The sequence below is a fragment of the Felis catus genome, chromosome C1, assembly GCF_018350175.1.
Source record: "Felis catus isolate Fca126 chromosome C1, F.catus_Fca126_mat1.0, whole genome shotgun sequence".
In the NCBI taxonomy this organism is placed as follows: Eukaryota; Metazoa; Chordata; class Mammalia; order Carnivora; family Felidae; genus Felis; species Felis catus.
The window spans coordinates 17315538-17376020 of NC_058375.1; the positions used below are offsets into that span (position 1 = coordinate 17315538).

The 60483-nt window shown below is 49.2% G+C and overlaps 2 protein-coding genes and 1 non-coding gene across 6 annotated transcripts; 1 reads left to right on the forward strand and 2 right to left on the reverse strand.

Annotated features, from left to right (window-relative positions):
* Nucleotides 1-4633: 4633 nt before the first annotated feature.
* ZNF436 (zinc finger protein 436) lies at nt 4634-14049 on the reverse strand. 3 transcript variants are annotated; one of them, XM_045035280.1, is made up of 4 exons: nt 13224-14049; nt 11832-11924; nt 10906-11032; nt 4634-8421 (listed from the first exon to the last, which is right to left on the reverse strand). In XM_045035280.1, exons 2-4 carry the CDS (start codon nt 11862-11864, stop codon nt 7169-7171), a joined length of 1413 nt encoding a protein of 470 aa, XP_044891215.1. In that variant the 5' UTR covers nt 11865-11924; nt 13224-14049; the 3' UTR covers nt 4634-7168. The 3 variants fall into 3 exon arrangements, with proteins under 3 accessions (XP_044891215.1, XP_044891216.1, XP_003989696.1); XM_045035281.1 differs by lacking the exon at nt 11832-11924 and having other exon boundaries at nt 13224-14047; XM_003989647.6 differs by lacking the exon at nt 13224-14049 and having other exon boundaries at nt 11832-12305.
* Nucleotides 14050-16815: 2766 nt separating this feature from the next.
* On the forward strand, nt 16816-16918 carry LOC111562095. The gene has a single exon (XR_002745148.1). It is a non-coding gene; the product is annotated as a U6 spliceosomal RNA (small nuclear RNA).
* A 5347-nt stretch (nt 16919-22265) lies between these two features.
* On the reverse strand, nt 22266-60203 carry TCEA3 (transcription elongation factor A3). 2 transcript variants are annotated; one of them, XM_011284545.4, is made up of 11 exons: nt 60009-60203; nt 54120-54182; nt 53271-53376; nt 52655-52793; nt 43962-44024; nt 34722-34885; nt 34492-34548; nt 30992-31146; nt 26428-26574; nt 24642-24713; nt 22266-22379 (listed from the first exon to the last, which is right to left on the reverse strand). In XM_011284545.4, exons 1-11 carry the CDS (start codon nt 60075-60077, stop codon nt 22371-22373), a joined length of 1044 nt encoding a protein of 347 aa, XP_011282847.3. In that variant the 5' UTR covers nt 60078-60203; the 3' UTR covers nt 22266-22370. The 2 variants fall into 2 exon arrangements, with proteins under 2 accessions (XP_011282847.3, XP_011282848.2); XM_011284546.4 differs by lacking the exon at nt 54120-54182.
* Nucleotides 60204-60483: the final 280 nt, after the last annotated feature.

The window sequence follows — 60483 nt, forward strand, 5'->3', positions numbered from 1 at the left end:
ATCATTGTTGCACTATATGCTAACTCATGTGGATGTAAATTTTTAAAAATAAAACATAAAATTAAAAAAAATATAAAGTAAGCTCGACACCCACTGCGGGGCTTAAACTCACAACCCCAAGATCAAGAGTTGCATGCTGTACTGACTGAGGCAGCCAGGCACTCAAGTTTTTTAAGTTTATTTATTTTTTTAAGTAATCTCTACACCCAATGTGGGGCTCGAACTCATGACCCCGAAATCAAGAGTCCAATGCTCTTCCTACTCAGTCAGCCAGGTGGCCCGGATTTTTTTTTTTTTTTTTTTTTTTTTTTGGAAATTTTTGATAGGACAGCTGGAACCAGGACTGAAGAAGAGTACAAATAGAGGCCAGTCCCCTTCTTTCCCTACTCTGTATCTGTCCCGGTCTAGGTGGGCCCTAACATCCACATGCGTGAGGCTACGCACCTGCAGGTGTAATCTCAGTCTATCCTCCCAAACCTAAGGCCTGGGGGTACACACGTGCAGATTGGTTTACCTTCAAGAACACAAACCTGGGGAAGACACTTGAAAGGGAGCTATTTGGGCAAAGAATTCCAAGGTCCTGGATACTTAGAGTTTGTGATCTAGAAAGGGAAGGAGGAGGTATGAGCTCTAGATGGGCACATCCTTAGCCCCATGAGCGAAGGTGCAACTAGAGCAAAGCCAGATCAGGGACCTTTAAAGAGCAGGGCTCAGGGTGGTGGCCCTGGTGCCCTGATCTAATGGCAGTACTACCTAGGCTAAAACTCAAACTCCAGTAGAGTGGATGTAACTAAACAAGAATGAAGTCCAGAAAGCGTGCTTTCTTCCTTCCTTTGCTAAAAAAACAAAGATTTAAGTGCTATGATTCAAGATACCAATGTGAAGATCTAGAAAAGGAAACCTGGGGTAAAAATCCTATCAGAAAACTGCAGGTGATCAAAATTTAAAACTTTGGTTCTTTGAAAGACACTATTAAGAGCACGAAAGGCAAGGCCAAAGACTGGGAGAAATACTTGTAAGTCATATGTATGATAAAGGACTTGTGTCCAAAACATATAAAGAATTCTGAAAACTCAATAAAAGCAAATGATCCGAAACTTTTCATTAGATTCTCATAGGAATCTGGATTCTTCCTGCAAAAGATTACCCACCATTTATTTGTTTATATGCTCTGCTTGAAGAATTCAGAGGCTGATCAAATACCAAACTTAGAACAGGGAGCTTAAAATCCTGCCCAAGTTTCCTGTGTTGACAGCCTACCTTGCAACACAGCTCCAAAGTTGCCATAAAGAATCTATTCCTAGAGAGAAGATGACAATGACCCATCAAATACAAGAACCACCAGGGGTGGCTGCCTTTATTATCCCAGATTTATCTGGGGGACAGGCTGGGAGGTGTCTTTGATAGGTCATATTGGCTCTGGGAGCCTTCTTCATCTTGCATAAGGCCCCACCAGATATCCAATGACAGAACTTCTAACGTTCTTTGGTGAGTAGCTTGTGTGGTGACAAATTGGAACTGAAGTCACCAGCTCTGCTGAGGGGAATGAAGTTTACACATAATGTCCTCTCACTTATCCACAAATATCTATTGCCTGCCTACTCTATATCTTAAGTCAAACATTTGCTAATAGCTGAAGATACAATACTGAGCAAGACACAATGACTTCTTCAAGGGTACCAAAGTCTAATGGAGGAGATGAAAAAGTAAGCAGGCAATTATGAAGCAGGGATAAAGTGCTTTGATTGGCACAAACTCATGGAACACAGAAACGGGACACCTGTTCATCTTGTGGGATCAGGAAAGGGTTCTTAGAACAAGTTAGGAATGAGACTTGAAGGACAAGGAGTTGGCCAGGAGTGGAGAGAAAGAGATTCGGCTTGTAGCGTTGATAGCACAGAGAACTGAAGCTGAGGGCAGTGGAGGGCGGCAGAGGCCAGAGCACGGATGACCTCCTAAAAATTACACCAAAAGAGTTTCACCATATGCAATGGGCGATGGGAAGCATGGGAAGATTTTACACAGAACAGTGGCAAAGAAAGGATTTGCCCTTTAGAAAGATCTAGCTCCAGCTAGGCAGAATAGACCAGAGGGGATTGCAAATGGAAAAGAGATGCATGGGATGCCTGGGTGGCTCAGTCGGTTGAGCAGCTGGCTCTCGATTTCAGCTCGGGTCATGATCTCATGGTTCATGGGTTTGAGCCCTGCATCAGGCTCCGTACTGACAGTGCAGAGCCTACTTGGGATTCTCTTTCTCTCCGTCTCCACCCCTCACTCACGCATGCTCTCTCTCTCAAAAACAAATGGATGAACTGTAAAGAGAGAGAGGAGAGAGAGAGAGAGAGAGAGAGAGAGAGAGAGAGAGAGACTCATTAGGAGGTGGTTTCAGTAAACAAGATGTGGGTGGGGACACCTGGCTGGTCAGTCAGAGGAGCGTGTGGCTCTTAATCTCAGGGTTGTGAGTTTGAACCCACATTGGGTGTAGGATTACTTAAAAATAAAATTAAAAAACTTTTTAAAAAGTCAGCAGGATGTGGCCTGGTGATGGTCTGAATAACTGCAGCTGATATTTCAAGCCCATTATCTCACTTAAATCTTTGCAACTCTAGGAGGTAGATATAATTACCCCCATTTTATGGATGGGAAATCCAAGGAACAGAAAATTAATGAACTTGCCTAAGGTTGCATGGTAAGTGGAGAGAAAGCAAGTAGAAAGAGCAAGGTTGGTCATGGCTGGATGACTATTCAACTAATATTTATTGTTTTGGGGAAGGGGCCGAAAGGAACAGGAGCTGTTGAGTGTGATAGCCAAGTTTCCAGCTTGTGCAACTAGGCAATGGCTGAGTTAAATATAGGAGAAAGCAGCTGGGGGGTGGAAGAAAGCGGTAAGGTCAGTTTGGGGTTGATTTTAAGGTGCCTGGTAATTTCCAAACGGGGATGTCCATAAATCAGTTAGGCGCATGGGCTGTTGTGAAATTCAGAGTGGGATTTTGAGGTCATCAGCCTCGGTCTCTCCCTGAAGGAAAAACAAAACCACCTTTGGAGAAGCTGAAAATGATAAAAACTTTGAACACAAAGCATTTAGGAAAACATTAAAAAAGGAGATTAGCTTGAGGCGCCTGAGTGGCTCAGTCAGAAGAGCATGCGACTCTTGATCTTGGGATTGAAGTTTGAGCCCCATGTTAGGTGTAGAGATTACCTAAAAATAAAATCTTGGGGTGCCTGGGGGGGTTCAGTTGGTTGAGCATCCGACTTCAGCTCAAGTCATGATCTCACAGTCCATGAGTTCAAGCCCTGCATCAGGCTCTGCTGACACCTCAGGGCCTGGAGCCTGCTTCAGATTCTGTGTCTCCCTCTCACTCTGCCCCTCCCCTGCTCGTCTCTGTCTCTCTGTCTCTCCCCGCCTCTCAAAAGTAAATAAACATTAAAAATTAAAAAAAAAAAAACATGGAAAACTCATTAAAAAATAAAATATTTAAAAAATGGGATTAACTATGAAACAATTTTAGGCCACGACAAGGTAATTTTCTTCTATTAGTTTTCCTCCTCAGTTGTGTTTCACTAATGCCCTTTTATCTTGAAGTCTCCTACAGATACACAGGGCCCAGGCTACGCCACTAGAGACGGGTATCTAACGAATGCTTCAAAAAGTCCATTCCTCCCAGGGCATAGGAACTCCTTTTCAAACAATACTAACTTTTGAAAACAGTAGGGAACCACTTAACAAATTATCATTTCAGTGCATTCATTGGTGTCCTAACGGCCTGGAAGCAAAGCCCTAACCTGGCCTTTTAGAGAACAGCTCACACAGAAGGAAATCTGCTTCCATTATAATAATGGCAAAATATTAACATATCAAATACCCTTAGAGGGGGGCTCCAGGTGAGCCAGCATTTTCCTTTAACGTTTCCTCCCAGAAATAAAAATTGTTGAACATGTGGCAAGGAAAAAGAGAGCTTTAAACGATGTTTTAATAAAATCTCTTTTCTTTCCAAGTCTTGGGTATAGGTTTCATTGAAGTTTTTCTTTCATCTTTGTAGTTTTCCCCAATTTAAAGCACTTCGACTCCCTACCTCTGCCTAGACTGGCCCGCCATTTAAAGAAAGGTTTCATAAGAGAAAATTACTTGTAAGTCATTTGAAAATTGTGGCCACACCTTAGTAATACATAATCACTGCCTTAGGCAAACTGTGTCATGAATAGAGAGCCTTTGACTATTTCTAAGAGGGATCTGTTCTGGGATTCCAATACTAGTTCAGAAGAAATTGTTTTAGTGTTCTTAACAGATATCCAAAAATATCTCCTTAAAGCAACAAGGCCTCCTTTCATTTTTGCTTTTGGATGTGTTTGTGTTTCACCTTCTCCAAAGTTAACGAGACACTCATACCAAATACTTCCACGCTGCTTTGCCTCCAACCCAATCTTCACAGGAAACTCTCCAGATTTTTGCATCTTCCTACAATAATGGCAATATCCAGAGGGCCCACCAGTGTGTGAAAATAATGTGCGCCCAAATTTCTACCAGAACATCCGTACAAATGCATCAATGTAAGGACAATTGTGTCCACTCTTAGTGAATCTGACGAGAAACCAGTTTATGAATCGGTGCTGGGTTACTAAAATAATTCTCAGATTTTTGATTTTTAAAAAGTATACTTTTAATTATAGAATATTGTTAGAATACAGATGTAGATAGACACTAGCATAACTGCGACCAATACCCTACGAAAAACTGCTCTACATACTTACTTGTTCACTCACTCTCCACAACCATAGAAAACAGGCACAAAGTGTTCAGGGTATGTGCAGAAGCGGCCAGAGACTTGGGAGCAAGAAACATGCAGAAAGCATTAGCAAAGAGAGTCTGATGCAGAAGCTCTACACAAAAGTTCAACACGGCAAATGGGCAGCGGTTGGCAGAAAGACAGGAGACAGCTGGTCTGGCCCTTGCCCTTTGAACTTCCCAGCTGGAGTGTACATGTATGGAGAGACGGCTGGGCCACCAAGAAGCCTCTTCTTGAGCCACTCACCTCTAAGAAGCCAAAAGCAGCAGCAGGAACAGGTTGGGATGGGGCAGGAGAGTAGGGAAGAAAGAGGGAGTGAAATACCCTTGGGTCATGAGGATGCTGTCTTCTGTGGCCACTCCAAAGCTGATGCCCAGAGTGCCTCACAGAAACAACAGGAGAACTCTGATATTTGTTAAAACCATTAGCAACACTGATACAGGAAAGGACATATTCGAGTTCAGTCATCAAGAACATGTGAGTCATTCAACAATTAAAATATGGGTACCCACGATCGGCTAGATTTTGTACAGGACACAAAACATGCTCCCTGCCCGAGTTGAGTTTGTATTTAAACAGGAGTGGCAACATGAAGAAACCTCCTTGATGGAGTGGTGTTTCATTTTGTTCCTTTCAAGGTTGTGTCCCTGCAAAGGATGCAGTCCCACACAGTTGTGGCTCCTAATGACTCGACGTAGTATACTACCCGAGAGAGACCACTGGCTCCTTTAACACACCAAGTCCCAAAGAGCTATGGCGAAATATTTTTCAAATGTTACAGCATTCACAATAAAGCACAGTAGAAATAGCTTGGGGCACTCTCGAAAAAGATCTATTCCTTAGTCCACTCCCCCTCACACTTCCACCCCCAAATGCCTGGATAAGCACCAATGCCTGGGGTATTTCTTAACTCCTATGTGGGCTGAGATTAGGAGAACTGACGCTAACAGGTTTAATTTGGGTCAACTTTCATCTTAACCACATGTATCTGTAGACTGACAGGATAGAAACACATTCCTATCTGGGTTTATTCATTCCTTGTGAGTAGGCCAAAGAGAAGAGTATTCAGTCTGAGAACAGGACACTCAACCTATCTGTCCAGTTATTATCTCCCACAATTGACTGATACACATAAACAAGTGCTTAGTTCTGTACAAAGACAGATCTTAAAGGAGCGTGCACACTAGAGCACTAGTGTTTAACATTTTTCCTTTATAAAAAAAAAAAAAGAAAATGAAAGGACATTTCTCACACTGGAGTTGTCTGTAGTTCTGTCACATGATCAACACCACCCAGGAACATGCTAATTCTGTGTGAATTCAGTTTCCGCTACTGGAAAAATTACAGGAATACACGTTTTACTGTACATACACATGCCCTTATGCAAGCCAAGAGAAACACTGGGATGTGGCCCTTATCAAATCCTAGAGTTAGCAGTAGAATTGATCTCTCAAGGCAGAAGGGGAAGAACACAGAAAGGAATGGTGGTGGTCCTCGGGGAGGAACTCTGTGTTTCCTTCCCGGGAGTGGCCAATTCCACTTGCTCCTTATACTCCACCACCAGTATGGTCCTATCTTTCCTTGAAGATACCCTCCCTACATTGTCCCCTACAGTGATCCCCCAAAGAAAAGGAATACATTTTGATTAGTGGCAATAACAACAGTAACCAGCTCTTGCTAAAGTCACCACCATTGATGAGTCCTTGGTCCCCAAACCTGTGTCTCATGTTTCCTTTTAATCTGCATCTGTAGTTAGCTTTTGCAAAGATGCAAGCTTGAATAAAGGTAATTAGGAACAATGAGGGAAACAGGTATGATCATTGCCTTCATCGTGCAGAATCCTGCTCTCAGGAAGATGGAAAGATACAAATGCATACGCAACTCAAGGAAAACGCCTTTCAAAGGGGAAGATGTGCGTGCCCAACAATTATGGAGAGTGAACAGGTGTGGCAATTCAGGCAGTCTCTGGTTGTCTTTTTCCGAAGCAGCTGTGACCACCCTATTACAGTCCAACATTTCCCCTAGCATAGTTCTTTGGGCCACGGATGAGAGAGATAACTTTTAAAGATTTACTCCATTTCCAATCCTGAGGATTTACCAGCATGCATCCCCTGGTCTTCAGATTCCCAGTTACTTGTGGAGCGGATTCTGATGAAGTACTTCATTAATATTCAGTGAATAAAAAAAAAAATCACTCCTTGGGAGAAGGGGGGAACGTTCCCAAAGTTGTGGGTCAGAATTTCAAATGGCTTATCTTCTTTGATGTTTCAAACGATGGCCGGCAAGGAACTTCACTACGGTAAAAGCAGCTCCGTCTTGAGAGAGCTCTTTGCTATCAAATCAAATTGTACCTTCAAGTGAATCATTTCTTATAATTACAGGACTTAGTCCGTATGTACCCTCTTATGTTTAATAAGTGCCGAGCTCCGGCTGAAACTCTTCTCGCACTCAGTACATTCGTAAGGCTTCTCTCCCGTGTGAACTCTTTGATGGGTGATGAGGTTGGAGCTCTGGGTGAAACCTTTTCCACACTGTACACACTCATAGGGCTTCTCTCCGGTGTGGGTTCTCTGGTGTTTAATGAGATCTGACCTTTCTCCGAAGCTTCGCCAACACTCATTGCACTCGTAGGGCTTCTCTCCGGTGTGAATTTTCTGGTGTGTGATGAGATGAGAGCTCCGGCTGAAGCTTTTCCCACAAGCGTTACATTCGTACGGCTTTTCCCCTGTGTGCGTTCTCTGGTGCTGAACCAAGTGCGAGATGCGGCTGAAATTCTCCCCGCATTCGTTACAGTGGTACGGCTTTTCTCCCGTGTGGGCTCTGCGATGGCGCACCAGGTCGGAGTTCTGACTGAAATTCTTCCCACACTCATCACACTTGTAGGGCCTCTCCCCCGTGTGCACCCGATAGTGTTTGATGAGATCAGATCTCTCACTGAAGCCTCGCCCACATTCATTACACTCGTAAGGCTTCTCACCTGTGTGGGTCCTCTGGTGCTGAGCTAGGTGAGAGCTCCGGCTGAAGCTTTTCCCACACTCCTCACACTCATAGGGCTTTTCCCCACTATGGGTCCTTTGGTGCTGGATGAGGTGAGACAGCCGGCAGAAACTTTTCCCACACTCGTTACATTTGTGGGGTTTTTCTCCAGTGTGGATTGTCTGGTGCTGAATGAGGTGAGAGCTTCTTCCAAAACTTTTCCCACACTCATTACAGTCATAAGGCCTTTCCCCGGTGTGTGTTCTTTGATGCTGAATAAGGTGTGAGCTCCGACTGAAGCCCTTTCCACATTCGTAGCACTTATAGGGTCTGTCTCCAGTGTGGGTTTTCTGATGTCGATTAAGGTCTGAGATCTGACTGAAGGCCTTTCCACAATGAGAACATATATGATACCGGATGCCCGTGTGGACTTCTTTGTGAACGAGCAGGTCAGTGACTTGTTGAAGAGGATAGCTTACCCACTCTTCTGCTGTTAAATCTCCCCACTGTCTTTCGGGTCTCTCCCTGCTTTCAAAGGCTTCTTCATTTTCAGGATTTTCCTCAGCGTTCCCCACAGGTCTTTCAGATGCAGTGCCAAATTCCACATCTTCACTAATCTCTTGCTTTGGATTCACTTCATTCTCACTCCTGATCTCAAAATCTGTAATAAAGGGTAAATAATAATAATAATAATCCCGGCAAATACACAAAATTTGTCTCCTGTGTACCAGGCATTGTGCCAAGTTCTTTCCCCAAATTACTTCCATCACCCTGAGAGTCAGGCATTATGATTTCTACCCTATGGATAGTAAATTCTAGACCCCGAGAAGTGACTTGCAAAAAGTTCACAGAGTAGTAAGTGGTGGGACTAAGATTCAAATCCAGGTTTGTCTGATAACAGTTCATGCTCTGAACCATTACCGTTAATGGTTCTTTATGAAAATTGTATATGCTCCTGGTGTTTTCAAAGAACCAGAACAGAAAACATAAAAGACTGTATACTAGAATGCCTAGAAGCCAAGAACCTAGATGTTTTACATGTGATCGCATTGTGTGTACGTTCTTAAACTTTCCAAGCCTTCATCATTATCATTAGATGATATTTACTCTGAATCTACTGGGTTAGGATGGAAAAAACATTTTTGTCTAGCTATATCAAGTCTTAGTTGACAGGAAAAGTGACTGCCAAATGTTACTTGCTTCCTTCCAGTGGCCTTTAAAAATTTTTTTTTAATTTTTATTTATTTTTGACAGAGAGAGAGAGAGAGACAGACAGACAGACAGACAGAGCATGAGAGGGGGAGGGGCACAGAGAGAGAGAGAGACAGAATCCGAAGCCGGCTCCAGGCTCTGAGCTGTCAGCACAGAGCCCAACACGGAGTTTGAACTCACAGACCAAGAGATCATGACCTGAGCCAAAGTTTGACGCTCAACCGACTGAGCCACCCAGGCACCCCAAGCGGCCTTTAAATGTGAATAGAGGAGGGAAGGTTGGAGAATGCACAAATGATGCCTGGTTCAGAACATCCCTGACATTAACTAAACACAGCCTTCAAATGAAAATGAAAAATATACAACCACTATCTATAAGCAACTTTCTACCAGACACTGTTTTTCCAAGTTGTGTTACTTAGCACACTCATCAACCTAGAGGTTACTATGTATGCTGGGAGAAAAGGGTCTATGGATAAACTACTTTGGTAAATGGTGCATTCAACATCTCTTCTTAGAAATAGGCACGCCATTTAACACATTAAAGGTTCTGAAGAGTACTGAGGTTAAGAAGCCTTGTAAATTTTAATTATTTACTAATTTTTTTTTATTTTTCAGAGAGAGAGAAAAAAAGGGCACATGCATGAGTGGGCAAGGAGCAGAGAGAGGGAGACAGGGGATCTGAAGCAGACTCTGTGCTGTCAGCAGACAGCCTGATGTGGGGCTCAAACTAGCGAAGCATGAGATCATGACCTGAGCCGAAGTTGGACGCTCAACTGACTGAGCCACCCAGGTGCCCTGTAGATATTATTTACCAATAATACTGGTATTTACCAGTATCAAACTTATTTGAGAAAAGAACTTATTTTTCTGTGTGTGTGTGTGTGTGTGTGTGTATGTGTGTGTGTGTCCTTCCATGCTTCCGTCCTTCTAACAAGTACTCCTTGGGCTGGCAGAGCCATACAGATTCACATTTCTTTAAGACTCTCACTGCTTGCTTTTGTTGGATTGGGGTGAACATTTGGATGAGAGACTGCACTACATCTAGGTAAATAAATTTTAGTTGCTTTTCTAAAGGAAAGATCCAAGAATCTTAGAACATCAGGGAGAGCCCAAGGTAAAAAGGAAACCCCTCCTATTTGCCTTTTGTCCTGGAAAAGGCTATAGAAATAAAGATTTCAAAATAAGAATTAGTCCTAATGAAGGGCAGATGACCTAGTGAACCATATATGATTGCTAAGTTCTATCAAGTCTTACTAGGAGGCAAAGTGAGTCAAAAGACTGTTCAGCTCAAGAATATACTGTTTATTCTAGTTACGCCCAGACCAAAGGATAGCTAAGAGAAGACAGGTTTACAAACCATCAAAACAATTACTTCTCTTCCTAATAGAATTTGTGATCTCGTTGAGTTCAGGATTTTTCTGGAACAACATTTGACACACTCAAAATTTACAATCAACTCTGAAACATCTCTAGACAGGTACCTGCTCCAGATAAATAAAGGAGCTCTGGCAAAGCTAAGGCTCTGAAGACAAAACAAACACAAAAATGTGGCTTTTGCCCTCCCATGAACCTGAGTCAGAACCCTCCTCATCTTCTAGTAAAACGACCATTTACATGGGCATTTATATCCTGGCAAGCACCATTATGTCAGACCTGTTTGGTCAGTGATCTGTACAAACAGGCTGGAGAATGGTAGATGACTCAGGGCACAAGAAATCTGAATGTTTCTAAAATGGGCAGAAACGGTCTTTCCTTTTAGACAATATGACCTTGATGTTCCCACACTCCAAGATCTGCCTGAGGACTCAACTCAAACCAATATCTGATTCAATGCTTTAAAAATCACACAACTTGGTTGTGTTGAAAGGGCTAAGCCATTTTTGAGTCTCAAAAACGTGGGAGCGAAGAAAGGCAGAGAATCCTTACTTACCTAGTGAGACAACGTTTCCGTAATTCTCCTGCATGACATCCCTGTAAAGGTCCCTCTGTGTAGGATCCAGAGGTCTCCATTCTTCCCGAGTGAGGTACATGGCCATATCTTCAAATGTCACAGGTGCCTGAAATCACACAATGCTTCCTCATTACTGGGTATCCAGAAGGTTAATACTAATTCCTCCTTTTGAAATTAGAGACATGGCTAGAACTGTTGCGAAGGCAAAAGGTATCAAGTCTGATCTGAAGAGTCCAAAGAAGAAATAAACAGACCAAAAAAAGAGATGTGGGAGAGAAGGGATCCATTTACCAGCTGACTGCTCTGGTCCCATGGCCAGATAGTCCTGTCCACTCCAGAACTTTATCTTCTAGCGGTACTTTTCTCAGAACACACGTAGCACCTACATCCCTACATCCCTTTTACTCGCTGTTCCTCTATCCCTGTAGTATGTCTCAGACTAGTGAAAATTTACAATTCTTTAAGGCCCTGTTCCAGTACAGACAGTTCTTCAGTGTCCCCTGGCCCCCTGCTCCGCTCCACTCCTCCCTTAGGCTCCTTAGAATTAATCACCCCAACTTCTTGGTTCCCACACCACAGCACTTTGTTTCTACGACAAATAAAGCTGTTATCACGTTGTATCACAGTTCAACGAATGCGTCTGTCTCCCTACAGATTGTGAGCAGGCGGGGAGGGACCGTTCCATCCATCTTTTGTCTTCCTAGGATTTAAAGGCATACAGCAGGTGTTCAATAAATGCTTGTTCGTGGCTATACTGGCCTGGTACTGAGGTTTCTCGAGGCAGAATACCGAAGCGAGCGAATCACTAATCCCAGGGAATTTCCAACAGGGATTTGCACAGCGAAGAAACGCCGGGACAAGGTGGGTAAGCAGAGGCAGGGTCCGAGAAGCCACCCCCGGCTTACCTGGGACCCAGCCATGAGCAGGGTGGCTGCCATCTCGGGCTCAAGGATTCGCCTCCCAGAAGAGAGAGCAGGAAAAGCAGCTAGCAGACAGCGCTAAAGGAGGCGAAAAGCAGGGCGTGAGGCACAGAAGATAGGCCCTGCCCACTCCCCAGGGCTGGAGTTCTGGCCGCCAGGCGGGTGGGGAGGGCCCGGGACCCGGGCCGGGTCACTCTCCTTCCTGACCCTCGAGTGCGACCCGCCCTCTGTGTCTCCGCCACCGGAGGGTGGAGGCACTGCCGGAATTTACTAAGACAGCCCCCTAGCTCGGGCCCTCCGGGGCCGGGGGTCAAGTCGATGCTGTCTCGGGGAGGAGGCTCTCAGCCCAGCCCACAGAACGCCTCCGCTCTCCCATCTCGAGGCTGGCCCTTTCCGGCAGCTATCTCAGCCAATCAGCGAGCGAAGGTTGCAAAACGCTTTGCCAATTAGATGCTGAACACTAGGCCCGCCTCTTGTAGCGTGGCTGAGCACCTCGATCACGCCTGCGCCTGCTCCCGCGGCCTGCCGGGAGTTGGAGTTCCATTCCCGCGTACAAAGGCCAGTCAGAGGCCAAAAACCAAGGAGGGAAAAGAACAAAAGGGTGAAGAAGGAAGGGCGTCCTCCTAGCCAGGGAGGAGTATCTTCCGCTTTCGTCTCTTGGAGACCACGGCCCGATTAAGCCAGAGGGATTGCCCTGCATCTCCTCACGACCTTATGCTTGTCTTGAGTCAGGCCTTAACTTCGACGTCGGGCCTAATATAGGCGCTGGCTTGTGTTGAGTTCTGCTGGGATTAGCCCTAATTTGACAGCCGGGGCCTGAGAGAAAAGCGGCAGCCGCCCACTCCCCAGGGGAGACTCGGCGGCCGCGCTGGAACTTTGAGCTCCGCCCACGCACTACGTCTCCCAGCAGTGCCTGCGGCTGGGAGGCACTCTCACCCGGCTACTCAGACTACAACTCCCAGGAGGCCCCGCGCCTCCAGTGCGCTGGCTAGTTGAGTCCGCGGCTCGGCCAGGCGGTGTCCCGGCCCTGTTGCTATTAACCCTGTACGGGCATCCAACCTTGTCCTTCTTAAGAGGGCGCCGCTTGATGGGCGGGCTGAGCTGCGTCCAGCAGAGAAGAGAAAACCCGAGGGAAATCAAAAGCGAGGGTGGAGGATAGGGCGCATAAGAAGGAGCAAGTCAAGCCCCAGGGCTGAAAAAACCCGTCCTGATCATCCCTGGGGGCTTGTCTACTAAGAGGATTTCTGACGGTTTCCTGCACGGATGGGCTCTTGGGCCTCTGAGGGCCTGAGCTGGGCGGGCCCTCAGGATGCTAGTAGTCCCTGACCCGCTGAAGGTGGGAAACCGAAAAACCAAGCTGGGAAAGAACAGACTTACCGCCTGCCCCGCAGAAGATCCACTAGATCGCCGACTCCAAGATGTGAGAGGCCTCAAACAGATTCCAAATCCGCAGAGTTCTCTGAGACTTCGAGTGTTTGGAAGGATTCTAGAAATCACTGGCAGATCCCGGATATCTCAGACCCGCAGGTAGATCTCAAACCCGTAGACTTGCAGGCAAAGCCCAGAGATCGTAGGCGGATCCCAAAGACTCACAGACTCTCAAGCAGCTTAGGGAAACCACACACTCATAGGCAGATCCCCGAGAGCACAGCAGCTAGCCAAGAAACACCAGCAGCGGCTAAGCTACATTCAACTGGAGTTCTTCCGAACGGAAGGACTTGCAGCCTTTCCTTTCCCCAGCCAGGATGAGAAAATTAGACAATGGAAGCCGAACATTGGGGAAAGCAGGCATTCTGCGTGGGGAAGAGCTCTGAGCTCGCTGTAGCCTTGGAGAGGGAAGTGATGGAAAAAGAATATAGCAGCTTATTAGGGACTCCCACCCTCTTCAAGTTATAAATATCCCCAGAACCTTGGCTACGTGCCCAGAAGCCTGTTGTCTCTAACTTTACAGGAGATTTCTCTGCCTGGGCTGGGAAAGGGGCTTTTCTTTTGTTTTGCAGATACATCCACCCACTGAGTGACTTGAATTGTACCCCCCCCCAACATGACTCCAGGCTATGCTTTTATTAGTGAGTGTCCTGTTCCCAGTGCCCAGTTATTCATGGTTAAATTACTCAAGTGTCTAAAAAGAACTAGGACCCTACCCAGCCATGATGCAGACTCCCACTCCCACTGCTCTTCCCATCCCCAGCTGTGAGGTTAGGAATTCTTTAGATAGCTCAGAATTGTACCATCCTACCCCATCTGAAATTTATTTGGGTACCACAAAAAAAAAAAAAAAAAAGAAGAAAGAAGAATTGTAGAGGATTCCCAAGAGACAATATCCATAGAGCGAAGAGGGTGGGCATCGAGGTCAAACAGACCTGAGTTGGAATCCAGGAATCTAGATAGTCATTCAATCTCTCCAGGCCCATTTCCCTTTATGTAAAACAGGACAATCATACCTAAGGCGGTGGTGGGCACTAAGTGAGATGGGGTAAAGCCCTCCACACAGAATGAACACTCAGATGGTAGCTGTTATTATTATTAATCCTGCCTTTGGTGGCAGGGGAGACTTCCAGAAAGGCCTTGTGGATATTTTCATCGGCTCAGAAAATCTGGGAAGTCAGAGTGCTGGTGACCTTCACCCACATAGTGTTTCTGTCGGAAATCCAGAGGGAATTGGAAGTTGGGCCAGTTTGGTGGGTTCAAGCAAACTGGTGTATTGAGCCCATTAGAGCAGAGGTGTTTGAGGTTGCCAGAACCCGGCCAGTGGAGCCCTCGCTCGTGTTCTGGGAAGCGCCTGGGACGACTTTGGCCGAGTAAACGCACATCTCTAACTGGGCCTAAGGTGAGTAGGGCGCCTGCGCCACTCAGCCCAGCAGGGCTCCCTTTTCAGCCCTTCTCTGACAGATCGCTTTGTAAACTTCCTTAGGCCTCTCTCCCCCTTGCTCCGGTGCTTTAAGTCCTTCTTTGTCCTCCCTCTGTTTCTTTTATTCCTCAGGCCTGCCTGGGGGCAGGACAACTTTCCTCTCCCAGCCCAGCTTGGCTGCTTGCCTCCTTCTGAGTGCTTTTCTCTCTCTTCACCTGGGACCCTCAAGAGGGTGGAGGAGAAGAGAGGCGAGAACAGAAGCTGCGTTTGGTGCCCTTGAGGAGGAAGGGTAGGAAAGACAGTGGGTGAGGGGTTTCCTGCTGCAGCCTTCAGCTGGACTCAGGTTGGGGTTACTGGAGAAGGAGGTGGCTTCCTGCCCCATTGTTCAGGACTTCATTGTTTCTCAGGAATACTTATTGTACGTGAATTTGCAATAATTAACTTGCAAAGCTGTACGTGTGCCAGTCATTCAGCAAACAGTGAGCACCTACTGCGTGCAGAGGTGGCAGCACAGCCTATCAGCACAGAAAGGGGCCAGAAGAACCTTCTGGCCAGGGTCTCCAAGTTAGGCTTTTGACACAATCTCCAAACGGGGTTTCACATTATGGCAGATCCACTGACCGGTTTGATCAAAGACCCTCCGTCTGTGTCCCTAAACTTGTTTCTCATTAACAGACCGCTAGGCCTGTGGTGCATTATAAATTATTATATTTCAATAAATCCTATCATTATCTTGTGAGCAGCACAATTATGTTGTATTTTTTTTTGTATTCTTAGAAGCATTAATTTATTAAACATGGAAAAGCTTGCCTCAGTATTTGCGAACTTGTTTTGCCATCTCCTCCTTTTCAAAAATACCAGGCACATCAAAAAATCAAAGTGCCCCGGGCTCCTCTTGACCCGCCCTCCACCCCCACCAGGAGCAGAGAGGGAGCCTCATCACAGCACAAGGAGCTGGGGACACGGGGACACTTGCAGTGACTAGGAGTCCCTGCAGTCCAACTGCTGTAGTACATGATGAGCAAGCCTGTGCCGAGGAGGGGGCGGACTGAGAGCAGAGGGCAGGGGAGGAGGCTTCAGAGAGGAGGTGACATCTGAGCTGGCTTGCGAAGACTGTAGGAGTCTCGGAGGTGGAGAAGAGAGGGGAGGGAAAGCATTCCAGTCTTGGAGAACAGCATGTGCGAAGTCACGGAGGCGTGAAAGGACAAAGCTTGTTCCAGGACAGCCAGGACTGTGCATGGCTAGAAGGAAGGGTGTGGAGGTGGAGTGGCAGGAGGAGGAAGCCGAGCAGGGACAGTCTCTTGTGTCCCCTTGCCTGCCTGTCTCCGCCTTTGGCTGTGGATCAGCAGAGCCAGTGATGAGGTACAGATGGGGAGGGGGGGGGGCGGGTGCGGCCTGGGGGCTGGCCTGGGGTGAGAAGAGCAGATTGACTCTGCCGAAGGAGCGGGGAGTGGAAAGGATAGGGAAGTTCTTTAGGAACCCATGCATTTCAGCTAGTTTTCTCCCGAGAGGATCAACATTTTCCAAAAATGTAAACAATTGCATTAAAAAATGTACAACAAGCTTACTTAGCATTATTGAGCCTACTTAAAGGCATTGCGAGGCCCACAGTCACTGAACACGTCTCTATTCTGGACCAGACACTGCGGGGAGATAGGACACCGCCCTCACGGTGACTGCAGGGCTGTCGTGAGGATTACATTTGAGAATGGCTACAAAACATGGGCACAGAGAGGGACTGGCCACACGGCGGCCATGACTGTTATGAGGGAAGTAAAACACATCACAGATACTCTGTGAGATAAAGCCGTATTTCAAAGCAGCATAGCGCGTGAACAAGGACCCAGGTTCAAGTCCAGATTCTGTCTCCTAGAAGCAAATTGCTCTCTGGACTTTGGTATCCTCAGTTTTGTAAAAAGAGTGTAGTAATAACAATTCAGAGAGACAGAAAGTAGAACAGTGCTTGCCAGGGCCTCAAGGAGGAGGGAATGGGGAACCGTTCAACAGGTATAGAGGTTCAGCTTTGCAAGATGAAAAACGGTCTGGAGATTGGCTGCACAACGATGTGGATGTACTTAACACTACTAAACTGTACGTACTTAAAAATGGTTCAGACGGGGGCTCACTTTGGCAGCACATATACGAAAATTGGAACAATACAGAGATTAGCATGGCCCTGTGCAAGGATGACACACAACTCCGTGAAGCAGTCCATTAGAAAAAAAAAAAAAAAACCACCTCACACTTGTCAGAATGGCTAAAATCGGCAACACAGGAAACAACAGATGTTGGCAAGGATGTGGAGAAAGGGGAAGCCTTTTACACTGTGGATGGGAAGGCACACTGGTGCAGCCATTCTGGAAAACAGTATGGAGGCTCCGCAAAGCGTTAAAAATGGAACTACCCTACGACCAGCGACCAGTGACTGCATCGCTAGGTAGTTACCCAAAGGATACAAAAATACTGATTCAAAGGGGCACATGCACCCCAATATTTACAGCAGCATTATCCACAGTAGCCAAATTATGGAAAGAGCCCAGATGTCCATCGACTGAAGAATGGACAAAGAAGATGTGGTATATATACATGGAATATTACTCAGCCGTCAAAAAGAATGAAATCTTGCCATTTGCAATGACGTGGATAGAACTATAGTGTATTATGCTAAGCGAAATAAGTCAGGGAAAGACAAACACCATATGATTTCACCCATATGTGGAATTTAAGAAACAAAATAGATGACCATAGGGGAAAGGGGGAAAAAAGAGAGAGGGAAACAAACCACAAGAGACTCTTAACTATAGAGAACAAACAGAGGGTTGACGGAGGGAGGTGGGCGAGGGATGGGCTAAATGGGTGATGGGCATTAACTTGTGATGAGCACTGGGTGTTATGTGTAAGTGATAAATCACTAAATTCGACACCTGAAACCAGTTTCACCATGTATGTTAACTAGAATTTAAATAAAAACTTGAAAAAATGCAAAAAAAAAATACCCCCAAAAGGTTAAAATTGTAAATTTGATGTTACATATATGTTATCCCAATTTTAAAAAAGAGAGTATAATAACAGTAAGCAGTTCATGGGTCCGAGGGTGAGTTGAGACAATGTAAATTACACCCCTATTACACTAGCTAATGTTTCCTAACCAAGTACTTTGTGTCAGGTATGATCCTAATGAGTCCTCAAAACCCTCTGAACCAGGTGCCGTGATCATCACCATTTTACAGATGAAAAATGGAGGCATACATAATGTGTCCAAGATACCCAGTTAGCAAATGCTCAATAATTATTAGATATTATTGATACTGTGATACAAAGAAATCATCACCATCATCTTCATGGTAGAATTCAGTGTAATTATGACAGTCTCACAGCACTGTGCAAGTTCTGAGGAATATCCCTTGTGGCCAGGGGTTAGAGAAGACTTCACAGAAGATGTGCATCTGGGGAGGGGTGAAGTGGGTGAATAGGATTAAGAGGTACAAACTTCCAGTTATAAAATGTCACAGTGATGAAAAGTACAGCGTCGGGATTATAGTCAATAACATAATGCTGTACGGTGACAGATGGTGAGTATACACTTCACTGTGATGAGCACTGAGTAATGTATGGAATTGTCAAATCACTATGCTATACACCTGAAACTAACATAACGCTGCGTGTCAACTGTACTTAAAAAAAAAAAAAAAAGATGGGGGCACCTGGTGTCTCAGTCGGTCAAGCATCCGGCTATCAATCTCAGCTCAGGTCTTGATCTCAGGGTTGTGAGTTCAAGCCTCGTGTCAGGCTCCACACCCAGTGTGGAGAGACGGGTGCCTTGGGTGGCTCAGTCGGCTAAGTGTCCGACTCAGTTTCAACTCAGGTCATGATCTCACAGCTTCATGGGTTCGAGCCCCTCATCGGGGTCTGCTCTGGCAGTGTGGATGGAGCCTGCTTGGGATTCTCTCTCTCCGTCTCTCTGCCCCTCCCCCACTTATCCTGTCTCTGTCTCTGTCAAAATACATAAATAAACTTAAAAAAAAAAAACACTCATCTCAAGTGAGCCGCTGAACATTGGTAAGATTAGGGTGAAGGTTGGGGGGGGAGCAGTAATCAGACCAGGCATAGTTTGGAAGGTCCATCAGGTTTTCAAGGGCAAATACGTCCCTTAGGCGGGAGCAAAGGGGCAGCGGAGCTGGAAGATAAGCCACCCAAGACAGGAGAGGAGCTCTGAAAGTGAAACCAAGGAGTTTGAGTTTGACGGCTGGTGGCAATCCAGTGGAGGTGACTGGGAAAACAATGCTCAGAGCCATGCGAGGCACATGCAGGTAAGGGAAGGATGCTTTGAGTCGGGACATCAGTAAAAGGTCTTTGCATCGGTGCAAGAAAGAGAAAACCTGAAACAGTGTTGCAAGCGATGGCAATGGAGACAAGGGTTGGACAAGGGAGGGACTATAGGATCCGTAACTGACGAGTAATGAGAGCAAGGGGAAAGCGTCAGAGATGCTTCTAGGTAGTGAACCAGCTGACAAATACACAAGACAGAAGAAGGCGTTTAAGAACGTGAATATGGGAGTTCAGTTTCAGATTAATTGTATTGAGAGGGCCAGTGTATTGAGAGGAGAAATCTAGATAAATACTTAGTGACATTAAGTTTTAAGCTCCAGGAATCCAGGGCTAAAGACGGAGATTTGGTAGTCTGGATATAGTCTACGAAAGACTTCTCACCGGATATAGTCTTTGAGGATCCTGTAACCTTCTGAAAATATCTTCTAACTTGGTCATAAGATCTTGAAAGTACTTTGTTTTCAAGGTCTCTGGGCCATAACATCGCTGGTGAGACGCTCTCTCTCCCCCATCCCAAGCGTGTCGCCTCAGTGTTCCACCTTACCTGACCTGGTCTTCTTCCTCCTGTAAGGTAGCAATCTCCAACCCCCCCCCCCCGACACACACCCCCAGGAAGACTTCCTGGTAGCAGAAGTTCATGCTAACTCCCTTGCCGCTCGCCCCCTCTTTGTCTCTGACATGAAGGAGGAGATGGGGTTAAATCACGAGTCCCGGCCAACAGTCTGCGCGAAGACAGCATGACAAGGAGGAACACAGCACGGCCAGTGTGGCTGGAGCACAAAGTGTGGGGGCAGGGCAGAGGCCAGCCCCGCAGGGCCTTGTGGACCCTGCCAAACGCAGTGGGGGAAAATGGAAGGCCTGGAATGGGGGTGGGGGAGTGGGGGGACTCTAACATGACCAGAGTTGCGATTCTGAAAAGCCCATTCTGGTCAGCGCAGTGGAGAGCCTGAATTGGAGCGGGTCCAGAGCAGACACAGGAAGACCAGTTGGGAGGGTATTGATGTCTGGTGATGAACACAGTCTGAGGCCTATTCATGCTTTTCTGGGTCCTTTTGTGAATGTAGATGTGTACTGTATAGATGTGCAGACTGGAGCTGACTTGTTTTTTTGCTGTTTAATCTGATTCATCTCCTTTGTAAACAGTAAGGTCATTGAGGGTGGAGATTCGTTTTTTTGTATTTTTTCCTGTGCTGTAACTCCCTGGGACGCTGGGAGCACAATGGATACGGACACCGTGACTACTGAAACCCGCCCCCCCCCCCCCCCCCGCCCAGTGCCACTTTAAACAGCCCAAAGTAACATTTATTGACCTGAATGTATTGATAATTGTTGCTTCTGGTTTCTAGGCATTTGGATGGAGGATTAGATCATGCAAAGAAAAATCTGGATATCTAAACCTTTACTACTCAAAGTGTTCTATAGACCAGCAGCAACAACATCACCCGGGACGTTGTTAGAAATGAAAAATCTGGGGGCGCCGGGGGGGCTCAGTCGGTTGAGCATCCGACTTCGGCTCAGGCCATGATCTTGTGGTTCGTGAGTTCGTGCCCCGCGTCAGGCTCTGTGCTGACGGCTCGGAGCCTGGAGCCCTTTTCGGTTTCTGCGTCTCCCTCTCTCTCCGCCCCTCCCCCGCTCACGCTCTGTCTCTCTCTCTCTCTCTCTCCCTCAACAATAAACGTTTTTAAAAATTTTTAACTAAAAAAAGAAATAAAAAAATAAACAAATGAAAAATCTCACCCTCCCCCCAGACCTACTGCATCAGAATCTGCATTTTTAACATGATCCCCAGGGGGTTCCCATCCACACGGAGCTTTCAGAAGCACCTGGCTCTGGAGGCAGCACCGGCCCATACTTCCACGGGTAATATGCCTCCCTCAGGTACAGCTCTTACCACATCCTGTCGGGCATGGAAGACTGCTTACGGTTTCTTTCCCTGCCAGGCCTGGAATTCCTGGCAGGTAGGGGCTGAGCACTGAGTAGGACTCTGGGGCTTTCACAGCACTGAGCACAGTGACAGGAAGCAGAAGACCAGGGCTCCGGTCCTGGTTCTGCCACTTACAAGCTCTGTCTTTCATCTTCCGTGGGAAGGCCTGCAGCCCCTCCAAAGGACCTGCCCCAAATCTGGCCGTTGCGAAGCCGAAGGTGGTGGCAGATTTCCACGCACGGTTTATTTGCAGGGCTCATCTATACAAGGAGGCGCTTGATGGATGGAAGGAGGAAGGCAACGACCAATCCCCGGATGATGCCAGGGCATATAAGGAGCTTGGGCTGAAGTTACTCCCAACAGCTGCTGTAACAGTGAACCCAGGCGGATGGAAACCAGTGGCCTCTGCACAATGACCAGAGGCACTCATGCCGCTCCTACTTTTACAGGTAAGAAAGAGGCCCAGAGAGCCTAAGTGACCTTCCCAAGCTCTCATGAATTCACAGACCCCTGTACTTTGGCTATTTGAGGAAACACAGGGTCTAGGAGGCTCAGCCTGGGGCTGTCAGAAGGCCAGAGATAGCCAGAGACTGAGACCCTGGACGTGCTCACCAGGCCTGCTCACAAGACTCTTCCAGAAGGTTCCAGCTTTGCCTGAAGTTCCTATCAACATAAAATGCAAGCCAATATCATTGCAGGGGGAGCACTCCAAGGTGCCTTGTGCCCTGTAAGCCGTGAAGAGTGCATTGCCAGGGCCCAGGCAGGCTCCAAGCCTCCGGATCTCCCAGGGACTGCAGAACTCAAAGGCATTGCTGTACCTTTCTCTCAGAAAGCCTCAGCTCAAGATGATCTGCTCCCTGCCTAGAGGGACTGGGTCTGGAGTCCTTAGAGGTGCCCAAAGCCAGCATAAACAGGGCATCGCAGAGAGTCTGGGAAGAGATGAGAAGTAAAAATCTTTCTACACGGCACGGGAGTCCCATCTGCCTGCGCCAAACTGTGTGCGTGCTGTTCCACGTGTGACTCTGGGGGGTTGGGGGAGTGGTAAGATTTGTGTCCGGTTGGTATTTTTCAATTTGGAAAAAGCTGAGAGGTTGGGATGTGAGGGAGGCGCCTCAAAGCAAAGGACTGCCAGCCCACATTCGAAGACAGGACACCTCGGGCATGAAGCCTCTAAGCTCCTGCAAGAGGTTTGTCAACACAGACTCTTAGCGTCGCACCCCAATTATGCTACCCCCTTAGCGCATATTAATAACTGATTATTAACATGCAAAAGACTTCTCCCTCTGATCCCTAAGACCCCATTCAGAGTTTGGCATTTTTCTTCATCTTAATTTTTATTTTTTTCTCCAGCTAGATTGGCTTAGTGCTTTCTCTTTGTTCTTCCTCACCTTGTCCACCGAAATCCTGGCTGGCGGTTCCATCAGCAGAACTACAAAATCAAAAAGGCAGTAACATTTTAGAGCTTTCCCTGTGTCACCCAAGGAGGCCAGGGGGCAGACGGAGGGGACGTGAAAAGGAAGGTAGTATCTGGAGCCGCACAGACCAGAATCCAAATCCCAGCTCTGCCATTATTAGCTGTGTGGCCTTGAACAAATCACTCATCTGTAAAATGGGATCAGAGCAAGAAGATAGCAGGTAATAAATGAGTGGAAATCTGGTGCCAGGTATGTGGTGGGCTTTTAATTCATGGTCAAAAACATCGCTGTGATTACTATTAAGCCTCCCACATGGCAATGGACACTACCTGAAAATCAGAAGTCATGTAGCTACTACCTCTAGTGAGCCCTGCCTCTCCAGCTAAGAGATGAGGGCGGGGAGCTGGATTCACAGCATGCAGAATGTCCTTTTCCCAACTGTAAAAATTACAAGAGCTACCATTTGTTGAGCACTTCCTCTGGGATAGGCAATGTTACATCCTCACCATCACTGTATGAGGTAGACACTATATTATCACTCCCATTTTTGTAGGTAAGGGAGCAATTCAGACAGGTTAAGTGACTTACTCAAACTCCCCATAATACCAGTAGGTAACAAACGGACCATAATAAGAGTGGCGGTTTCTATGTGTCAGCACATATGTGCTCAGGGCTTGTTTTTTTTTTTTTTTTTGGTATAGTTGTACAGGTTGTTCACTGCACAAGAGAGCCTGGCCACAGGGCAAATTGGGGCTGAAACTTAGCTCCTGCCCCGTCTGCCTAGTTCTGTATCCTGGTGCAAGGCTGGGTTCACTTGGAGGCAGGGAGACCCTTTTACTATTTGACAAACATACCATATGTGCTATCAGAAGCCCTGTTAATGTTGTATTTGTATTACCTTCTCTAATCCTCAAAACAGCTCTGTGGACTAGATATTAATACCCGCATTTTATAAATGACGAAATTCAGGCCTGGCAAGTTCAGGTCACTTAGCAAAGTCGCTTTGTAAGTGATAAACCTAGAATCCGAAACTGATATCAAAGCCCATGCTCTAAACCCCAAGGCCACTACACTGGCCCCATCCCTAAGTGTTCAATAAGTGAATAAAGGAAAAATACATAATCATCTGACTTTCACCTTAAAAAATAATAGCGGTTCTAATGAGGCCCCAGGGCTATCAAGGCCTTTAGAAAGGTTGCAGAAAACTCAATCGATCAGGAATTTGTCTTTCAGCGCTCCAAACTGTGCCGGCTTCATGCTCGCTAAGTATTTTTCAGTGGCTCAATTTCCTCGCCTGAGAGCGAGAGGAATATTTCTCATAGTTGTTTGCAAAGCGTGCATGCATACGTGATGATCTTCGCATCAACCATGGGAGAAACGCATCACCATCACCCTTTTGCTCAGGGAGGTGCATGGCATGCTCAGGGCCACACAGTGGGTAGGGCAGAGGGGGACCTAAAACCAGGGCTCCCAACTCCCAGTCAGTCTTGGGCTCCTTGCCAAGTACCTGAGAACTTTCGGGGCACCTGCAGCCTGCCTGGTGGCCCAGGCTGCACACAGTGCACGTGCAAGTCAGACGGTACTGGAAACTGACATGAATCACATGACCACACTGAGTCTTTTCAGAAGACGTGGCAGGAAGGAGCACTCTGGTAGGAGTCTTTGCTTGGTTCCCATGCCCTAAAACAAAACCTCTGCCTTTGCAGGGGCTGGAGCAGCCCAGATTACAGTCTTGGGTAATTTAGGGCTTTTCCAGAGCTGCCTTATGAAGGGAAGATGACCTGGGAGCACTTGGTGGCAACGCCCCCTGACAGGGCTCAGCCTTGCGCTCACCCCTGGCTGTGCTGGGCAGGGTTCAAAGGAAATTGCATCTGCGAAAGAACTCTGCAAAGAGGTGTGGCCCAAATGCAGAGTGCTATTGTTTTTCCTCCCCTCTGTGGATCTCAGAACTCTGCAAAGAGGTGTGGCCCAAATGCAGAGTGCTATTGTTTTTCCTCCCCTCTGTGGATCTCAGGAGGCTGATTGCATCTGTGCTCAAATGACAGACTTGCCCATCCTGTGATAAAATGTGGGAGGCTGCTCCCACCCCAGCCGGGTGGCTTCCCCAACAAAAACATGCACATGCACTCTCTCCCCGCCTCCCCAGCAACCACCCGCCACTATCTCCAGCTCTGCAGGCTGGGAAGCCCCCCCTCCTTGGCTGTGGGTATACTACTCCTTATGTGGGGCAGCAGCTGTGGATGACAGGGGAGGGAGAAAGTTACAGACATACAGACCTTCCAGCGATTGCCACATTCATTGCATAAGACAAAGGTAGTCATGGGCTCATCAGCACTGCGTGTCTGCACCTGAGAGAGAACAGAGCCGCTCAGGAATTCACTCCTGTGCTCTAGGACCTGCCGTAGCTCCCACTGTCTATAGCAGAAGGTCCAAATCCCAGAGCTTGGCACTGTTATTCCCGCCCCACTTTGGCAATTCCCTCATCACTGAGAGCAGCATATCCTTGTCTCCCCTCTCTCAGGTCCATCAGTTCACCTCTAGTGCCTCTCTGGCTCACCCAGCCCTCTGCACTTTTACTTTTGGCCTCGATCCTTCTGAACTGACCTCTCTTCTCTTGCCTCAAGGCTCAGCTCCTACAGGAATGATTCCCTGACTCACCTCTGGACACACCCTCGTGGCTGTGCTCCACTGATCAGAACTTGAGTGAGCTGGGAGCACCCTTAAAGACCATCGAGTTCGTGCCTCATTTTAGAGTTGCAAGAATTGAGGCCCAGAGAGGAACAGGAATTTGAAGATCATTGGATCACGGGGACTAGTTAATACCATGTTTTCTGGTTTCTCATCCCCTCACCCAAACCATGCAGACGCAGGCACCGGGCTTCTCGGCAAATCTGTGGAATTTCCAGATTTAACAATTGCTGTTCTGATTTTCTACAGCTGACCCTGGGTGACCACGACACGTCCCTCTGCCAACACTCGCCTGTGAATGTGATGTCAGCTGGGAGTCTGTGCGGTGGGAAGTGGTTGCCCGGCTCACGAGGGAGCCCAGCAGCGGGCCAGGAGGACCCGGCTTAGCCCAGCCTCGTTACTAGAGAGCGGTAACACCCGAAGGAGGGTAACACTGGGGTTTCTCTGTGCAGGGAGGAGCTCTCCTGATGGGCCGTTTACTTCTTTCTGTTAGGGAGGTAATCACTCCACAGGAAGCACATCACTCCGCGTGGAAATGTGCTTGGAAGGAAGCAGGAGGCTTACAAAAACACCTCTGAATTCCTGAACGGGAATTCTTTGAGAGACTTCTCCCGAATGGCAAGGCCGGCTGTGTTTCTGCTGCAGCCAAAGATTCCCGCGGGCAAGGCGTTCTTGCTAAATCTTGGCGTGTCCAGCAGACGGAGGGATGAGTGGAGTTCTAACATGACTAGGTACAAGTTAGAATCCAGGAATATTGGTGTCCCAAGAACAGAACACGTACAACCCAGAAACGGAAGGCAGTTTTCGGGCATTAAGTCTTTCAGAGAAGGGGGTTCCCCAGCCTTCTAAATTCCCTGTGCCAGGATAGGGGTCTTCACTCTTAGGGCTTGGGGCCGAATCCCTTAAGCTTTACTGGCCAAGTTGGCCGTACCGAAGGCAGAAAAGTCTGGATCTGGGTTTAACACCATCTCTGCCACTGAGGACCACGTTGGCCATCTTGGACAGAGCTGCGGAGCTTGACCCCTGTCGGGCCTCCGTTTCCCCATGTATAAAGAGGGAGCTAAGTTTTCAATTGCTCAGTTTCTCTCCAACCATCCCATCTGTGACTCTACACGAGTCTACGCCTGGTGAGTCTGCTTCCTCCTCTTCTGGCTTCAGGGCAGGCCAGAGCCTCATAAACACGAATCTAGGTGAGTCTCCGTGCAGCAGAACATTTTCTAGAAGCCACTGCGCATCATGTTGATGTACTGAGAGGTGCCCTTCTCTCTGCAGCCTGGGGTGTTAGCCCTTTCTTCCCCGGGCTCTCCCCGAGGCTCCCTCTGGCTCCGCCTCCCAACCCCCCTCCCTGTGCCCCCACAGCCTCCTCTCCCGCACCTGGTTGTAGGTACAGTTCTTCTTCTTGCACTTGCTGCACTGGAAGAGGTCAGTGGTGGTGCCGCCAGTCTTGGCCATCTGGTGCTCACGGATAGCCTCCTGGGTCATGGCATTCCTCAATTCCCTCAGCTCATCACTGGCCATTTCCTGGAAAGAAATGAGTCTGCCCTTCAGGGATAAAGAGTCCCAGGAGCCCTGCCCCCCATCCAGTTTCTAGGGAGCCTGAACAGAGGAGAGGGGAACATGCTGGCTTGAGGACAAGGAGCTGGAGGGAGGCCTGGAGTCCTGGCCTTGGCCCAGCTGAGGAAAGGCCATTCCCAAAGAGCCCCCATTCTGCTTCGGGTGGACGGGCAAACCTGAGCGGGCTCTGAGCGGGCCACGAGCGGTAGGGCGCGTGCCGGAGAGCAGAAGGCAGATAGCTTCCAGCCCGGGGTCAACATCTGGTATACATTTCCTCAGATCTGACGCTCACCCTGCCGGCCAGGACCTCGGGTACCTGCCTAAACCTTCCTGCTTGAACTGGCTGGACCGTGACCACCTGATCTGTCATGTTCCCCTTATCCTTCCAGTTTGGACTTGACCCAGGGCCCTTGATCCAAACCGTGATCACTGCCTAGTCCATTCTGCCTGCTGGGGACCTTGACCTCAATTATCCATGACTTGCGGCTGCTCCCCTGACCCAAGTGGGACCTGAAGCTCCTGGGTGCACGAGCTTAACTGCTCACCTGCATCACAGAACATCTTTGTCTTTAAGCTCCCATAGAACAGAGTCTCCTGTCTCCCATCAGCTTACTGCAGACACTCAGTGTTTGCATTATCCTGCCTTGATCCACCTGCCTGGCCATTCTGACTCCTCCACTCAAACTGGAGAGAGCTCTAGGTAAGTTTGGTTTGCGGGGAGGGAGGGCAGCCGGAGCTAACGTTAAAATGAGGCCTTGGTACTGGCTAAACATTGTCATTGTTGCTGTCTATCCTGACTCCTTAAACCACGGAAAACAGAGCTGGCACAAAGGTCAAGTGATTTTGGTGTGCCGACCACGGAGTTATCACCACTTGGGCCTCCTGATGAAATGCACATTCCTATAAATCCAAAATTCTAAGGGCGGGCCTGGGAATCTTACTAGTGCCCTCAAGTTATTCCGGTGGGTGCAGATGTTTAAGTCCTACCGTATTAAGTTCAAGGACCAGGTCCTAACCATTGGCAGGGGTATACAGGAAAACAAGTCCACCCGGGGCGATACAAGCAAAAAGCAACTGACTTTAATTTGGAGGGACATCCAGAGCCCAATGCATGCGTTCGTTCAAAATGTATTGGATGTCAATTTATTGAATGCCTTTAGCTGCATTTTGTGTGCTCATGAACGGGCCTTAGCCAGAGGGGTGACCAATTTCCATAGTGTAAATACTCCTACCATGGCCGATTTGCAGCTGCTAATGCGATGTGACTGAGGGCAGAGCTGGGAATAGCTACGCATAATCACCTCTCTTGAGCTGATAAACGCTGGCCCCAGCAGACCACTGCCCCTGAGCCCTAAGGATTCAGATACCAAGGTCTGGTTCCTGTCCCCAGGCAATGCTAATCTGGTAGTGTAGCCAAGTGTTTAGACAGGATTGTAGGACAGCATATGAAGTACTTAAAGCCAAGGTATACAAAGTACATGGAAGCCCAGAGTACTGTGGCTGACTGCTTGGGGGCAGGGGAGGCTCACTAAAGAAGACACCTTAACCGGTCTCGAAAGATAAGCAGGAGTACCCAAGGGAGATGGCAGCTATAGAGAAAGAGAACAGCAGACGCAAAAGGTCAGACCGGAATAACACATCTGGGGAAGGGTGTCTGGGGTGTGTTCAAGGTGAGGAGTGTGGCAGATGTGGCTGGGGGGGCGGACTGTGGAAAGAGGGTCTTGTGTGAGAGAGAACAGAGAAACACCCACTCACCAGTCCATTGGCCTATCTCTGCCCTGCCTTGCCTAGGAGGAGGCAACGTCAAGGCCACAGGGAGGAAGTACAGCGCTACGGAAAATAAGGTAGGAAATGAGGAAAGTACGGTGGGAGAGGACACTGATCCTCGCGTGTATACATCGTTAGAGGAGGACCCCGAATATGAACCCAACGTGTGGCGCAGCTATGACGGGTCAGGCATGGGTCTCAGTGCCGGCTGAGCAGAGAACGGACAAAACCCGTCTCCTCACGGTGCTGACAGTAGACCCACTCGCCAGCTCTAAAGAACATCTCAGAATTGACCCCATTCTGTGATGTGTCTGGGTAGAGGGGAGAAGAGAAAAGGAAGAATGAGGAAGAATCAGGGAGACACAGGATGCCGTGAGGGACACCCGGGCAGCAGGCATCCGCTGTCCCAGGCTCTTCCTGATGGCAACTCCCTGTCCCCTGAGCCACAGCACAACGGATAGCCCAACCCGGAACCGTTATTTTTCTTATTGGAGCAAAAATGGTCTTCTATTTCTTATAGAAACTTCCTGCCTGGGGCAAAAGATGACCCCAAGATGAAGGTCTCCTCCGATTCAGCACTTGGGTTACTGGCAGGGGACAGGGTCCTTGGTGGCTGGCCCTGTGGAGGGCCTGCTAAGTTCTTGGCTTGCTCCTCTTGGTCTGGTCAGCCTCTTCTTGGGCCTGAGTTGACCACCTGATTCTCTCGCTCTGTTCTAGTGAACAGTCCTTGGGTGGGACTAGACCATCCACATGTCTGGCTTGGTCAGTTGCTGTGCTGGGACTTCTGGAGCCTGCCTTGGCCTTAACCCAGACACAGCTGCATTCTGACCTCTAGCTTCTGCGATCTTGCTGGGTTTGGCTCAAACCTGTGTCTACACCTTGCTCTTGGTTCTCCTGGGCCTGATTTCCCAATGCCTTGGATTGCCCGGAAGAGTCTCTTGATAGCATTCCTACAATGCGTACACAAAGAAGTAGAGGGACCCCAGAGGCATAGAGTGAGGGCCAGGGAGGAGGAAACACAAGGCCCGGCTTTCGTGAAAAGTCCCAGCTCCTCCTCGCAAGGAAAGAGAATACACCGTAAAGCCAAGTTGCGATTTGTAACTCTGGGCATGTGTCGCTGTTTGCCTAAAAAGATCAGATATTTTCAATTAAGCAGAAAGATAATCCTGGTCTACCTGTGCCAAGCTCCCCATTTTATCGTAAAACCAGGGCCCTCTCTTATTTGAGATATTTGAGGAAACCAAGGAACAGAAAAATGTACACGCGCCCACTACATTTCACACACACACAGAGGCACACCCTTGCCACCAGTTTCAGAGGGTTCCCAGACATCCTGAGGCGCACCCGGAACGCCAGGATCCCAGTGCATTTCCCCTCCCCTTGTCTAGGCCACTTGGATTGAGAGGTGCTTCAGCAGTGCAATCCGAGTGCTTGCGGGAAACCCCCTCTATCAACGCTGGCAACAGGGAGCTGCTCATACCTAAGGGTGTACAAAAGGTGTTCCCAAGGCGCGGGCTCTGAAATAAACAGATCTGGGCTCAAACTCTCATCTGTCACTAGTAAAGTTGTGTGTGGCCTCAGTTTTCTCAGCCATACAATGGGCATAATATTTCCTCTTCCACAGCATGGTGCTGGGGGGTTACACGAAATGGTCGGTGAATGAGCTTATCGTATACAAATTCTGGGGAGCACTCTACACATATTAACTTGAACACTTCACATGTATTAACTCCTCAATCCTTCCTGAGATAGCGGTTCTTCTTATTACTCCTGTTTCGCAGATGAGAAAACTGAGGCACAGAGGGGTTAAGTAGCTTGTCCAGGAGCACCCAGCTAAGTGAGAGAAGCAGAACTCAAACTCATGCACTTTGGCACAGTTCTGAAGCTGCTAAACACTGCACAGACTTCCTCCAACAGGCTTGTTTCCTTTTCCTTCCCTTAATGACCCCTTTAAGCTGGGTCAATCCTTCCCTCCTGTAAGTCCCCCTGGTGGCTCTATCGTGGCTCTTACCACCTCTGTGTGTATAAATTCGAAAACACGTCTGTCTCCCCACCTTGGGCTGTGCTCCATGGAGATAGGGACCGCTATTCTGGCTTGCGCCCAGAGCTGCATAATGGGATATAGAACTGAACGAGGCAGAAGAAGGAGGTAGATAACAAAGCAGTAAAGAGTGGGTGCTCTGGGGCCAGGTAGCTTGGACATCTTCTTTTCCTTAAAGATTTAAATTTTTTTTCAAAGAAAACCCTACGCCCAACGCGGGGCTCGAACTCACAACCCTGAGATCAAGAGTCGCTTGCTCTACCGACAGAGACAGTCAGGTGCCCCTGGCTTTGACATGTTCTAGCCGTGAGGACGATAAACAACTTCTACGTAGTGTGAAGATACAATCAGCCGATGAGCCCAAAGCACTGAGCGCAGTGCTTAATTCATATGCGCTGTGTTCGCTACCCTGATGGCCCAGAAGCCTGGAGGGAAGGGGAGTCTGCAGTGGTCTGGCTGAAAAAGCCCCCCGGCTCATCTCCACTGAGTCACAAGCCGCTGCCTCTCAGGCGTGGGCCAAGCCGGCGGGGCCTGGCCTCCTGCCCCACCATGCAGAGGCCCCAGCCCCACTCTCACCTCTGCTGTCATCTTGGCAATGAGCCCAGCAGAGATGGCCCCGCTGAGCACATTCCTCCTCAGGCTGGGGTTCCTGGGGTCCTTGAGGTTGCTGATCCGGCTGCGCACCCGGTTCCGGTACTTCATGTCCGTGCTCTTGAGCTCCTGGTAGATATGTGACACAGTCAAGGGCCAGCGAGCCACTCGTGGACGGGCACAGAAGGTTGGGGAGCCACTCCCCAAAGCCCGAGGAGCCCCAGGACCGTCGGTTCCTCTCCTTGGACTAGTACAGGGGTTGGGCACCCGTGGGGCCTCTGACTCCCACAGTGGCGATCTCGCTCAGGGCATTTGGGGTCAGCTACGCATCCCGAACGAGAGACGGTCTCTCTGGTGAGATCAGGCCACAGCAAGCACTGTGGTGTCAGGACCCCAGGGATGGGCATCCTGCGTTTGTCGAGCCTTTTGTGTGACTCAGGTGAGTCACGTGACTTCTTTGTGTCTCTGTTTCCTAAAATACAGGGCTGTGCCGAGCATTTAGCAAGCCGTACCGCGTGATGCACCAGCCTGGTGTCTGGGACATCAAGTGCTCAACACGTAGGGGCTGTGAAGATGAGGACACTGATAAAGATATCCCCCCGTTTCAAAGGGCCTCTGGACGTTATGAGTCCGGCTACCGGAGGAAAACGTAAGATTGGGAGGCACAGGTTGAAGGCTCTAAGAGGTACTGCAATAAACACATCATTGTGTTTAGCTTGGTGTTTCCAACATATTACAGGATAGAGACACCTCCCCGCTTCCCCCTTTCTTTCTAGGAATACCGACCACCATGCCATGGGACCCACTTTGGGAATTGCTGGTCAGAGTTACTTCTCTCATGAACAGATAAGGAAGCTAAAGGCTTAGAAAGGATGTGGGCCCTTGCTCAAGGTCACGTGGCAAATTCCCGGCAGAGACAGGGCTGGAAGCCAGACCCCCTCCTGACGGTAATGCTCTCTCCACTCACTCAGCAGGAAGTCGCCCCTGACCACCGACCACGGTGAGTTCTCTGTCCAGACGCTGCCTCCCAGACAGGCCGCCCGCCCCCTCCTCCCTTCTCCATCCTCTGGAGGAGCGCAGGGAGCACAGCCGCGTGTTCTCCGTCTCCCACGCCAAGCAGAGTCAGGAAGGCAAGCCCTCTGCTGGGAAGAGCCACATACGAGAAAGAGACTGAGGGGACTACGGACACATGCAAACAGCTGACTTGCTACAAGCAGTGGGAGGAAAGGTGCTGTTATCTATTTTTTCCTGTTCCTGCTGTGTTCATGCTGTTTGTACAGTAACAGCCTGAAAAGAAAGAACGTGCCATAATGCATTTGAAAGTCGAAAGATTTGTTTAAAAATGTGCGTTTGGGATTCCTGGAGGCGTGCATCTGCTTGATATGGGGGGACAGGAGGGCCGGCAGCACTGTCATCAGCCTCTCCCTGACTCTGTCTCCGTTTCCTGAGATCACAGGGCAGCAGGATGAGGTGGAGCACGGGCCTGGGGGTCACTGACCCCTTCAGAGGAGCACGGCCCTACACTGCCGTGTCAGTGCAAGGTCACTCCAAAGAGAGCAGACCTTTTTAGGACACAGAGCATTCAAGCCCCCGAACTTATCCTCCTCCTTACCTCCCATCTTCTTTTTTTTTTTAATTTTTTAACGTTTATTTATTATTGAGAAAGAGAGAGACAGAGCATGAGTGGGGGAGGGGCAGAGAGAGAGGGAGACACAGAATCCGAAGCGGGCTCCAGGCTTTGAGCCGTCAGCACAGAGCCCGACGTGGGGCTTGAACTCACGGACCGCGAGATCGTGACCCGAGGCGATGTCGGTCGCTTAACCAACTGAGCCACCCAGGCGGCCCCTTACCTCCCATCTTCTAAGAACAAAGGGCTCAATGCAGCTCTGATTTCCTATCCTTCAGGAGAGGGACATTCAGTGAAGGAAGAGGAGGAGGAAAGGCCAGGTGTGGAACTATGAACCGGATCGCCCACCTTTGTTTCAATTTTTTTTAACGTTTATTATTTTTGAGAGAGAGAGAGAAAGACAGACAGACAGAGAGCAAGCAGTAGAGGGGCAGAGAGAGGGCGTCTACAGAATTGAAAGCAGGCTCCAGGCTCTGAGCTGTCAGCACAGAGCCCGAAGTGGGGCTCGAACTCACAGACCACGAAATCACAACCTGAGCTGAAGTCGGCCGCTTAACCGGCTGAGTCACCCAGGTGCCCCAACCCACCTTTGTTGCAAACTGAGCCTGAAGGTAGAAGGGACCTGTCTGAAGGGACAACCGTTTGGAGGAAACAAAGACAAAGCTCAGCGTTCTGATACCTGGTGCTCTATGCTCCTGGATCAACTGGGATTTATGACAATGTATCTGGTGAGGTGCTGGACAGCTCGGGACATGCCCGTTCATAATTAAATGATGGTGGAGGGGAACTCCCAGAAAATATGTCAGAGGATATAAAGGTAGGACTCAGGCAGGAAGTGGCAACAGGCAAGCTTGTTGACCATGGTCAGCCCAGACTGACCAGGGACCCTCCCCAACAGACTGAGCTCCCTAGGTAGCCCAGTCACAGTCAGAACCCCTCTCCCCTAGGGATTCTGTCCCCTTCCCTCTTTGATAGGCAAAGCTTTGTCTCTCCAGTAAAAGATAGCCCATGCATTCATCGGGGCACATTGTAGGATTTTCTTTCCCAAGACAACAATCTTTCGGTGCAATGAGCCCACATCCCTCCAGTGGTCACCTCCTCTGTCTATACAGCACCCCCCCCTCAAAAAGGGGGAGAACGGGCCATATGTAAAGAACTCAGGACATGGAATCCAAAGGCCAAGGTTTTTAGTCAAGCTGTGACACCCAGTAGTTCTCGAGCCTCGGTTTCCTCATCCGTAAAATGGGAACAACAGCCCCTGCCTCACAGAGATTGTGACAATTGGCAGAAGTAGGAAGTATCAACTGCCCGTCACAGTGCCTGGTATATAGTAGGGAATCAAAAATGGGTGCTGTTATCTTCAGAGGACGGAAGAGGGGAGAAGGCTGAGCATGAGAAACGCTGTCCTCCCCACCTGCTCTGACACTTGACATTGCAACCCAGCCATATGATGACCCGACCTGTTTAGCACAGCAGTTGAACCCTCCGCTTCTAGAGTCACACTCTCTGGGTTCAAATCCCAAGTCTACCACTACTATTAGCCGTAGGAGCTTTGGCAAGTGACTTAACCTCTCTGAGCCTGTTACCTCACACTTGTAAAATGGGATTAATCGGTGAACCTACCTTGCGGGATTGTTCTCAACCTTGAACGAGGTACTGCTCATACACAGCTTAGCAAGAGGCTGGCAGGTGCAAGACTTAATAAATGGTAGCTAGAATGAAGAACTCCAGTTCAGAGGCAGAGCAGGGGGCTGGCCCCGAGCCCTTCCCCTCCCCCTCACTGTCCTGGGTCCCTTGCACTTGGGAGACCTGCTCCTGGCGTCCGGGCACCCACAGCCCTGGCACAGCTCAAGGATATGATCTTCGATTTCTGATGCCATCTTGTCACAATTGACTCCATAATCCTTGTAATCATCTAAAAGAGATTCAGGAAGCACAGGCATTAGCCAGACATGACCTTGGCAGTGGAGCCTGCCCATACAGGGGACTGTAGCATCCTGTTCCACTCCCATGGCGCTGAGAAAGACCGCATCTCATTTGCCCTTGGGAGGCCCTTCCCTCCCCTGCCCCTGGCCCAGGCCCTCTCACCTTCGGCCTTCAAGGCTGCTGAGAGCATCTCCACACACTTGTCCCGCACCGAGTCCCCTGTGAGATAGCAGGGTGCCAGGAGGCAGATGGAGGGGGCAAAGGTGGGGGTCGAGGGGCTGGTGGGTGTTTTGGGGGTCTCTGCTTTCGATTTGCTGCTGTTTGATCTGAGGATGACAAACAGTAATAGACATTTTGACATTAAGCGAATAAAGCATCCACTGAGCACTCTGGATGTTTCTGTGGGCGATCTCCCTTACTCCTCATGACAGCCCTCTGAGGTAGGTGCTATTTTTAGGCGCTTGACACGGATCATCTCATTTAATCCTCACGACACCCCCCATGAGGCTGGTGCTATTCTTATCTCCATTTTCGAGTTGCACTTTAAAGTGAATTGCAGAGGTGGCTGCATTTGAAATAATTTGACTCTGGTCACACACGTGGGGGAACCAGAACTAAAACCCACCGGAGTTGAAATCCGGTGCCTCGGCTCCTAACCAACCACTCTGCTCTGCTGGTTACAGGGAAGCATAACAGGGTTGGAAATCATACTACAGTCCATTAGATACCATGCGAGGTGCTCTATCTTCTTACTGAACCATTTACTCACTCATCCAGTAAATACTTACTAGACACTTATTCCACAGGTCTGGATAAAGCAGACAAGTTAGGAGAGCTCCCTTCCCCAAGGAGCCGGCAGCCTCTTGAATGGTGAATTTACCACCATTGAAGAGGGCTGGCCTTACCATGTGCCAGGCAACTTTCGGAATATTTTCTAATTTAATCTGCACAGCAGCTCTAGGAATCAGATACTCTTCTCTTCCTCGTTTGCAGATGAGGAACCGGTTACATCATTGCGACCTGAACCCAGGTCTGTCTGATTGCAAAGTCTCCACTCGTAACTCCTAAGATTCACTCACTGCCTAAGAATGATCTCATTTTGGTTTGGGCTTAAAAACCCACAAATATATATACAGGGGGCGCCTGGGTGGCTCCGTCGGTTTAGCGCCCAACTGCAGCTCAGGTCATGATCTCATGGGTCGTGAGTTCGAGCCCCGTGTTGGGCTCTGTGCTGACAGTGCAGATTCTCTCTCTGCCCCTCTCCTGTTTGCTCTTTTTCTCTCAAATAAATAAGCATGAAAAGGAAAACATTTGAGAATCATGAGTGGTCACTCCAACCGGATGGCTCAGACGGGCTTCCTGTCTTCCTGTTCTCAAGGAGCTGCCAACGAAGGAGGAAGCAAGCCATGTGCCCAGTGGCGGATGGATGGATAAGCAGAATGTAGTATATAACACAACGGAATATTACTCAGCCACAGAAAGGAGTGGAATCCATATAAAGGAATGAAATTCCAACACCTGGTACAACGTGGATGAATGTCCATGAATGGAAGACATTATAAGTGAAATAAGCCAGATACAAAAGGACAAAAATATTGGGGGCGACTGGGTGGCTCAGTCGGTTGAGCATGTGACTTCGGCTCAGTCATGATCTCAGGGCTTGTGAGTTCAAGCCCCGCACTCTCGCTGTCAGCACGGAGCCTGCTTTGGATCTTCTGTCCCCCACCCCCCCCCACCCTCTGCCCCTCCCTTGCTTGCATGCTCTCTCTCTCTTTCTCTCTCTCTCTCTCTCTCTCTCTCTCTCTCTCAAATAAAAAAAAATCTTTAAAAAAAAAGGACAAATTTTGTATGATTCCACTTACGTGAAGTACCTGGAATAGTTAAATGCATAGAGACAGAAAGGGGAATGGTGGATGCGGGGGCTGGAGGAGGGGCAAATGGGGCGATAATGTTTAATGGGAACAGCTTCAGTTTGGGAAGATGAGAATGTTCTGGTGATGGCTGCACAACAATGTGAATGTACTTAATACCACTATACACTTAAAAAATGGTTAAAACGAGGGGTGCCTGGGTGGCTCCGTTGGTTAAATGTCCAACTTCGGATCAGGTGATGAGCTCACAGTTCGTGGGTTTGAGCCCCTCAATTGGGCTCTGTGCTGACAGCTCAGAGCCTGGGGTCTGCTTCAGATTCTGTGTCTCCCTCTCTCTCTGCCCCTCTCCTGCTCGCTCTCTCTCTCAAAAATAAATAAAACATTAAAAAAAATGTTTAATGGTTAAAATGGCTACATTTTATGGTATGTTTATTTTGACACAATAAAAAATCTGGGGCGCCTGGGTGACTCAGTTAAGTCTCTGACTTTGGCTCAGGTCATGATCTCACGATTTGTGGGTTCAAGCCCCACATCGGGCTCTGTGCTGACAGCTCAGAGCCTGGAGCCTGATTCGGATTCTGTGTCTCCCTCTCTCTCTCTGCCCCTCCCCTGCTCCCATTCTGTCTCTTTCTGTCTTTCGAAAATGAATAAACGTTAAGAATTTTTTTTTAATAATAAAATAAATCCATACAGGAACTTCACTGAATAAGAATAACCATCAAATGTGAAATACACAACGATCACTCATCTGTCTTAGGTATTTGGTAAACCTTACTCCACTCAGCCTGATGAAATATCTTTTTTCTTATGCTGAAAAAAAGGCTAAAATGGCACGTGTTGTTACACACTATCTTCTCACAATAAAAGAAAGTTAGACAAAAAAAAAACAAAGTGCTGACACAGGTACAGGTGAGAGGCTGGAGCCATAGTTGCACGAATTCCTCCCTTTCAGAGCTGCTTCCGCACTACCCTTGGGGTGGGGCCAGGCAGTCGAGACGCCTCCGACCTCACGTCTTGGCTCTTTTCTGGCCAGCCCTCAGGCCTCCGAGGAAAACCGGACTCATGAGAGTTGAAGAAATCTGAGTCCCTTCCTCCGCTCCAGGGTCTTACCACACTGAACTCTTGTGGAAGGTCCTAAAGAGCTGCTGCATTTCTTAATTCTAGGGAGTTCCATTCACACTGTCAGCTGGGGACCTCCCGGAGTTGTACAGAGCACAACCTGGGCAGCTGCACCAGGCAGCTCTGGAGGTATGGATGCACTTCTTACCTTCAGGAAGATGATGCTGGGCTTCTGAAAAGCCAGGCCCAAGGAACTGTGCGTGAGAGTGAGGCTGACCAAGTAGCCTAGGCTTTGCAGTGTTAAAAATATGGGGTTACGAGATCCTACATCCGACATCCTGCTGAGCCCTCTTCCACGTAGATTCGCCGGAGACCTCTTCGTTCCTCAACCCTTGCTGTTTGCCTTGACCTTGGATGCCCTCTGTCACCGCAGACACCGTTGGACCACTGGGATTCTTGTGTTCTCTGGAGCCTTAAGGTTCCTCAAAGGTGCCTCAGTGCTGCCTCAGGAGTGAGGTGGGCTGGGAAGGGAAGCCTCTGCTCTTCTAAGGTTTATATTTGGAATTCCCAAAAATTTGGTCCAAAGGGATTTCCTGGCCTTTATTTTTTAAGTGCAGTTTGAACCTTTCTGTTCCAGGTCAACTTACCCTGGATTCGACCCAACCCTGCCTGACAACTGAGTGGCCTGGCAGTGGGCACAGGGGATGGGGAACGTGAGCCCCAACCTGCTGTCTGTTGGGGTCAGATTTCAGTGGGAGGGAAAGGTGTGGGGGAGGGAAGGCTGGGAAGGATGTAAACTCTAGAGCTTAAGGGGCTGCCTGCAACCGGAACGAATCTCCCCACGCCCAACCCTAGTCCTGGCCGCGGGGCTCTCACCTGCGCAGCCACAGTAGCCCTGAAGCTGGTCTCTCGACATCCTCTTGCCCCCCTTACAACCCATTTGCCACCCAGAAGCCCAGGGGAACCCTTTCAAAAACTCACAGCTGATATCATAGCTCCCCGCTTCTGACCCTCTAATGGCTTCCAATTACTTTCAGTATAAAGCCAGACTCCTCACTCTGGCCTCCCAGCCCCCCACCCTGCCACATCGGCCCCTGCCTTCCTTCTGACCTAATATCATGCCACACTCCACTTCACTGAAGCCCCCCACTGCACAGCTTCTTTCTCTTCCTTAAATACACCTGTCACTCCCACCACAGTGCCTTTGCACTGGCCGCTCCCTCCTCCTGGAAGGCTCTTCCTCCTCCAGATTGTCTTACAACTGGTCCTTTTCCCCACCAGTCAGGCCCGGCTCACATATCACATCCTCAGGAAGGCCTCCCCTGACCAGCCCAGCCCAGCAGCTTGTCCCTGCCCTGTAACTCTCTGGCGCGTGACCTGATTTCTTTCATTCATAGCACTTATCCAAGTCTATAATTAACTTGTTTGTGTGTTTATAAACACTGTCTGCCTCCATCTCCAGACGATAGATTCCGGAGTATAGGGACCCCTTTGGCCGGTTCACCACTGTTTTCCAGCACCTGGAACAGTGCTCTGGGCCAACACTTGACGAACCTTTGTTGAATGAATGAATGTGAGTTGAGGGAGTCGCCCACAAAGAGACGAAAGGCACACCCACAGGGCCTAGATAGAGCTGAATTGGGTGGGCGACAGGTCCTCTTTGGAAGGCTGGTGACCCTGCCCCCTGAGATCGAGAGAGGGAGCTGAGTCAGTGCCTGTCAACTCCCACAACCCAGGCCAACTCACCTCCAGTCATGATGGAGCCCCAGATTCTTCCTGGTGCCCCTCAGTAACCTGCAAACCCCACCGCCACATCCTCGGTGTCTATAGGACTCATTAGTAGGGAACCGACACAGGGGAGCCTGGCGCATATGCTGCGTGGAAGGAGTCATGATAACAACAGTTTTCACTTGGGGATGCCCACACTGAGTGGTATACTTATTAAGAACAAGCTGCTCCAGAGCCACACTCCGGGGTCAAGGCCTGACACCACCACTCTGTAGCTATGTGACCTTGGCCTAGTAATGGGGATGGCGACAGTGCCCATCTCAGAAAGTTTCTGAGAGGATTAAAGCACCTAAGAGAATTCTAGTAATGCAGTGTTAGGTAATTTACATAGCTTGCACAGTAAGCGTCAGAATTATCACCAAGCATTATGCATTTATTGTGCATTTATATGGGTTAGGAACAGCGTTAAGCATTTTGTTACCACATTTGTGTGTTTGAAAGTTTCTTTGGAGAGAGAACAGGGGAGGGGCAGAGACAGAGGGAGAGAGAGAATCTCAAGCAGGCTCCGTGCTGTCAGTACTGAGCCTGCAGCCTGGCTCGAACTCACGAACCATGGGATCACGACCTGAGCCGAAATCAAGAGTTGGACACTTAACTGACTCAGCCATCCAGGCGCCCCTTATTACCCCCATTTAATTCTTATAAGGACCTTGAAAGGGGGTCATAATTATCCCCATCTTACAGATCAACAGATTGAGGTTCAGAGAGCTGAACTGACTTGCGCAAGGTCACCCAACTAGCAAGTGGTAGAATTACACCACAAACCTAGATCTGCCTGCCTTCCAAATTCTTTTCAACACATCTCACTGTGTCCCTAAAAGGCAGAGAGTTTTCCAGAGTCCCCTTACTCAGGTTAGATTAGGCTGCTTGTTGCATACCCACTGCCCCTTCCTGGCAGGGCGCTCCCAGCCCGCGTCCCTCCCCTCGGCTAGGAGCCGGCTGGCTGCCTGGAATTCACGCGTCGGTGGCATTTCAGGCAGCCAGGCTCATTTTGCTTTCAGCGCACACGAGTGGGAACTGCGACAAATTGCAGAGAAGGCATCACTGGCGGAGGTGGGGGTGGGGCGTCGGATTTATCAACAGCTTCCTTCTGCTCCCCGGATGTGCCAGCGCCAGACCCAGTCTGTGATCTGACATCACCAAGCCCTCAGAAAAATTCTCCCGCCCCAGGTAGGAGCAGAGGCACCGGGAGGCCTGCTCATTGCTCCTGCGCGCCACCTCGAGGGCACTGCCGTTACTACACCGCCAGGCAAGCCCGACTGTTCCGCGAAAAGTCAATCCAGACACCCGGGTTCTAAGGGCAGCTGATAAAGTGCAACCTTCCTCACTGTCACAGTGGTGCCCTTTGTGCTCTGCCCCCTGATGCCCCAGCTACAGTTCCCAGAGCACCATGCTCACTTACGTTACCACACCTTCGCATGTTCCATTCCCACTGCCGGGGATACTTGGCTTGTCTACCAGGCAAACTCCTTTTTATTTTTCAGTTCTGAGCACAAATACACTTTCTTCCATGAGGTCTTCTTTGACTTCTCAAGTCATATTGAGACACTCTTCCTATGTCCCCATCGAATGTTATAGCTTTGAAAAACATTTTTTGGAAAAAAAAAAGCACTTGGAAAATAAAAACAAAGTATTTTAGTGTCTGCCTCCATGCTAGTGATTAGCTCTATAAAGGCAGAGGTCATGAGTTTAAATCTTTGCCTGGGCTTAGAGGCCATAACTGGTGGGCTCCAGATGTGTTTTCTTTGCCCTGCTGTGTCTTAGAAAAACAGGAATATGTTGTCAATATTTAAAATTGGGAGTTTCATATGAAAATTGAGATGTCCTGCTTTCCTTAAAATATCAGAAGACATGGCACACAGAGCCTGCGTTTCCATAAAGCAACAAATAGCTGGGCTGGGCAGTGAGCGCCCCCTTCAGACAGGCAGGTGCTTTCCAGTCTGCCATGGTCTCCACTAGTCACCCACTGGGTGAACACGACCTTGACTCCCGGAGGATGCTAACTTTGCAAGGAAGTGCTCAACAAACGTGCTGGATGGATGGATCGATGGATGGATTAAAGGGAAAGACGAGATAGGGAGGAAGAGAGTGCAGAAAACAGTCCGGGTAGTGGACAAGGTGGATTTACAAGACTCGCTTCTGTCCCTCTGGATTCCCCACCCCCAATACGGAACCAGCAGGAAATAGTGCAACTGCTCTAAAGACAAACATGGTCTGCTTGACTGACCTTCAGAAAAAGAGTGCATTATGGGAGGGAGTCAGGAGACTTCAAGGTCACCAGACAAAGTCAGGGGAGGAGTATGGAGGTATAAATCCTTACACAAACATGAACTGTTTTTATTATAACATCACACCCAGAGCTAGACTAATGATCAGTGTTTCCTTTGGGGACAGAACAATCAATCCTTCATTATGCAAGGCTGTCCTTCGTGTCCTAGGACATTTAACATCTTTGGCTCCTGCCTACAAAATGCCGAGGCACTCCTCCTTCTCTCCCATTGCAGACTGAATGCTTGTGTCCTCCATAAATTCGCATGTTGATGCCCTAACCCCCAATGTGATAGAATTTGAAGGGGAGGCCTTTGAGAGGTAATTAGGTTTAGATGAGGGTGGGGGCCCCATGATAGGATCACTGTCCTTACAAGAAGGAGGGAAATCAGAGCTCCGTGTGTGTGTGTGTGTGTGTGTGTGTGTGTGTGTGGTGCAGAGGCAGTGAGAAGGTGGCCGTCTGCAAGCCAGGAATAGGGCCCTCATCAGTAACTGAGTTGGCCCACACCTTGATCTTGGTCTTCCCTTCCTCCAGAATTGTGAGGGATACACGTCCGTTGCTTAAGCCACCTAGTCCATGACGTCCTGTTACAGCACCCTGAACTGAGACCCCCTCCAAGTCAGAGTGACAAAAGTGTTCCACAAGTTTCTAAATGACTCTCCATCGAGAACCACTGGTGTAGAACCAGGATGGCACCAGAGCCTCCATTCTTAGACCTCACTCATGGAAGACAATGCCAGGGGACCACACGACTCTTCTCTTCAGAGGCAGGGTGGGGCCTCAGACACACTCCCAAGCAGCACTCACCAGAGCCTCCACTCATCAGCTGGCCCCCGGCAGCCATTTTGGAACAGAGCAAACAGCAGCCCCATCAACATCTCGGGTCTGTTGAATCTTCAGAAAGCCTTAAATGACCTAATTTTTGTGCCTCTTTTCTTTCCAGTGTCAGTCTCACTGGTCCATTAGGTCTAAAATAATGGAGTGGCTCCCCATAGCCTCCTAGGAGCCAACACCCTTACCATCCTAACCCGGTTGCCCCAGCATCCAGTATGGCCCCTGGACACTAATCATTTGCTTTGATCCACCTCTAAGCCACCTCTCCCTGCTCCGACCTCAGACCTCCCCCCGGAACACAGCTCACACTCCCTCTTTTAGCCAGTCTCTCCTTAGCAATCTCCTTCAGGTTTGTGGCTTCAGATACAAGATACATGCTAATTACTCTGAAACTTAGATTTCTAGCCCAAGACATTCTTCCTGAACTCTAGCTTAGTATAACCTAACTGCCCATTCAACTTCTCCACCTGAATGACTAGGACACCCCTCAAACCCAGCGCATCCAAACCTGAGCTCTGCATCTCCCGCCATAGCCTGATTTACACACCGTCTTCCCCGTCCCAACTAAGGGCAACTCCGTCCTCGCAGGTGCTCAAGCGAAAAGTCTTGGAGTCATCTTGACTCTTCATATTCTCTTGTACCCCTCCCCAGTCTGTCAGAGAATCCTGCCAGCTCTCTCTTCAAAATATATCCGGAGTCCTTTACTTCTCTCCTCACTGCTGCCGTGCTGGTCCAAGCCACCATCATATCTTGCCTGATTTACTGAATGGCCCCCTGGCTGGTCTCTGCTCCTGCCCTTGGCCCTGACAATCCACACTCAGTACAGCAGCCAAAGGCATGCCGGTAAGTTTCCTCCTGTGGCTCCTGTGCCACTCTGTCCCCCAATTCTCCTACCTCGCTTACTTGCTCCAGCCCTGGCCCCCTCACTGCTTCTTGCCCCTGCCATGCAGGGTCCTCAGCTTGGAATGACCCTGATATCTGCATGGCTAATTCCTTCATCTCTTTGAAGGGTTTGCTCGTGAGGACTCTCCTGACCACCTTGATGACCATCCTTCTCAACCTCCCTCACTCTGCTGTTTTCCATAGCGCCGGTCACATATTTATTTATGTATTACCTGTCACTCCTTATTAGAACATAGACCTCATGACCACAGTGACTTTCCTTTTGCTCACAGCTATATCCATGGACAGGAACCTAGAACAGTTCCTGGCACATAGCCACCCCTCAATAAATATTTGATGAATAAATAACTGGATGATTTATGCTATTTTGGGTAACCAAACCCAGAGATCACACTCCAGTTATAGACTTTCAAGACCCCTGTCCTCACTGGGTTCAATCTGACCTTGAGAATGTTCCCCAGGCAGTGATGGGGCAACAGTGACCGGTCAGCCACCTCAGTGAAGGAGCCCTATCTCTGATTCAGGGGCCCACTTTCTGCGTGCGTCCTAGAATTTGGAAGCAACATAATGTATGAAGTTTCCTCCTTTCTCCTGCCCTGGGCTTCCTCCATGGAAGCAGAGAGAGGGACACATGCTGAACAGAACCTCTGGGATGGAGAAACCCATGGCTTCCTTTACCTTTCCATCGATGGCCTTTTTGGAGAGGAGGTGGCTGATGACTTGGAGTCCACAGAGTCTCTCCTGGAAGAACAGAAATTGGAGATGAGATTCTCTTGAAGGCTAGCCCCACTACTGAGCTAGAGAGCTCAGAGGCTGGGGAGAAAGCTTCCGGAAGCCAGGCCTGCCGGGATGAGGATGATGGAACACACCTGGACCCCAGCTGCCCGGAGAGGAAGCTCCAGGTGGTGTGGGTTGGTCACCTGCACCTACCCTCCATCAAACGAAGCAATCAAGGGAAGGAAGCCTAGTATGTACCAGATACGTTACTGTGTTATGCCATGTATTACTAATAATTAAAAAGATTTTAGGGGTGTCTGGGTGGCTCAGTTGGTTGAGCGTCTGACTCTTGGTTTTGGCTCAAGTTGTGATCCCAGGGCCACGGGATCAAGCCCCGCTTGAGATTCTCTCTCCCTCTTCCCCTGTCCCCCATTCGCGCGTGCTCTCTCTAAAAAAATAAATAAGTAAACACTTTTTAGTTTTTTTTTTTTTTAGTAAACACTTTGTAGTTTTAAGCAATCTCTATATCCAAAGTGGAGTCTGAACTCACAACCCCGAGGTCAACAGTCCCATGTTCTACAGACTGAGCCGCCCAGGTGCCCCACCCCCTTTTTTTGGTATTACTAATTATTAATAAGTAATTCTCAGCGGGCTCCCTTCCTTCTTGCTATCAGGCAGGCAGGCCTTGGCTGGCTGCAGTCCATGGACACTGGAATTCCTGGGATTGCCTATTCTCACAAGGAGCTGGATCAGCTTCAGACTCCCCTGTGGGCACCTTACTTAGGAGAAGGAGAGGAAGGGCACATGGGCCTTGGAGACAGAAGAGCTGTGTTAAAATGGCAAGTGAAAAAGGGTACAAAATTAGGCGTATACTGTTTCTAAAGTCACACAGGAAAACCAATGCCTAGGAGAAAAAAAAAATTGAAAGAAAATACAACTTTGGCTGGCTCAGTGGGTACAGCATGCGACTCGACCTCGGGGCTGTGAGTTCAAGCCCCTCGTTGGGTGTAGAGATTACTTAAAAAATAAATGAATATCAGGGTGCCTGGGTGGCTCAGTCGGTTAAGGGGTTAACTTCCGCTCAGGTCACGATCTCACGGTTCGGTTCGTGTGTTTGAGCCCTGCATCAGGCTCTGTGCTGACAGCTCGGAGCCTGGAGCCTGCTTCGGATTCTGTGTCTCTTCTCTCTGTTCCTCCCCCCACCTCCCGCTCGCATCCTCTTTCTCTCTTTCTCTCAAAAATAAATAAAGATAAAAACACGTCTTTAAAAAAAGAAAGAAAATACAACCAGGGTTATGTTAGGCGGATGGGACCAGAGGTGAAAATTTGTTTCTATTTTCCAAAATGCATGTAGCTACATTCTTTTTGTGATGTCTAATATATTTCCCCCTTTTATTGGTTTTATATAAAAAATTTTAACATTTATTTATTTTTGAGAGAGAGACAGAGAGCGAGTGGGGGAGGGGCAGAGAGAGAGGGAGACACAGAACCCAAAGCAGGTTCCAGGCCTCCGAGCTGTCAGCACAGGGCCCGATGTGGGGCTTGAACTCACGAACTGCGAGATCATGACCTGAGACAAAGTTGGCTGCTTAACCGACTGAGCCACCCAGGTGCCCTGCTTTTATTGGTTTTATAAAATTAATCTGTCTGAAATTGGAACTCCCACTGCCCATTTCACTTACCCACACTTCCTTTTTTTTTTTTTTAAGTAATATCTACACCCAACGTGGGGCTGCAACTCTCCACCCACAGATCAAGAGTCACATGCTCTTCTGACTGAGCCAGCCAGGTGACCCCTCTCCAGCCTTTTCCTTCTAGGTCCAATGCACACATCCCCTTCTAACATACTATATAATTGGCTTGCTTATCACGTAGAGTATCTCACCAGCTCCCATGTAAGTTCTGCAAGCACAGAGCTTGGCAGGGGAGTTTGTTCACTGTGGGGGACACTGTTGGTGCCCAGCCCACGTCCCCTCAGGCACTCACTCTCCCAGTGCACTGGGACCCCAGAGCTTCCTGCTGGGTGTCTGCCCGAGGGAGTTCTCTGTGCCAGCCAGTGCCAGGAGCAACCTTCAACCAGACCCGTAGGAACTGGTGGATAAAAGCCCTAGCATCCTCAGCCCTCCAGTGGGTGTGTTGCCCACCGTCACCCAGAGCTCCCAGCAGGATTTAAGCCCTGGCTGCCCGCAGCAGTAGCCTGCCCACTAACAGACCCTGGGCCGGTGTCCTTCCCTTCCTTGTCTCACTCCTTCACTCCTTGGTCTGCATTTCCTGAAATCACTTCCCAAGTAAGCCCCTTGCACTTGAATATGTCTCAGGCTCTGCTCCTGGGGAATCCAATCTAATCTATTCACTGGCTTATCCCAAGCGAATAAGAGAGTGCCTAGCACAGAGTGGGTGCTCTATCAATATTTGTTGCCAGATAACGTGAAGTCAAACAATACAGAAATATAAAAACTAAAAGTGGGAAAAGAAAGCTCCCCCGAGGTAACAAGTATTAAGTCTAGCGTCATTCCTTGCAGTTCATTTTCCATGTGCATAAAGCCTATACAACAGTTATCGTTCTGAAAAGGGAGGCAATGACATGAGTTGCAATCCCAATCTTCTCTGAGTATAGGTTCCCTCCCCTGTCAAACGGGGAGGAAAGCATCTGCGTCCAGGGGCTGGCTGGGAAGAGGACATTTATGTCCTGACAGCAGCTTCCAGAACAAAGAAGTCCTGGGGCGCCTGAGTGGCTCAGTTGGTTAAGTGCCCGACTCTTAGTTTCGGTTCAGGTCATGATCTCATGGTTTATGAGTTCGAGCCCTGCACTGGGCTCCGTGCTGACAGCATGGAGCCTGCTTGGGGTTCTCTCTCTCCCTCCCTCTCTCTCTGCCCCTCCCCTTGCTTGCACCGTCTCTCTCTCTCTCAAAAGAAATAAACATAAAGAAGAAGAAGAACAAAGAAGCCCTCCATGCTCCATAGTCCTAGGCTGTCTGATTTCTCATTTTCCAGAGGGTGCAATGTTCCTGCATGGATTTCCAGCTTCCTCCTCGTCTTCCAGGTGGTGTGGGAGACAGTGGATGAGGCAGCCTCAGGGGCTGGGTCTGATTATTCCGTGGACGAGACCCATCCAGCTCAAGACCTTCACCCCTGCTTAAACACGGGGGTAAGAGGTAGAGAGGGAGAGGAGAGACCCTTCTTCACACGCCCCTCTGGTCCCTCACTGAACCCTGGAAGTTCCTCTCTGGCGTTCCTCCCCGAATGCCCATGGGGATGGACAGGTGCAGGCCAGACCGGGAAGCTGGAATTCGAAAGAAGGGAAGCCATGAGCCTCAACCTCCAAGACTCCTCCCATTCTGGCCCTTCTTCATCACTTCATTTTGAGAGCAAATGCTCGAAATTGCTTCTTTTTTAGAGAAACATTCTGCAGTTATGGCAAATGAGCGTTATGAAAAGTATTCAGGAACAAGAAAAATGCTTAGGATACAATAGGAAGGGAAATAAACAGGGAGGTCATAGCTTGTACACTTTCTCTACAGGAACGGAAAAACAATGCGTGCAAATAGCTCGGGACCGGGAGAGAAGATGTTTTGGTTGATGGAAGAGGCACACTGTGGACAAATATTTTCCATTTTTCTTTTAAACGTCACCAATGTGGTTAGTGGTTACATAATAAATAATCAGAATGAATCCTCATTAAGGAAACTAAAACAAAAAAGTTCACCAATAGAGTTGAAATTGGACCCCTGCCGACTTCATTTTCCCCACAAGGTGGGGAGACCACCTCCCCATTTCCCGCTCAGCCTCAGCGGCGGCTTCATTCACAGCAAAAGTAAACCAGCATTAACAGCTTAACGTCCCAGGAAATTGGTCAAGATGTTGTCAAATGGAAAATGCTGGTTACAAAACCGTCTATGTAGTGCCCTTCCAATGTACATTTATAGGTTCAAAAGATGAGAAAGATACACATCAAAATGTTAATGGTGGTTATTTCTGTTCTTTTGTGTTTGACTTTCTAAACTTTTTTTTTTTTACTGTTTATTTTTGAGAGAGAAAGAGAGAGCAAGTGGGGAAGGGGCAGAGAAAGAGGGAGACACAGAATCCAAAGCAGGTTCAGGCTCTGAGCTGTCAGCCCAGAGCCTGACGCGGAGCTTGAACTCACAAGCCATGAGATCGTGACCTGAGCCAAAGTCAGATGTTTGTTTAACCAACTGAGCCACCCTAGTTTCTAAACTTTTTACAGTACACATGCCTTCCTGTTGAAATAAATATATGTAGGCAGAAAGGTTACAAAATAATATACAGAGCATACTTCCATGTTATTGATATAATAAGTCTTTTATGGGTAGTGATGACCCATACAAAAAAGTCTGGTGGCTCAGTCGGTTGAGCGTCCGACTTCGGCTCAGGTCATGATCTCACGGTCCGTGAGTTTGGGCCCCACGTCAGGCTCTTGTGCTGACAGCTCAGAGCCTGGAGCCTGGTTCGGATTCTGTGTCTCCCTCTCTCTCTGCCCCTGCCCCGCTCATGCTCTCTCTCTCTCTCTCTCTCTCTGTGTCAAAAAAAAAATAAACATTAAAAAAAATTTTTTTAAGTCTGGAAGGATACAAATGATTACATAAATGATATTTGTATTTAAACACACGATGAGTATACATAATTATATGTGCTTGTCTCTAGACGATGGATTTTTTACTTTCTTACTTGTGTTTTTAAAACTTTCTACAGTGAGCAAGTAAAAACCTGTATAATAAAATAAATATAATACAAAATAGTTAAATTAAAACATTAAATATAATTAGAATATATTACAAGTACAACATTTTATTGTTAAGAAGAAAAAAACCTGAGAAGATAATGCCTATTTTTCAGGTCACACTACTCCGTCTCAGAGACTGGGTGGGGGGGAGGGGTGTAAGTGACCAAGTCCAGCCCAGGACTTGGCCTTCTGCTCTCCACATGTCTCCTCTCCCATACTTGTCATGTTGTAGTTCTTTAAGAAAAAATCGCTGTAATGATCTTTAGTGGGATTCAGGGATGGAGCAAAAGGAAACACATGTGCTCAGGCTGCTATCTTTACCCAGATGTTTTCATGGCCTATTCTACAGGTTAGTCCCATACCCCATTTGGTATCCTTTCCCAATGGTCCAACCCCTAGTCGTTCAATTTCATCCCATAAGACCCCTCTCCGTCCTGGTCCTTCATTAGCTAAGGTGCTAAGAACCACATGTGACCAGACCAGCCCGAGCATGAACACAGGAAGTGCTGATACAGTTGGCCTGGCAATATGCAGTCAGCGCTAACTCTGCACTGGGCACCGTGGGGCTCAGGGGGTCCCTGCCAGCCAAACTTCTAGCCCCTTTGCAAAAACAGAACACGCCGTATGAAAAGTTAAATGTCAGGATTTCTCCAAGTGGCACAAAATTGCAAAATGAGCAAAACGAAAGTAACAAACATAAAAAAGTTTACAGAAACATCTGACAAGTATTTCACTTTAGAAAGACCAGAGGGGCACTTGGGTGGCCTAGTTGGTTAAGCGTCCGACTTCGGCTCAGGTCATGATCTCACAGCTCAGGAGTTCAAGCCCCCTGTCAGGCTCTGCGCTGACGGCTCAGAGCCTGGAGCCTGCTTCAGATTCTGTGTGTGTGTGTGTGTGTGTGTGTGTGTGTGTGTGTCTGCCCCTCCCCCACTTGCTCTGTCTCTCTGTCTCTCTCAAAAGTAAAAACACACAAAAAAATTTTTTTAAAACCCATACACCAAAATATCGAGCGATTATCTTTAGGTGGGGGGAATGTGGGTGATTTTTCCCTTACTTCTCTATATTTTCCACTATTTCCACAACAGATTTTTATCACTCTTGTTTACTTTTTTAAATGCTATTATTTGTTTTGATCTCAAAAGCAATATGGGATCATTGTGAAAAGAAACCCAACAATACAGATTTTACAATTTTATTGTACAAAGTAGACTATGAGGCTCTTCTTAATTATAATCACAGATATATTTTTGTGTTTAAAAAATTTTTTTTAATGTTTTTATTTATTTTTGAGACAGAGAGAGACAGAGCATGAGCGGGGGAGGGGCAGAGAGAGAGGGAGTCACAAATTCCAAAGCAGGTTCCAGGCTCTGAGCTGTCAACACAGAGCCCGACGCGGGGCTCAAACTCACGGACTGTGAGATCATGACCTGAGCCGAAGTCGGATGCTCAACCGACTGAGCCACCCCGGCACCCCTAAAAAAATTTTTTTTAATGCTTACTTATTTGAGAGAGGGAGAGGAGATAGAGAGTGTGCACAAGCAGGGGAGGGGCAGAGACAGGGGGAGATAAAGTATCCTAAGCAGGCTCTGCAATGTCACCAGCGTCCATTGTGGGCCTTGAACCCACAGACTGTGAGATCATGACCTGAGCCAAAATCAAGAGTCAGACGCTTAGCCGACTGAGCCACCCAGGCACCCTGATGTATTTTTGTTTGTTAAAAAATAGTTTCGGGTACCTGAGGGGCTCAGTCGGTTAAGCGTCTGACTCTTGGTTTCGGCTCAGGTCATAGCCTCACAACTCGGGAGGCCGAGGTCCACATCGGGCTCTGCACTGGCGCCATGGAGTGTGCTTGGGATTCTCTGTCTCTCGCTCTCTCAGCTTCTCTCTCACTTGTTCTGTCTCTCTCTTTCAAAAGTAAATTAAAAAATCTTAAAAAAATTTTTTTTAAGTTTCATTTTTTTTCTTCTGTAAAAATTAGTACGTATTTATTGGAAAAAATGAGAAAGACCGCAATTAACAAGAAGGAAAAAAAACCTCTCAATCCTACCACCCAGATATAATCACTATTAGCATCCTAGTATATATCCTTCCCGTCTTTGTTCCTATCCATGCACACAAAATTCACTTAATTTTTTTAACTTTTTTTTTTAAAGTAAACTCTACACCCAACGTAGGGCTCAAAGTCACGACCCTGAGATCAAGAGTCACATGCTCTTCTGACTGAGCCAGCCAGGTGCCTCTCACTTTCTTAATTTTTATAAAAATTGGATCATACTATATATACTATGTCATACACACAGATTCTTGTAATACTTAGTGAACATTTTCCCACTTCATTATTTTTCTATCCAGCACTGCCTCTCCATGGGCTTTTTGAACATAGTAGGTGGTTTTTCAGTCTGTGGGATTCTTCTGTGCACGGAAGGACATCTTGCCCCACAGCTATTTTCACAACCCAAACTGGGAGTAACCTGGAGGAGGTATGTCTCCCTCTGGGTGAGATCTTCCTTCCATAGCATCATTCCCTAAAGTGTTTTCTGTGAAACACTTGTTTTATAGGATTATAATAAACATTCATTTAAAAGGGGTTCAGAGATTAAAGATGTTTCAGAAATGACAGTAAAAAATATTACTCATATATAGTGTTTATGCTTTAATCTGGTTCCTTTTTTTTTTTTTTTAGTAATGTCTACACCCAGTGTGGGGCTTGAACTCACCACCCAAGATCAAGAATTGCATGCTCTTCGACTGAGCCAGCTAGGAGCCCCTAATCTGGTTAATTCCTTAAAATGATTCTTTATAGTGGCTAGCCTGGGTCAAAGGTGTGTTCATTAAAGATGTTGATAAATCACAGATGGTATTATCCATATTACCTACTATTATCTAGTACTACCAGAGACTGTTAAGTATCATCTAATATTGCCTTCTCATCTCTTAGGTGAACACAGGTAGACCCCCCCCCCCACCCAAGGAATTAAGTGGTCCGGTCAGACAGGGAACAGGTAGGATTTATTTCTACATTGATGAAGGCTTTTATCTACTGTCACGGGTAAGGCATCTGGGTCTATCTGAAAGTCATGCAGTTTGGGGGACCCTGGCTAGGCGGGCAAGGGGGAAGGGGCACAGAGTGGAGAAAAACAACTATTCCTCTCAGCAGAGGTCTGGGGAGGTCTGACAAAGACCGGACTCCCACTGAGCCACATAACAGCTGTGTGATCTTGGGGAAGTCTCTGCTCCCCAATCTTCAGCTTCCTTGTCACGAGATGGAAATGTTGAACAAAGAGCCAACAAAACACCTTTCTTTCTCTATGGTTAAGTAAGCTGCTAGCCCCATTTCCCTGCAACTCTGACAAGGGTGGGATGTCAGCTGTGTTTCTAGGCAACACTGTTTCTAGCAAGTGAGCCCTGATTGGTAAATGACATCTAGACAGGAAGGGCTCTGAATGAAATATAAATAATAGGTAGAAAAACATAGCTTTTGGGCTGCCCCAGGTACGGTGAATCTTGGAGCTGGTCATTACCCTTGCTGGGATCCTGGCAGCTTTGTCTTCTAACAAAGACCCCCCAACATTGTGGTGTGCGTCATCACCCTGTACCTGGGGAGGCGAGTCTAGGTCTGGACACTGTGTGGTTGGTTCCCTAGCAGACGAGAAACGCCTGGGCCGACCCTGCTGGCACACTGCGTCTCCTGCCCCTGCAGCCCTCTAGGTGAGGCCAGTGCCAGGGATGGCCCGTTTGGGTCTTCTGAGTCTGTCTGATTGAGCCAAACAAGACCCACGGAGGGGCACTGCAGGAGATGAGAACAATAGCCACCTCCCAGGGGCGTGAGGATCAAATGAGTTATATACACAGAGATGCTGGCAGAGGACGTGACACATGCCGGCCCCCTTCTCTCCACCCCAGGAAAAAATACCTGTCTTTGGGATCTCCCCGTTTTTTCCTTGGTGGAGAAAGGCCTGCCTCTGGCTTCCAATCAGAACAGTTAAGCCCTTTTTCTTTCTTCGCTTTGTCTCTCTCCTCTCTTTTTTCTCCTTTGGGGGGTCCAGGGGAGTCTGGAAATGAAAGCACGACATTGTTCTCAAAGTCACCTCTGCCTCAGCAGATCCCCGCGGGATTTGGGGGAGGGAGGAGCAAAGGGCAGGGACAGGAACAGTCGCTCGTGCCTCCAACACACATGCACACACGCAAGAATACATTTATACCACATGCCATCCGTGTGCAAATCCACGCTCACACAGCGAGACAGAAAGACGTCTGCACACAAATGTGCGTATGCAGACATGTGCTGTATACATCCACAGGCAAGCACACAGAAATACATACACAGATAGGCACCCGTACACAAAAACTCACACGTCTACAAATGTTGCATTTGTGTAGACAAACACGGGCATTCCCCACTTACAAGGTCACCCGTCATTTGTCAAGTCATTCAACAAACATACAGAGTGCCTGCTATACGCCAGGCATGGTCCCCTCCCAGGGACTGGGAGCAAAACACAGCCAGAGTCAAACTTGTCCCCTCTCACCCAGCAGGCGCTTCCAGTTTTTGATGAGGACTTTGGCCAAAGACACCACCTCCTTGTCTGAGCAGTGCTTGCGGACCCCGTTAACGGCGACTCCAATCCTGGTTGTCTGCAAAGCGAGAGGGTCAGGGGCTGGTCTTGGCACGGACACACAGGATGGGCTGCCCTAGCTGGCAAGTCCTGCCCTGGCTCCGCACCCTCTTTCCCCAGCCCCAGCCCCGGCCTCTCCGGGGCCTCAGCCCTAACCCGTGGCTGGGGTCACAGCCCTGGTTGTGGCTCTCCGTGAGGTCCGGTGCCCAAGGCCCAGCCCTGTGCACTGACGGATGACTGCAGCTTCGGTGAAAAGCTGTGGCAGTGGTGGTTTGGGCTGCTGCTGATGACCCCTCACCATTTCCACCTCCTGGTGTCTTTGAGTTCAAGCTTCAGCTTAAGACACAGCTCTGGCTACTAGAGCTTGGATCTGTGTTGATTTTTTTCAGGGCCAAGAGCTTCTGGTAATGCTTGGGGGCTGTGGGGGTGACACGGGGAGGATCTAAAACTGGGTGACTTTTCCTTCTCCCTGCATCACTGGCCCCTTGGATCCCACAGCCCCAGGGCCTGAGGAATTGGGGTATTCAAGGAAAGCAAACCGATCTTTCTCACAGACCCAGAGGACCCCCTCTGCGTGCAAGGTGCCCTGCCCCCATCTAAATGCCTCAGTCTCCACCCTCAGAGCCCAAGACCTCCGCTGCCCCTGGTCCTCCCCTTAGAAATTCCTCCCAGACTCCACCTTGGAGGTCTCCCCCCGCCCCCACCGTCTTTTACTTCCCCATCCCCAGGCACTGCCCCCGAGGCTTCCCACCCCCGCCCCACCTGGAGTAGCTGGATGGACATCTGACAGCTGTTCAGCTTCTTCAGAAGGTCGAGGGCCCCTTCCTGTGGGAGGCCACAAGGTGAGGACGGAGGACATAGGTTCTGCGCCGGGCCCCTTTCTGACATTGTGTGGTGTCGGTGGGAAAGAGGGGTGCAGGAGGTAGGGGGAGATTGCCCCAGCAACAGGATATAGGGAGACAAGTGGCTGAAGGCCAGGCAAGGGACAGAAAGAGACAGAGAGACAGAGGCAAAAGATTCTGCCCCAGACCAGCTCTCTAACGTCACCTCCCACCACCCAGCTGGCCTCTCGCCCTTCTGAACGGGGCCCAGCCCTAACCGCTCACCCTGACCCCTGCCACTCGTTCTGCTGTTCCTTCTACTGGCCATGCATGCCCATGTCGCCTCTAAGATTAATCACTTTGTGGCTACTTGTTACTGCTTCTGTGTCTGCCTCCTCATCCTCCCGCTTCCTAACTGGGAGCTTCTGCACAGTGAGGGCCATGGCTTTTTTTTTTTTTTTTTTTTTTTACAGCTTTATTGAGGTGTAAGTGACATGCAACAAACCGCACGTTTGACGTTTGTGTATGCCCAGGGAACCACCACCACAATCAAGATAAGAACATAACCATCACCCCCCAGTTTCCTTGTGCCCCCTTGTAACCTACCCTCCCTGTACCCCAACCCAGGCCCAGGCCACCATGATTCTGTTTTCTGTCACCTAGAAGCACTTGCATTTTAAAGAATTTCATATAAAGAGTACTGCAATGGGCCTTCCCATCTGGCTTCCTTCACTCAGGGTAACTGAGATTTACCCACGTTGCTGTGTAGATCGATAGTTCTTTTTATTACTGAGTTGTTTTCCGTTGTAGAGACGCACCACAATTTGCTTATCCATTCACCTGTTTGTTTTAACTTAAAACGATTTTTTAAAGTTTATTTATCTAAGTGATCTCAACACCCCACATGGGACTCGAACTCACAGCCCTGAGATCAAGAATCGCACACTCCTTCGACTGAGTCAGCCAGGCTCCGCCATCCATCCACCTGTTGATGGGACTTGGGCTAGCCTCCAGCTGGGCCTACCACAAATAAAGCTGCCAGGAACCTTCATGTACAAGTCCTTGTGTGGACATACGCTCGCATTTCATTTCTCTTGGGTAAGGAGGACTGTTTTAATCTCTGAAACGTCGGGGGTTAGCACACAGCCCAGTGTTTCCTGAGTGAATGAATAAAGCAGAGAGCGGAAGGTGGGAAGGGAGGGGGTGACGGGAGGAAAGGAGCCTCAGATCTGAAAATCTGCTGGCTGCCAGGCCCTGAGCCACCCATGCCCCACTTCAGCCTTCTCTTTCCTGCACCCACTTCCTAGAGGCGAGCCCCGCCCCCTGGCCTGAGATGGGTTCCCTGGGGAACACCAGCTGACTGTGTCCTGTATGCCCCTTGCCCTGGTCTCACTGTGTGATTCCAGCAGCCAACGCCCGCCCTGCCAGGCTTCCTTGCCAGGACCACATCCCAAGGGGTGCCCTCTGTCAGCCCTCAGCCTCCCTTGGAACGTGGGTTAGCAGTATGTTTCTGGAGGCGTGACCTGTGGATGTGCACGCCTGCGTGTAACCCTGCAGGCATGGGCCACCAATGAAAGGCTTCCTCTGTGCTGGGCACCACTCCAAGTATCTCACCTGCATTAGTTCCTTTAACTCTCACACTGGCCCTGCGAGGTAGGTACTGTTACTACTCTCATTCTTACTGAATTATTACCCCATTTTCACAGAGGAGCAACCCAAGAAACAGGGAGATTAAATAATTTGCCCAAAGTTACAAGGCATCGAGCTGGGATTCAAACTCAGGCCTTTCAGCTCTAACCTGTGTAGGTATGGACGAAAAGCTGTCTAGATGTGTGTAGTTATGGAATATCAACGTAAGTGTGGTGCCATGTTGGTCAACATTCAACACCCAGCTCTCAAAGGAAAAAAAAAAAACCCACCTGATTTGTAGGTCAATTTCTTTTTTTTTTTTTTTCCAACGTTTATTTATTTTTGGGACAGAGAGAGACAGAGCATGAACGGGGGAGGGGCAGAGAGAGAGGGAGACACAGAATCGGAAACAGGCTCCAGGCTCTGAGCCATCAGCCCAGAGCCCGACGCGGGGCTCGAACTCACGGACCGCGAGATCGTGACCTGGCTGAAGTCGGACGCTTAACCGACTGTGCCACCCAGGCGCCCCCTTTTTCTTTTTCTTTTTCTTTTTCTTTTTTTTTTTTTGATTTGTAGGTCAATTTCAAGCTACCAATATGCTGTCACTGAACTAAAAGGAGGCACTGGGAAGAAATGTACACTATCATGCCGTTATACTAGGATTTCCACCATATTGATATAACAGAACCTCTAGACCATGGAGAGTGAAATGTAGTAAAATAATTAGTGAAATGTAGTAAAATAATTAGAAGTGATGACTCTGGAGTGTGTATTACCTTTGTTTTTATTTTTTTAATTTTTAAATGTCCTTTGTTTTTAATACGATTTATTTAATTGGAAGCATATCATTTAATTTTTTTTAACGTTTATTTATTTTTGAGACAGAGAGAGACACAGCATGAACAGGGGAGGGGCAGAGAGAGAGGGAAACACAGAATCGGAAGCAGGTTCCAGGCTCCAAGCCATCAGCCCAGAGCCCGACGCGGGGCTCGAACTCTCGGACCGCGAGATCGTGACCTGAGCCGAAGTCGGACGCTTAACCGACTGAGCCACCCAGGCGCCCCTCATTTAATTTTTAAAATAATGGCTCTACACAGGGAACATAGTCAATGGTATTTTTAATTTTTTTTTATGTTTTATTTTATATTTGAGACAGAGAGAGAGACAGAGCATGAGCAGGGGAGGGGCAGAGAGAGAGAGACAGAGACAGAATCTGAAGCAGGCTCCAGGCTGAAGCTATCAGCACAGAGCCCGACGTGGGGCTCAAACTCACGAGCAGTGAGATCATGACGTGAGCCAAAGTTGGATCACCTTTGCCTAAGGTGCCTGATGCCTAAGCCACCAGATGCCCCTAGTCAATGGTATTTTAACGGCATTTGTATGGCATTTAACGGCATTTTGTGACAGATGGTAGGTAGCCACACCCGTGGTAAGCACAGCATAGCGTATAGAGTTGATGAATCACTATGTTGTACACCTGAAACCAAAGTGGCAATGCGCGTCAACGCTAGTCAACTAAGAAAAATAAAATAAAATAATGGCCGTATTTAACAACCAGCTTGCAAAATTCCTGAAAAAATCAACAATGGACATTAAGCGGATTCCAGCTCACCACGGGGTGTGCATCTCTGAATGTCACGCTGTACAACTGGGTCATGTTGGAGAATAGCCAGGAGCCTCAGTGCAGCCGGGCTTGCGAAGCCGTGTGCAAGAGCTGACTTGGGTGTCTGTGTACAGGGATGGGACGTGCAGCCAGCAGTATCTTTAGTCCGTGTGTGGAGCTGTGCAAATGCGGCTCGAAGCACCGTGTGTCTGTTTGTCTCTGTGGGAGATGCCTGTGATGTGAAACTGTGGCTGTTTGCTAAGTCCGTAACTTTGCAAGTATGGGGGTAGCTGTGCTGTGCACGCATGCGTGTCTTTCTGTAAACATACGGGTCCGTGTATCTATCATGTCAGTACCAGTGCCGCGACTCACATGCAGTTATGTGTATAGATGCTTGTCTAGCTATTGCTGTGTGTGGCTGTGCGCGTGTGGCTATGTTTGTTGCGTGTAATTATGTGTATGCGTAGCTGTGACTGTTTGGTGTACGTCTGAAGCTGCTCCAGTTGGTGCACACGCACAGCGTCTGACAAAAGCCCTGAGAAAGTTGCTGGGACTTCAGTAATTGGCAGTGAACCCCAGGCCTGAGCTGCAACGTGGAGGATCCGTCTTCTTACAGGAAGTGTGTCCTCCTCTCCCTAACCACTGCTGGGCGGGCCCACTTTTGCTCCCAGAGCAGTCTCCACCTCCATCGGCCACAGGCCCAGAGCTCTGTGCCCACCCAGATGCTGCCAAGAGCCCAGGCGCAGACGTGGCTGCAGACGAGCTCTGTGCTACAGAGACCCTGTGGCCAGGCTTGCCTCTTTCCGGGAGACAGCTCTGGGTACTTCCTCAGGAATCCATCCCCCAGGGACACAGTTTCCGCTTCCCATTTCACAGAAGAGGGAATCGAGGCCCAGAGAGGGAAGCAGAGTGGTGAGCATAGGGCCATAAAAGGAGCGAGAGGGAACCCAGGGCAGGTGGCTTCCTCCTCAGCCAGAGCTCTACTCCCCAAAACTGCCTTTCCTCAGGTGTCCCGGCCTCCCCCACCCCGCCCCGGAGCCCAGAATCTCATGGCTCAAGTCTGGAGTCAGCAAGGGACAGGACTGTGATGTGGAATTGAGCTCAGAAGACCCGGGCTGAGCTCCGTCACCCCCAGTTGGGAAAGTGCCCTCTGACTTGAGGCTCAGTTGCACTGGTTTTGGAGGATCCCGGCATGGGGGGGGGGCGGGTGGAGGCTGGGAATGTGTGGGTGAGGGGGTTCCCAGCACTCGGCAGGTTTCTGTGTCCGTCCTGGCTGTGCAAAAGCAGGCGTCATTCTCTAACTCTTACCCAGCACTAGTTCAAGTCCTCCAGGAGGTTTTACATCTCTCCACCCTCACCACTGCCAGCAGAGGCACTCCTGCCCAGGAGACAGATAATCTCGTATCTTTCTTACAGATGAGGAAACTGGTAACTCTGGCCTTTGTATGGACACCAACTCATTGTCTACACCAGGGTAGCTTGACGCTCCATGGGACTCTTCCATCTTCCCTGCTCTAAAACTTCTCTTAGGTCCATCCCTTCCCCCAAGCTCCTAGAGTCACATCTAGAATGGGCTGGAAAGGCAGGTCCTGTTCCAGCACCTGGCTATGGAAGATGGGACTGGGAGGGCCCTGGTACAGGGTGAGGTGGGGGGACAGTCCCATGGGCTACCCTCTCCTCTCTTCCCTCTCTGGGTGTGCCCAGACCCTCGCAGACCCAAGGCCAAGTTTGCTCTGGCCAGGCAACCCAGTGGCCTCCAGCTTGAGGCAAAGATCAGGGAGAGGATCAAACATTAACTTCAAGTCAGCCTGAAAGTCCAGGTATCCGCAGGTAGGGCCCTCAGTCCTGATTCCCCTCTGGGTCCGGCTCCCCCTCCCCCGGTCCCGACAGCCCAGGCCTCCAGCCCGTCCCCCCTCCCCCCCCCCCAGGGCGCAGCGGCTGCCCAGCACCTGTTCGGCCCCGCCTGCCCGGGGCCCCACCCTGCGGCCAAGTTAAGGGAAAGTTGCAAATAGAACCGCTCCTGGCGCCCCAAGCTGTGAGGTTGTGGGATCGGAGGTCCCTTGCTGCTCTCCTCCAGATCCGCTACCGGGGTGAGGGATAGAGGCGGCTCAGCACCCCACATCAGCTCAAGTTTCTTTGCCCCTTCTCGGGCCATCCAGGATTTTGTAAACCATCCCCCCTCCCCCGTTCCCCTTTCTCCCCCGCCCCGCTGTCGCCGCCGCTCCCCTGGCTTTGCACACGCCTCCGTGAGTCCCCGGACTCTGAAAGTCCTTTTCCAGGTCCTGGTCTCTTCGCTCGCTTTCCCGGGCCCTGCAGAAGCTACCCAGCGCCTCCGAACCCCACTTGTCCAGAGGGGCATGCACAAGCCTCGTCTTTGCGGTCCCGCAGGATCCTGCCCAGCGCCCTGGGCCGTGCACACACCCACCCTGGGGTCCCCAGCAGTCCCCAAGGGGCGCTGAGCCCTGCGTCAGCCGCGCCTCCCTCGAGTCCCGCACGCGCCTCCCGGGCGCACCGCCAACACGCGCCCCCGGGACACCAGGCTCGCACGCGCCGCGCCTCCTGGGGGCGGGGGCTGTGGCCCAAACTCTGCAGCCTCACCGTGTTCTTCCTGGCCACCATCTTCTCCAGCTTTCTGGCTATCCTCAGCAGCTCCTCTTCCTGGCCCATGCTGGCGCACGACGCCCGGCGGGGCGAGGGGCGCCGGGGCTGCGGGAGGCGCAAAGGCCGAGGGCGCGCGCAACCGCGCGGGGCCCCAAACCCACACGACACACACGCCTGCGGGGGCGGGGCTCTCCCCCCACACCCCTCTCGGCCCGCCCGCCTCTCGACCGCAGGGGGAGGGGTGACGTGCACTAAATATAGACTTCAAGGACTCGCCCGGGCAAAGTTTGCCCGCGCCGGCGGGCCTGGCCTGCGGAGAGGGACGAGGCTTCGAGAGAGAGCCCGCCACCTGGGCCCTTCTGCCGAAGGGAGATTTGGGAAGGAGTGCTCTCTGGCAAGTGGGGAGGCCGTGGTCCCCGGACCCAGGAGGCAGTCGCGGCGCGGAGGGCGCCTGAGGGTGCCCCGGGCGCTC

What these genes read in the sequence shown, in the direction of transcription:
- ZNF436 (XM_045035280.1), bottom strand. Translation starts at nt 11,864, where the DNA reads ATGGCAGCCACCCTGCTCATGGCTGGGTCCCAG. An exon ending in TGCTCATGGCTGGGTCCCAG is followed by an intron (nt 11,033 to 11,831) that starts GTAAGCCGGGGG and finishes GTGTGATTTCAG; the next exon opens with GCACCTGTGACATTTGAAGA. An exon ending in CGGAAACGTTGTCTCACTAG is followed by an intron (nt 8,422 to 10,905) that starts GTAAGTAAGGAT and finishes CCTTTATTACAG; the next exon opens with ATTTTGAGATCAGGAGTGAG.
- TCEA3 (XM_011284545.4), bottom strand. Translation starts at nt 60,077, where the DNA reads ATGGGCCAGGAAGAGGAGCTGCTGAGGATAGCCAGAAAGCTGGAGAAG. An exon ending in CGGGGAGATCCCAAAGACAG is followed by an intron (nt 44,025 to 52,654) that starts GTATTTTTTCCT and finishes CTGTTCTTCCAG; the next exon opens with GAGAGACTCTGTGGACTCCA. An exon ending in AAAAGGCCATCGATGGAAAG is followed by an intron (nt 34,886 to 43,961) that starts GTAAAGGAAGCC and finishes TGTCATCCTCAG; the next exon opens with ATCAAACAGCAGCAAATCGA.